Genomic DNA, 72,089 nt, shown 5'->3' with positions numbered 1-72,089 from the left:
TTTTTGTTTTTGTTGTAGCACAATTTGAATCTATTTGTGAATTCTGCTCCCTCATGCGTGACTATATTTGTGTTCTACCTCTGAATTATATGCAATGTCTGTGTAATGCTATAGCACCTCTGGAATTTAATCAAAGTGGCACACACACTCTGGATAGAATGAGGCCTAAGTCTAAAACTTGAACTACTATGGCAATTTTGTATGATTAAGAGTGTGATCTAAGGGTTAAAGAATCCTTGCAAATTTGATGACAGGATTAAGTTATTTGTTGCATGATTGTGTGATTAAAGTGTTAGTGTTGTTGTCATTACTTGAGGACAAGTAATAGTTTAAGTTTGGGGGTGTGATAACTCTATGAAATGAGAGTTATCATGGCACTTTTAGACTTAAATCAATACTACTTGGAGAGTAAATGATGTGTTTTCATTGCAGTTTTGTTATATTTTGCATAATCATGCATCTTAATTTATTTTTCATAAATTTTGTTTGATTTAGAATAAATTGTGTGCTTAAATTATATGAATAATTGTAGGTGACCGGAAGCTCAAATTTCAAGGAAGGAATGCTAATACAATAGGCTTGCAAAAGATGGAAAAGAACTTGGTTACAGAAAAATGGAAACAAATTTGGAACAGTACAGTTGTTGTAGTCATTGTTGTGGCAATCCTGGAACAACAACAGAGAAAATTTTGCAGAATATTGCGATCTGCAGTTTCCTAATCTAAAAGGCAAGCGACCTAAGCTTCCATTTACCCTAATTTTCAACTATAAAATGAGCACACATCATAAAGAAAAAGGGGTCATCATCCAAAAAGAATCAAAAGAAAAATATAATTGAAGAGAGAAATTAAGAGCTGCACAAAAAGTAAACTTGCATAAATCAATTGGGGGCTCAGTACTTTTTATTCTTCTCTTGTTTTCTTGTTTACTTTTTAATTATGAGGATGAGTTTGATGCCTGAAACTTTGTTATTTATTTTTGTTTTTCAAATCATAAACTAACTTTATTTGTCGTTGAGTGATAAACAATCTAGATGGGTGTTTGACTGATTTTATGAGTTGTTGTGCATTTGCTATAGCATTGCTTTAATAATTTATAATACATTCATTATTTTGGTTGACCTCCCATTTAATGATACAAGTTAAGAGAGAGCCACAAAAAAGCTTTTCTTAGTGGAAAATATTAGAGCAATACTTGGTCTTAAATCGAGTTTCCTGGATTGAGTTTCAACTTGAGTCAAAAAATGGTCGTGCTTGATTTAAGACTTGTGATGAACTAGATACAGGAATTCACCTAATAGGGTAAAGAGAACCTAAGCATGTAATGTAATATCTTATGTTGACATAACAACTAGTCACTGTTAGATTGCATTGATTAGTGTTAAAAATTGCATGTTTATTAAGGGATAAAAATGTTATTTTGTTTTATTAATGTAATTTATATTTGTAATTGTGTAACATTTTGTGAATTTCTAATTATTTTTCTAAATATTTGATTTTGTGTGTTTATTAGGTAAAAATAATAATTTCAGGCAATTTGAGGCTCCGAACAAATGTATGAATTTCAAATTTGGATTCCGGAAGTCCGAGAAATTATGTCATTATCGAGGAGGATCCAAGACTTTTGTTGTAAATTTTTTTATTTTTACCACGGTAAATGTGGTAATTATAAAATTATAAGTTTTTATCATGTTAGGTATGGTAATTGTTAGTGGAATATGTTGGATATGCTTGAGTGGATATGTTAGGTTTATATTTTATTAGTGGGATTATTAGTGGGACAAATGTAAGGTTAAGATGTAATTAGATTTTTTTTATTTGTGTGGTGAGAATTTACCATGTATTAGTATAAATAGAGGGGGGGTGAACACACCTCTCTTCTCTTCTTTCCCCCCACACCTACTCTTCTCTTCTTTCCCCCAAAATTCTTCTTCTCATCTCTCTTTGTAATTTATTTTCAATCAATAAAATTAGTTTAAATCCTTTTTTCAAATTCCATTTTTAATTATGTGTTTTTCAATTTTAGAAATTTCCTTTATAAAAAAAATGTTTAGCTAAATATTAATAGTTAAGGGAATGTGAAACTCTTAGGAAATAAATATGATTTAATCAAATTCTATTTTTAATTTTATAAATTAAATTATTTTCTATTTAATTTTATACATATTTTATATTATGTAATTTTGATTTATTGTAGACAAACAAAGGAGTTTGGCACAATAAATTCTTTTTATCTTAATATAAGGTATGGTAAAATAGTATTTTGACTTATTGTAGACAAATTTAATTTTGGCACAATGAATACTTAATCCATCATAAAATTAAAAGGAAAATAATAATAATTTATATAATTAATCTTTTGGGCAATAAATCTAAAAAATGGCAAAAAGAATTTATTAAGTTTTATTTAGAACTAAGAGTGGATCCATAACCCTAACTAATTTATATTTTTTCTTAAATAAATTACATATTTATAAATTTTATTTTTATTTTGATAAACTTAAGTAAACAAATTAAATCCTTTCTCTGTGGATCGACCTCGGACTCACCGAGATATATTATAACTAGGCACTCTTATACTTAAAAGTAAATCAAACATTTTTAAATCGTGTTAAGTTTTTAGCACCGTTGCCGAGGAGAGGTATTTATTTTGTTTTATTTTTCCTTTCTTTTTTTTTTTACTTTTGTGTAAATTTTCAATTAACCCCTTTTTCTTTTCCTTAATTCTCTTGTATCCCCTCATCTTTCGTAATTTTAGTTGTACCCCAAAACAATCTCGTTTCTAGCTCATTTGTCTCATAATTATAGATGGACCACAAAATCACAAAACCTTTCACATAGGTCCCTAGCCAAAATTTCCCATAAATCTCAAATTCGGACCTACAATTTAAACTTCTTTGGACCATAATTGGACTTCTTTGGACTTAATTTGGACCAAGCAAACTAACTACAAATACTTAACAAACTAACTACTAATTTTTTTATTTCAGTTTTTTTTTTATTTTTTATTTTTTATTTTGTTTTATTTTATATGGTGGGTTCAACCACCATTTTTTATTTCGCATTTATTTTATGCTTTATTTTTTTTGTTAATTTAATTGGTGGGTTCAACCACCAAAGTTGTTATTTAATTTTAAGTTATTAATTTTCTTTTGTACGCTCATATTATTTGCATATTTCATTTTCATGTTTTCTTTTTGCAATTTTCATTTAGTTTTTGTGTTACTAATTTGTTTGTTATCTTTGTGATATAATTATTGTTTGAGACATTGGTTTCGAACTTCAAGTGGTAGGTTAATTCGTAGATCTCAATCACCACCGCCAATCATGAACGAGATCCAAGACGAAAACAATTTGGGCCAACTTAATCCTCCAATTGATCAGGGAGACAACCAATCTCAACATGATCAACCGAGAACTTTGAAAGACTACATGAATCCAACCAGAACTTGAGCACCATCGTGTATAGTATTTCCTCCAGAAGCATCTTGATTTAACTTCAAACCAGGTATTTTCCAACTTTTACCAACATTTCATGGTTTAGAATATGAAAATCCATATTTGCATCTAAGAGATTTCGAGGAAGTTTGTAATACATACACAGACCAAAATTGTAGCATGAACATAATTAGATTAAAGCTTTTTCCTTTTTCATTAAAAGATAAAGGTAAAACTTGGCTGCAAAACCTTCGATCTTGATCAATAAGAACTTGGAATAACATGCAAGAACAGTTTTTGAAAAAATTATTTTCACCTCATAGAACAAATTCTTTTAAAAGACAAATCACTTCTTTTACTCAAAAAAATGGAGAAACATTATACCAATGTTGGGATAGGTTTAAAGAATTGCTTAACATATGTCCACATCATGATTTTGAAACTTGGCGATTGGTCACTTATTTCTATGAGGACTTAATACCACAAACTAGACAAATTGTAGAAATGATGTGTAATGGTGAATTTAAAGATAAAAATCATGAAGATGCACTAGATTACCTTGACCAATTAGCAGAAAATGCACAACATTGGGATACTGTTGGAACTTTTGAATTGACTAATAAACCACAACCATCTCCATCTAGTGGAGGAATCTACAACCTTAGGGAAGATCATGATTTACAAGCAAAATTTGCATCCCTAGTTAGGAAGGTTGAAGCTTTGGAAAATAAAAAAAGTGATCAAGTAAAATATGTTCAAGATATTGCATGTGATGTTTGTAGTTTTAATGATCATTTCACTCAAGATTGTCCCACTCTGCCTGCACTCAAAGAATGTTTGCATGATCAAGCTAATGCCATCAACACTTTTAACAAGCCAAACCCATATTCATAAACTTATAATCCTGGTTGGAGAAATCATCCAAATTTTAGTTGGAGGAATAATAATAATGCACAATCTTCACAAGCACTACCTCCATAAAATTTTCAAAATACTCAGCCTTTTGTACCATATGTTCCACCACCATAGAAAAATTTGGAAGATACAATGCATTCATTCATTAGGAAGCAAGATGCTATTAACAATCAAAATGCACAAACCTTTTCTGATTTGAAAGATACTCTTGCTAAAATTGCTTCTGCACTTATAATTCAAGAAAAAGGAAAATTTTCAGCTCAACCACAACCAAATCCTAAGATTTAAAATGCACCCATGGACTAAGTTAAGTCAGTTATAACTCTTCGTAGTGGTAAGGTTATTTCTTGTAAGTTTATGAAATCTTTAAGCAAGTGAAAGTTAACATTCCTCTGTTAGATGCAATCAAGCAGGTACCTTCATATGCCAAATTTTTAAAGGACTTATGCACTGTTAAGAGGAAATTGAAGGTAAAAAAGAGTGTTTTCATGGCTGAACAGGTAAGTACCATTCTGTCTACTAATAATAAGTTGAAATATAAAGATCCTGGTTGTCGTACTATTTCTTGTATTATTGGAGATCACAAAATTGAGCATGCTTTGTTAGACCTTGGTGCTAGTGTTAATTTGTTTCCACATTCAGTTTATCTTCAACTTAATCTTGGTGAGTTAAAATCAACTTTAACTACACTTTTGCTTGCCGATAGATCAGTTAAAATACCAAAAGGAATAGTGGAAGATGTTTTAGTACAAGTTGATAAATTCATATACCTTGTGGATTTTATTATTTTAGAAACTGAACCTGTTGTAAATAATTATAAACCAATTCTTGTAATTTTGGGTCGACCATTTTTAGTAACTGCTAATGCTTTGATTCATTGTAGGAATGGTTTAATGAATTTGTCATTTGGAAATATGACTCTGGAATTGAATGTTTTCAATATGTGTAGGTAACCTAATGAGGAAAATGAGAATGAAGATGAAATTGATGAACAAAAGGAATTGCTTGAATCTTGTATAGAGGAGAATATTCAAAAAGGGAGTTTTTCTGAACTTAGTGATATTTGTTTGATTAATTCGATTGAATCAAATAAATAACTTGAACATGATACTTCTAATATAAATTTGTTGTTTGATTTTTGTCAGACTTTGCAAAGTGATGATGGGAAACCAAAATTTGAGGAGCTTGGAATCATTGAAAAAACTGAACAACAAGAAGCACCTAAATTGGAATTGAAACCTTTGCCAGAAGAATTGAAGTATGCTTATCTTGGAGAAGAACAAACTTATCCTGTAGTGATTTCTTCAACCTTATCAAGCAACCAAGAAGGTAAATTACTACTTGTTCTTAAAAAGCATAAAAACGCAATTGGATGGACTTTAAATGACATTAAAGGTATTAATCCTTTAATTTGCACACATAGAATCAATTTGGAAGAAAATGCTAAAACATGTCAACAACCTCAAAGAAGATTAAACCCACACATGAAAGTAGTAAAAACAGAAGTTCTTAAGTTACTTGATGCCGGAATTATCTACCCTATCTCTGATAGTAAGTGGGTAAGTCCTACACAAGTGGTGCCTAAAAAATCTGGAATCACTGTTGTTAAAAATGAAAAAGATGAATTAATTCCAACGCGAATTACATCTAGTTGGCGCATGTGCATTGATTATAGGAAATTAAATGAAGCCACTAGAAAAGATCATTTTCCATTACCATTTCTTGACCAAATCTTAGAAAGAGTAGCTGGACATCTCTACTACTGCTTTTTAGATGGATATTCAGGTTATTATCAAATTCCTATAGCACTTGAAGACCAAGAAAAAACCACATTTACATGTCCCTTTGAAACATTTGCATTTAAAAGAATACCATTTGGACTTTGTAATGCTCCTGCAACATTTCAAAGATGCATGTTAAGTATTTTCACTGATATGATTGAACAATGTTTAGAGGTCTTTATGGATGATTTGACCGTGTTTGGGAATTCTTTTGATGATTGCCTTGATAATTTGGAAAAAGTTTTAAAAAGATGTGTTAAAAAAGAACTCGTTTTAAATTGGAAAAAATGTCATTACATGGTTACTTCTGGAATTATTTTGGGTCATGTTGTATCTTTGAAAGGAATTGAAGTTGACAAAGTAAAAATTGAAGTCATATCTAAATTGCCACAACCAAAAACAGTTAGAGATGTGCGATCTTTTTTAGGGCATGTAGGATTTTATAGGAGGTTTATAAAAAACTTTATTGTCATATCTAAACCACTTTGTAACCTTTTATTAAAAGATACACCATTTGAATAGACTGATGATTGCCAAAAATCTTTTGAGAAAATAATTTGCCTTTTGACATCTGCACTTATTATGCAATCTCCTGATTGGTTTTTGGCTTTTGAATTAATGTGCGATGCAAGTGACTTTGTTGTTGGTGCTGTTTTAGGACAAAAAAAAGATCGTAAGTCGTTTGTGATTCATTATGCGAGCAAGACTTTGGATAGTACTCAAATGAATTATTCTACAACTAAAAAAGAATTACTTGTTGTGGTGTATGCATTAAACAAATTTCGCTCATATTTGCTTGGTTCTAAAACTGTTGTTTTTACTGATCACACTGCTGTGAGATATTTGATGACTAAACAGGATGCCAAACCAAGACTAATTCGTTGGATTTTGTTACCTCAAGAATTTGACCTCACCATCAAAGATAAAAAGGGTGTCAAAAATATCGTTGTTGATCATTTATCAAGACTCACATCTGAAATCTGCACTGATATAACACTCATCAATGATTCCTTTCCTGATTAATTTTTATTATCTGTTACTCAACACCATGGTATGCTAACATTGTTAACTTCCTTGTTACAGGTAAAATGCCTTCGCAATGGAATACTCAGGAGAAGAAGAAATTTTTTGTTGAAGTAAAGAAATTTTATTGGCATAATCCTTACTTGTTCAAATATTGCCCTGATCAGATTTTTCGACGATGCATTCCTAATAATGAAGTAAGTAGTGTCATTAATTTTTGTCATTCTGAAGCATGCGGTGGACACTTTTCTTCAAGAAAAACTACGGATAAAATTTTGCAAGGTGGATTTTATTGGCCTACCATATCAAAGACACATATGAATGTTGCAAAACTTGTGAAAACTGTCAAAACTTAGGATCAATTAGTAAAAGAAACATGATGCCCTTAAATCCCACACTTAAGATTGAAATATTTGATTGTTGGGGAATTGATTTCATGGGTCCATTTCCACCATCTTTTGGATTTGTGTACATATTAGTTGCAGTTGATTATGTCTCAAAATGGATTGAAGCAATGTCTTGTCGAAATAATGATAGTAAAACTGTCGTTAAATTTTTAAGAGAAAACATTTTAAGTCGATTTGGAATCCCTCGAGCCATTATTAGTGATGGAGGTAGGCATTTTTGTATAAGTCATTTGAGTCTTTAATGAAAAAATATGGAATTACACATAAAATTACTACCCCTTATCATCCTCAAACAAATGGTCAAGTTGAATTAGCAAATAAGGAGATAAAATTTTTTTTAGAAAAAACAGTTAACCCAAACCGCAAAGATTGGTCTCTTCGATTGACTGACGCACTTTGGGCATACCGTACTGCATTTAAAATGTCTTTAAGAATGTCACCCTATCAGCTAGTTTATGGTAAACTTTGTCACTTACCTATTGAACTTGAGCATAAATCATTTTGGGCTATTAAAGCTTTTAATTCAAATTTGGATGATGCTGGTAATGTGCGAAAATTACAATTGAGTGAACTTGAGGAATTAAGAAATGATGCATATGAAAATTCAAGAATTATTAAGGCAAGAACAAAACAATTTCATGATAAAAGAATTTTTCGAAAAACATTTGAAATTGGTCAAAAATGTTGCTTTATAATTCTCGTCTTCATTTGTTTCCATGAAAGTTAAAGTCAAAGTGGAGTGGCCCATTATTGTAAAAAATGTATATCCACATGGGGCTGTAGACATTGAGAATCCAAAAAATAGTGTCACATGTAAAGTTAACGGACAAAGAATAAAGCCCTATCTAGAAAACCAATCACGTGAACCAAGCACCGAAATAAATTTGAGTGACCCACAAAATCTTGATTAAGTTTTTAATGAGTGTTTTAACTTTTCACTGTTGTCTTACCATTTGAATTGTTTGACAGTCTTGAACGATACGCGTTGTGATGTTTCTTACTTAAGTATGTTTAATAATTGTGTTTTCTTCATCATTATACATCATGAGTACCTCAATAAGGAAGATTCTGTTCACACATCTTAAAAGACTTTGCGAACAAGATTTCACTTGAGAAGATTGATACAAAGTTGTAAATCACATCCAATTTGGGAACAATAACCACCAGAATTAGTGGCCTACGTTGAGGATCAAGAAAGACAACTCAGAGCATTAGAGCGTGGCATATATGAATTTCAATTTGAGCTTGAGGTTAACTCAATGAGAGGACGAATGTAAGTTCATTTTCCTTTGTACATATTGTGTTTCTTTTTTGTTGTTCACCTTCACGTTTGATTTGATTTTGCAGATTTGATTTTGATGTGTTTTGATTTATTTTCTCGTATAAATGGCGGATAACGGTACTCCATGACTTCTTAAGGCGGTATCCTCAGTTTCCCACAATAACTGAAATCTCAAAATCAAGCATGGAAGAAATACAACATAAATTGCATAAGTGTTTTCCTTCTCTCCCTCAAAATGCACTCAAAAAAATTTACAAAGCTCATTGTGAAAGATTGCGTTTGTTAATGGTCAACGAAATTCCTTCTGATATTCATTGGTTAATTGAAGCAAGGTCTGATTAGCTGGTGAGTTTCCTGATCCATTTATTTCTTACATGCCTGGTTTTGGTAAAAACACATTTGCTAAAAAACGGAGAGCTAAAAGACTTGACTCAGAATGTCATAATTGTGTACGACTTAGTTGCAAACTAGAAATTTGTAAATCTTTAGGAATGGTTTCTGACAATCAAGAAGATAAAATTAAATTCGTTAAAAATGGCATGAGTAAAGAATCGTTGGATGATACCTTACGATCTATTGAGACGCATCGAAGCGAGCATGTGCAATATGAGATACACAAGTTATGGAGACTATTCCAAAAAGAATGTGCTCAATGTAGCCTTGGGAATCTGACTCAAAAAGACCATGTTTGCCAATTTATAAGAAAACTGGATGGGAAGTCTATCCTCGACCCATAGAGGGCGTTCAAGCCGTTACTGGACGTAAAACCAGAGGAAGATGTGAGCTACAATCACAACTACCAACAAATATCATTTTACTTTATTGTTCTTTTATCATTTGCATTATTACATTTAATGGTGTGATTTTGTATTTAATCATTATTTGTTTTCTTGTACTTTTTTTTCTTTTCACTGTTTATCTTTCTTTTTACTATTTGTTTTTGAATAATTGAGACATGAGCTTTACGCGTCATCTGAAAAATACAACAACCCATTTACGGTTGTTTCTCATTTTGTCTGTCACTTAGATCTTTAAATAAGAGCTCTTTTTCCAAACTACTCATAACTTGTTTTTGAAGATTATTATAATGGCAGCATCTTCGAGTAGACAATTCAAAAACATTTGTGTGCTCTCTGGATTTCATTATGGAAAACACAAAGAGTTCGTTCAAGCAGCTATAGATCTTGGTCGTGCCATAGCTGAGAAGAAATTGTACCTTGTATATAGAGGAGGTGACCGCGGGTTATCAAAGCTTGTCTTAGAAGCTGTTTTTATTAGAGGAAACCAGGTACTAGGTATCATTCCACAAGCCTTAAAACCTCTGGGATGCATGTTTGATGTACCAATTGGAGAAGAGTTAGTTGTCTCAAGTATGCAAGAGCGAATAACTGAGATGTTAAATCATGCTAACGCTTTCATTTTCTTGCTAGGAGATCCTGCAACTTTAGAGGCATTGATTACATTTGCATCTTGTGCCCATGTAAACATCCATAAAAAACCCATCGGTTTACTAAATGTTAATAATTTTTTTGATGGGTTGCTCACATTCATTAACCATGCAATTAAGAATCATTTTATTTCAATCTCTGTGAAAAATCTCTTTCTTTGTGCTTCTACTACTAATGAGTTACTTGATCTTTTACAAGCTTACAAACCAGAGCCAGATCCTAAGACCTTGGCATTGGAATGGTCGACTAATGATGGTAACCCTAGCCCTACTAAGAAGTAAAAGTTGGACTTAACTCTTCGGTTGTAACTATCTTCTCAGAGCTATGAGGTTATGTCTTCTAAACTCTACTTCTTTCCTTTAAGTCATTGAGGACAATATCTTGTTCAGGTTGGGGGAGGGAATAGTTGACAACTGTGGAATATAGTAAATCCTAATAATGCTTTTGTCGAAGATGGCAGAATATGGGGTGTAGCGACTTTAGAAACGCATCTTCAGCGGCTTGTTAAGGTGTGATCTTTCCTATTTCATCTTTTATTATTTTGTTAAATTTTTTTCCTTTTTGCATGCATATTTTTAAATTATGAATTATGTTTAGATTAGGTTGGGGGGAGGGTAGTTGACGTAAATTGTAAATAGGTGTGTTTATTTTTTTTTAAAACCAAAAAAAAACAAAAACAATAATTTTTTTGTGTTTAGGATGGCTGTGTAAAGAGTCACAACTTTTGAGATGCATCCTAATAGTCTTGTTGTATTATATTTTGATTTTAAAATTCATAATAAGTTGTTTTTGTTCCCTTTTTCTTTGAATTACTCAAATTTGTGAACTCTCCTCCATTTAGTTATAAAGTTATTTTGTTGTTTATTCATTTAACAGATATTATTAAATCATTCTTCACACACACACTATGACACATACTAGTGGGTTGTAAGTTAAAATTTTTGCAGCATTTAGTTCTTTTAATTTATTAGGGATAATATCTAAGGTGGAAGAAAGTGTATATTGCCAAAAAAAAAAAGAGGTGAAAAATAAAACAAAAAAAGAGAAAAATAAAAAAAATGAATGAGTTTAATTTTGTTATATCTAGAACCCGAGTAATTAAGTTCGCAGGGGTGTTTTAACACCTAGTGCCCAAAGGTCAACTGGTCTGGGAGTCACTGGCCTAAAGCTCGCTACATGGGTTATAGATATATTGTTTTCTTATTTATTAATAACCCGATAAATTAAGTATGTATGGGTGTTTCAACACCTAGTGCCCTAAGGTCAATTGGACTGGGAGTCACTGGCCTAAAGCTCGCTACATGGGTTAAAAATGCAATATTTTTGTAAAAAAATATAAATAAAAATAGCTTGAATAATCTACTGCCTGAAGATAGAATTTCTAATGAGTTTTATAACGAAAATGTTGTTTTCGTTTAATGAAACCCCATAAGTATTGTTGGGGGGTGTGATTAGTGTTAAAAATTGCATGTTTATTGAGGGATAAAAATGTTGTTTTGTTTTATTAATGTAATTTATATTTGTAATTGTATAACATATTGTGAATTTCTAATTATTTTTCTAAATATTTGATTTTGTATATTTTTGTGTGTTTATTAGGTAAAAATAATAATTTCATGCAATTTGAGGCTCCGAACAAATGTATGGATGTCAAATTTGGATTCCGGAATTCCGAGAAATTATGTCATTGTCGAGGAGGATCCAAGACTTTTATTGTAAATTTTTACATTTTTACCACGGTAAATGTGGTAATTGTTAGTGCAATGTGTTGGATATGCTTGAGTAGATAAGTTAGGTTTATATTTTATTAGTGGGATTATTAGTGGGACAAATGTAAGGTTAAGATGTAATTAGATTTTTTTATTTTTGTGGTAAGGATTTACCATGTATTAGTATAAATAGAGGGGGGGTGAACACACCTCTCCACACATTCTCTTCTCTTCTTTCCCCTCAAATTCTTCTTCTCATCTCTCTTTATAATTTATTTTCAATCAATAAAATTAGTTTAATTTCAATTTTCAAATTCCATTTTTAATTATGTGTTTTTCAATTTTAGTAATTTCCTTTATAAAAAAAATATTTGCTAAATATTAATAGTTACGGGAAGGTGAAACTCTTAGGAAATAAATATGATTTAATCAAATTCTATTTTTAATTTTATAAATTAAATTATTTTCTATTTAATTTTATACATATTTTATATTATGAAATTTTGATTTATTGTAGACAAATAAGGGATTTTGGTACAATAAATTCTTTTTATCTTAATATAAGGTATGGTAAAATGGTATTTTAACTTATTGTAGACAAATTTAATTTTGGCACAATGAATACTTAATCCATCATAAAATTAAAGGGAAAATAATAATAATTTATATAATTAGTCTTTTGGGCAATAAATCTAAACAAATGGCAAAAAGAATTTATTAAGTTTTATTTACAACTAAGAGTAGATCCATAACCCTAACTAATTCAATTTTATACTTTTCTTAAATAAATTACATATTTATAAATTTTATTTTTGTTTGGATAAACTTAAGTAAACAAATTAAATTCTTTCTCTGTGGATCGACCTCGGACTCACCGAGATATATTATAACTAGGCACTTTATACTTGAGAGTAAATCAAACAATTTTAAGTCATGTCATGCATAAATGTATGAGATGTCCAACATGCTACAACTGAGGATGAATGAGAATTCTATCCAGTGTTGTAGCATATGCTATAGCAACTGAACTTGATATGAACTAAACGGTCAACCCCATTAAGAGAGTTTGATCACTCAATTACCACATGTTCATTGATTCAACTTTGTGTTTAACGTGAAAATTTTTTTTTATTGTTCTTGCATTTTATGTTGACGAGTTGTTATTTTTATGAGTTAATTGATCTTTTTAATCCTCTTTAGTTGATTTAGAAAAGAGATTGCATTGTTGAGATTGTTGTAGCAACTTTAGTGGCATCAATCTATGTGGAGACGATCTTGATTACTCATCACTTTATTACTTGTTGTGTACACTTGTACATTGACACCAATAGCAATTGAGTTAAAATCAACAACAATAGTTCAGTTTTCTCTACGTTAATAAAGAGAAAATGTTATCTAATAATATTCCTTCAAAATCATTCTTTTAAAAATTGATTCAGAAAACAATTCAAATTCTCCTAGAACTTTGATCGAAAAATCGTTCACTTTTTTCTTAAGTTAACATGTACAAAAAGTTCACCAATTCACATTTCCACGTAGGTCTTTAGTTTATGGGAAATGTTAAGTAGAATCGACTCCATCAATTTAAACAACAATTCATGTTTGCTCATAGAACTTCAATTTAAAGGAAAAGTTTAAAAAACAACCAACACTTCTGCTTAGAACTTCAGTTCAAAGGAAAAGTCAAAGGGAAACGATTCAACATTTCAAAGAACAACTCATATTTAGTTTACTTTATAATTGGATAAGTTATTAGGAATATGATGGAATGAAAGACTAAGGAAAGAAAGAAGAATGCACCAAAATGTAGGTGCTCCACCAAACATTAGTGATGCTAACCTGGTCGCCCAACATAGCAAGTTAGGGTTTGGCCGAACTTCAATTCAAGATAAGAAGTTTGAAAAGCAATTATCATTCAAATGTTGAGTCGAATCGATTCTGTTGATTTAAAGACCAATTCTCATTTCCTTTTGGAACTTCGGTTTTGAGGAAAATGTTCAAAGAACAACTAACATTTCCTCATAAGAACTTTAGTTCAGAGAAAAAATTCAAAGAACAGATAACCCTTCCTGATATGGTTCAATTCAGAGGAAAATTCTATAGAATCAATTCTGCTAATTCGAAGAGCAATTTCATTTTCTCTGGGAACATCATTTCCAAGAAAAAATTCAAAGAATAGTTAGCATTTCCTCTTAGAACTTTTAGTTTTATAGGAAAGTTAAGTTGATTTGATTCTATCAATTCAAAGGGAAACTTATATTTCATTCTCTTCAATTCTGAGAAAAGTTTAGAGTTCACTTCCTTAGATCAACTCAATTGGAAAAGTTCCTAAATAAAGTTCATCTTTGGATCATTCCTTTCATATATTGATTCAAGATTATGTCCATTTCTCATGGAACTTTAGTTTGGAAAATAGTTATCTTTAAACAATTGCAACAATAGCCTAATTATTACTCATCTGAAGAGGGAGTAATATCCCATAATTAAATATTTGGTATATCTAAAATCTAAGGCTACCCACATTCCATAAGTAAACTTCCACTAGCAATATTTCTAAATGATAATATCTAAGGTCGGAGCAACCTCATTTTATAAGGAAAAATTTCACAAGCAAAGCTCTTAGATGATTGAAATTCTAATCACAAATCATTATAACCGTAATACTACAAGTACGAAAGGGAACCTACCTATGTGTTCAAACATAAAAAATCTAAACTTAAAAATGGATACACCCAGAATAGGAGTAGACATTCAAAACCAAAAGCTAAACTCAAAAGAAACCAAAAGTTAAATCCATAAGGAAGGAAAAGCTACCTCTAGAACTGAAAGCTAAGTCCAAAATAAAAGACCTCCTGAATTAAAAGCTATATCCATTGGCTTACTCGAGATCTTCAAGGCAACAACCATCCAAACACTTTAAAGGCACTCAAGGCAAGCCAAGGCCAATGCCAAGCAATGCAAACAAAAGCTAAGGAAAAATCAAAGAAAACAAAAGCTAAGGCTACAGGAGCAAGCCAAGGTAAGAAAAGGCCAATGTCAAGCAATGCAAACGATGACTAAGGAAAAATCAAGGCAAAGCCACCAAAAAAAAAAAAAAAGACAAGACCATAAGAACAAGCTAAACCAAGAAGAGGCCAATGGCAAGCTAGTATAGAAAAACTTAGGAAAAATCAAGAAAAGCAAAAGCTAGAGCCAACAAGAGCAAGCCAAACCAAGGAAAGCATAACCTTGTACAAGGTAAAACAAAACAAGTCAAGCTAAGTCAAGGCAAAAAATTTATACTTGCCAAAATTCTAGAATTCAAACAAAAATTCCATAAACTATGCCCGGACCAATCAGACTATCTAAGGAAAATTTGTGTTTTCTCTTAGAACTTCAGTTCAGGAAAAAAAGTTTAGGAAACTAAGATTTCCTCCTAGAGCTTCAGTTCAAAGAAAGAATTCAAAAACTAACACTCTCCCTTAGAACTTTAGTTTAGAAGAAAATTTCAGTGGAATCGATTACATTGATTCGAAGAACAATACGCAATTCCTTCTGGAACTTTAGTTCAGATGAATCAGTTCCATTGATTTAAAGAATAATTCATTTTTCTCGTGGAAGTTCAATTCAAGGGAAAATTTCAAATAATAATTACCATTTCCTCCTGAAATTTTAATTCAAAGGAAAAATTCAAAGAAATAACATTTCATCTTTGAACTTTAGTTTAGAGAATGTAGTTCATATTTCCCTAAGTCAACGGAGAGGAAACTTTCACTGATAATAATCCTCCCGAAATATATTCGAACACTAAAGCATAGTTACTTTTTTTTTAAAAAAGGTCACATGGCCAATCAAACAAAAGTTAGAACTTCTTATCCTAGCGAAAGTATTTTCTAAAGAAAATGCACATAAAGGGGGAGTTGTATAGGTACCCAATTCCCTAGGGATCACGTCTTGCCACGTGTCTATCTAAAACAACTCAGGAATGATCATTTTGAGCAAGAACAACATTCAGAATAGATCTCCTAAGTAAATTATAAAGGAAAATAAGATTAGAAGAGGGACCTAGGTTCAATATGGTTCCACACTTATCACTAAGTAAACCATGATCGAAGGAAAAAGCGAAAGACGGAAAAAGCACATGCACGGAATAACATACAAATTCCCCCAAATAAATACACTTTCAATCTAGGATTTAGAATAAAACCCTACTTCCATGTCATGTGTTTTCTATAGATAGAGGCCCATCTTAAGAGAAGGAGCCTTTGGCCATTACAAGGATATTGTCCACTTCAAAGGAAAAACTTATCTTCTCTCAATTTTTTCTTCTTCTTTCTTCTTATTTGGCCCTAGACAAATACTAACTTGGGCGTCAAAGTGCCCTTTGTAAGTACTCGCCAACATCGTCAAGTTCTCCATAACTACAAGTTCGTGTGAAGGTAAAGATTTTAGCCCCTTCAATAGTCGGACTAGTTATGTTAAAACAATGTTAGTGATCTAAAATGGTCAACAAACGTATTTGAAGAAAATGATATAATTGATTAATTGTTTAAACTTTTTATTTACTTTAAATTTTAAAAAATGATGTGAATTTTTTATAAATTATTTTTTGAATTAGGGTAGATTTACACCAAATTGTAGGGTGGAAATTCTCTATAAAATTACATTAATGGTGACATCAAATGTAACAGTAACCTTTATATAGTCATAATATTAGCATTAAGATAATTTTATTACTATGAGGAGGTTATTACTTAAATAAAGGCTTAGTTTTAAAATTATTGATTTGAGCCTTTTGACTTAGTTATCCTTTAGTGCAAGTGATATAAAGGTGTAATATAAGCTAAACTGATAATTGATTTCAAATCTAATGTATTGATATTACTAATAATAGACATAATTTAAAAACTAGTTACCTAAATCTTTATAGTCTATAGTATTGCAGTCCAGTATTTCATTTAAGGATCTTGTAGTGGAGGATACTCTTACCCTAGCCATATTTCGATTTCCGTTTTCTTTTACCTGTCTATTTGCTTTTAACTGGATAATTAATAATTAATTTAATCGGAGCCTGAACCCGGGTTTCGCTGAGGTTGAAGCCACCTTTTTTTGAGAATATGCGGAATTAACTTAAAAGTCTAAAGAATAAATAATTATCCCAAACAATTTACAAAAAAAAATTATTCTATCTTCAAACATTACTGTAACATAATAGATATTTTTTTAAATCTACAAATAATTATTATTATGTGGAGGTATGTTCCTTAAGACAAGATCTTGAAAATTTATAACTTGTTATAATATGGAGCTTATTCTTATTTAAAACTAGTTCAAATTTCGTTCGAAATTTTTTATGCCTATATAGAGGTTATTCTCATATATAGTATAGTATCATTATAGAGAAATTTTATTGTAAACCAATTATAGGCCTTCAAAATCTTTTTTATTACACCAATTTTTTTTTAAAATGCTCATATTTGACCTCCTCAACTTCTCTTATCACCCCCACTATTCATTTAACATCGCTTATTTCTAAAATTATCCTTATTAAAAGATAAAATTAAAATTAAAAAAAATTTCAAAAAGCCGAGCCATCTTTCACTGCTATTATCACTACCTTAAGCCATTATTCTTTGTCATTCATTCCAATCTCAGCCAGTTTATTTCTAACCCATTTTCATTACTTATCATTCATTCCAATTAATTTATAATTTCTTGATTCCTATATAAAAATAATATTTTGCCTCTTTTTGTTTGATACTATTTTGATTTTGATACTATCATATGAATATCACTAAAATCAATTCAAGTAAATAAGGGGTTTTAGTCAGTAGCTATTGAAGAATTTAATTTAGGATCAATTAATGACTAAGGGCTAGAGGTGCGTTTGACTTGAAATGGTGACAGTGGTGGTGGAAGCTGGCTAGGATTTCTAGAATTTTTTTAAGTATTTTTATTTAACAAGGAAATTGTGGGAATAAGTGACATTAATTGAAAAAGTGGGGCTGGTAAGAGATATTAAAATATCACTACTTTTTGTTCAAAAAGTTATATCTTATCTAAGCCCAAATTATATTTGGTAAATAGACTACTAAAACTTACTGTTTTGGCTTCATATAAAGAAGCAATCAGTTTTATTCCTATACATTTATTATGTGGTATTGGGTGCTTTCCACCACACATATAAAGTCACCACCAGCATATTCCACAACCGATGAGGGATAACTTCAATAATATCTCCCTTACACATCAAGCCTTGAGTCACAAGTATAGACACATGTTCTTCCTATTAGGCTGTTATGGAATCGAGGCTCTAATACCAGTGCTAGATGGTCTTAGGCCTCTCTTAGAACTAAAAGCTAGCTCAATAGATGAAATATTCCTTACCCACTTACAAAATCTTACCAGCCCTTCCACAATCCATGGAATAATCCCAACGTTGTTTATCCTTCTCAATTTGCTCTTTTCCCACAATAGTTATTTGTTGACCTTTTTTGTGCAAAATTCATTGACTTTTTTCTGTAAAATTCATACTAAACCCCCTTAAATCAAATGCCTAGGTTCGTCTCAGCATTTTAAAATAGAATATTTTGGAGGTACAGATTTTGTGAATTAGTAAGAAATTAAAGAGGAGATTTTGGAGAAATTCAACAAAAGTTCCCACTAAAAAATTTTATCAAGCTTTGTAATACTCATTCGTAAGACTATAAGACAATGTGGGTTGTTTCATTCTTTCTTGCTATAGACCTTTTATTAATCTGCTTTCTTACCGTTTTATGATTTTATTTTACATTACAAGTTTTGTTGGAAATATATACGTAAATATATATTCATATATAGAGTTCTATCACTTTGAGGTAACCCATGAGGGATGCATGACCAAGAGCAAGTGATCATTTTGAGTTAGAACTCTATAATATCTTACAATATTTTATTGAAAAATATTAAGTGATCATTAAGAAGATGATCACTCCAACAATTGTTTAAACTTATTTAGTGATCATTGAGAAGATGATCACTACCCATGGAATGCTATAAACAGAGGGCAAATCCATAGAGAAAACAAGTTAAGCGAAGTAAAGCAAAGAATAAGCAAAAGTGCAGTTTAGAGAAAATTCAAGTCAAGAGAAGTTTATAGGGTTCTTACAACGTGAATTGAGAGGATTTTCCGACTTTGTGATCATTCTCTGACCACAAATCAGTAGCACAACCTTGGTTTATCGGTTTTCTGCATATAATCTAGGTATGTGTTTGAATTCAGATTTACAAGTTTTTATGTTGATTCTTGATCAAAAATCAACATTGGGATCAGAGCTAAATAGGTTGTGTTCTTATTTAAGCATGCAAAGCATGATACCCAAGAATGTTCTTTAAGAAAGTTAATTTTTCCATCAAGAACACATATTAATGGCATGTAATAATTTACTTATTTTTTATTCCATGCAACTGGATTAACAAACATATTAAGGTGCACAGATTAATTCCTAGTTGCCATGAGGATTAATTTGATCCATGTAATGAGTAAAATGAAAACCTAGGATATGAACCCGTAGGTTTATTTTACTCATATATTTTATGATACATAACATATGAATATAAAATTAGTATCATTAGAAAGAGCATGAAAAAATATTTCCAATGGTATATCACATACAAACTTCCGACGTGTATTGAGAGAGAACGGAGCATTTAAATTTCTAGTTCGAAATCTGGAAAATAAGTGAGGTTGAAGAAGATGAACAGTGATTTGCAGAGACGCCATTTGCGGAGACCATTTCAATATTTTATTCTCTATTTTACTGTGGAGAGTGTAATTCACGCGCCACCTTCCCGATTGAATTTTGAGGCGCCGTTTGCGGAGACCATTTCAATATTTTATTCTCTATTTTCTGTGATTTAAAAATTAATTTATAACATTTTTATATATTTAATTTCAATTTTAGTCAAATAAATACTTTAAAATTAGATAATAATACTTTATGTAAGTATTAAAAATATGAAAAAATATTTTTTGCATATGATGATACATCGTTGAGAGAGTTGTGCTTCAGTGGGAGCATAACAAAACTACTTGAAAAATAAATGAGAATAATCCTGGCGTAGTAATATGGATAAATTGCATGTCTAGGAAAATTTTGACAAAAGGTCATGAGTCTAAGGAACTTTGATACTGAGAGGGATTTTTAATCTCCACCATCTTCCTGGGAATTTTTCCTGGTGTATTATCCACGTGAACAAATGCATGATGGATGTATTCTTATGGCATATTTTATGAGTGGGAATTCCATTATTGTTAAAATTTTGAGGGAATAAACAATAAATGAATTAATATTTTACGCAATATACTAAAATTATGTTAACTTAATATTTGGAAATGATGATGATTAGAAGTCTCGACGACTTTTCGAATCAAATCTTTACATTAAACTTATCATATTTTCGGTTATTTATTTGCAGTAAAATAATTAAACATGTGTAAATAAAATCAAGAATTTTTTTACTTATCTCCGTGTTTTGTATTTTTCTTAGAAGAAATGGTAACAAACAGTGTCGTGGCTGAATTAAACAAAACGGTAACAATTATGATATTTGGTACCGTAAAGTTCAAAACCTCCTTAAATTACAAGACTCACTAGAGGTAATTACAAACATTATGACTGAGCCACCAAAGAGTAACTCCACTCAACATAAAAAAGATCTTGAAGCTTGCAGAGCTTGGAAAATAAACAATCGTAGTGCGCGCATTTTGTTGCTGAGCACTATGGAAGATGATTTTGTGTGTGAATATGAGAAATATCAAATGGCTCACCAAGTATGGAATGCCCTGAAAGATAAGTATGGTGGTAATTCTGCCACCAAACTTAGAAGACTTACTATTAAATTTGACACTCACAAATTACGCCCCAATACTTCGATGGAGCAGCATTTGAGAGAAATGTCACTTTTAATAAGAGAGCTAAAGAATGCTAATAGCATTATAACTTATGAACAACAAGTTCAGGCAGTTATTCGGTCCCTTCCAGATAGTTAGGAGCATATGAAAGTTAACATGACACATAATGAGAGTGTCAAGACATTTAAAGATATTCAACGTCACTTGGAGTTAGAAGATGAGCGCCTAGTGGCAGCTAAATCTTCTGCTCAACTTTATATGGCTGATACCAACTTGCAAAAAGCTTCAGACTTTAAATGCAAAAGAGGAGATAAAATCTCCTCTCAGAGTAAGAAGAAATCTGATCAAGGGCAATCCAGTTTGGGTAAGCGCAAGAGAGGTAAACGCGCTGGTCAGAAGAAGAATATGAGCAAAGTGACACGTTACAATTGTAGCAAACTTGGTCATTTCGCTCGTGATTGCACTAAGCCGAAAAGGTACATACTAAATCCAAAAATTTACATAATATGCATGTAAATGGCTCCGTTTATATGACTAAAACTCATCCTTTGTGGATTGTAGATTCAAGAGCAACGGAATACGTAGCCAATGAACGTGGAGCCTAAGTGGAATATCGTCAGAGTATTAAAGGGACTAAGTGGATATATGTGGGGAATAACTCAAGGGTTGAAGCTAAAGGGATTGGCACAATTACAGTTGCAGGGTGGTCAAATGCTTTATCTCCATGATGTGTTATATGCACCAGAGATATGATGAAACTTAGTATCTATCATTGTACTTCTGAACATGGGATATCATGTGATATTCCATGATGTTTGTATGCAATTAGTTCTTAATAAAACTCTAGTCGGAACTGGTTATTTACTTAATAGTTTTATGATTTTGAATGTAATTAATCAAAATTATTTTTCATTGATCACATCTTCTGATTCTGTGGATGTTAATATATGGCATGCCAGACTATGACATATAGAGTAAGACAGAATGCATTGATTATCTAGAGAGGGCTATTTGGGTTCACTCAATAAAATAGAATTGCCTATATGTGAAAGTTGTCTAGCTGAAAAACAACAAGAAAACCATTTGGTAAAGGAACTAGAGTTATAAGTTCTTTGCAAATTATTCATTCTGACATATGTAGTCCAATGAGTATAAGGGCCAGACATGGCGCCTCATACTTTATTACATTAATTGATGATTACTCATGTTTTGGTCATGTCTATTTGATTTCTCACAAATCTGAAGCATTAGATTGCTTTAAAAAAATTTAAAATTAGTTGAAAATCAATTAAAAAAAATGATTTAAGTCTTAAGAACAGACCGTGGACATGAATATCTTTCTGAACAGTTCAAGGAATTGTGTCAAGAGAAAGGTATTGAGAGACAATTAACTATTTATGGGACTCCACAACAAAATGGTATTGCGGTAAAGAGAAAGAGGACATTACTTGAGATGGTTAGGTCTATGATGGCGCAAGTAAATCTCCTAATATCCTACTGGAGAGATGCATTGCTTACTACTGCCTACTGCCTGCATACTTAATCGAGTCCCAAGTCAATTAGTTCCACTTCATATGAGCTATGGATAGGCAGAAAACCTGTTCTAACTCATTTACGACCTTGGGGGTCTGAAGTTTATGTTCACAATCTTTCTCATACACATGGAAAATTGGGTGCAAGAGGAAAAAAAATGTATTTTTATAAGATATCTTGAGCAGTCAAAATGGTATGTATTGATTGATGAACGTGATGATGAAACTATAACTGAACTAGAATCACGATATGTCATATTCTAAGAGAATGAATTTCCTAGCATAACAAATGTTGACAAAGATATTCGTTTATATGAAATGAATTATCCACTGAGTATTGTCAATCGAATTAAGGAAAACCCAGATTTACCTGGGATTTCTTATCTTAGTGGGAGTCAACCATTTTATGGAATGACTTCACAGGATGCCTCAGTTCGAAGGAGTAATCGTATTTCCATCTCACGTCGTCATTTTGAGATTGAAGGGGAGACATTTATGGTTGCTTTACACGATAGCGATGAGCCAAGAACTTTTAATGAGGCTATTGCATCATGTGCTAAAGAATTATGGATAAAAGCAATGAATGAAGAGATGGACTCCATGAAATCAAATCAGGTCTGGGACTTGGTTGATTTACCGCCTAAACAAATAACCATTGGAAATAAATGGGTTCTACGTATAAAACATTAGGCGAATGGCACAATTGAGAGATATAAGGCACACTTAGTAGTGAAAGGATATACCCAACAAGAAGGTATAGACTATGGGGAAACGTTTTCCCGTATAGTAAGGTTTGCCTCAATATGATTGATTCTAGCAATCGTTGCACATATGGATCTTGAATTACATCAATTGGATGTTAAAACAGCATTTCTCAATAGAGAACTGAAGGAAGAAATATACATGGATAAGCCTGAGGGTTAGATATTCCAAAAGTGCAAAGTTTGCAAGCTTAAAAGGTCAATATATAAGTTGAAACAATCCTCCAGCCAATGGTATCTTACGTTTCATGAAGCCATAATTTCTTATAGATTCTTGATGACCGAAGAAGACCATTGTGTATATGTTAAAAGATCATAAGATAACTTTGTTATCTTATCTCTATATGTGGACGATATTTTATTGGCCAGAAACAATCTAGAGTTTGTCAAAATCATTAAAGAATGGTTATCCTCAAATTTTGAAATGAAATATATGAGCGAAGCAGCTTATATTTTAGGAGTTAAAATTCATAGGAATCGTTCAAAAAGACTTTTATCTCTTTCACAAGAGACATAGATTAAGAGAATTCTTAAACGATTCAATATGTCATATTGTAAACCTATGGATACTCCTATTTCAAAAGGAAAAACTCTAAGCCTTGAAATGTGCCCTAAGACTCCTAAAGAACTAAAAGCAATGGCACGAGTTTTGTACTCAAGTATTGTTGGCAGTCTTATGTACGTTATGATGCGTACTAGACCAGACATTTGTTATGTTGTGGGGTTAGTGAGCAGATACCAATCAAATTTGAGACGAAAGCATTGGAATGCAGTCAAGAGGATTATTGCATATCTAAAAGGCACTACCGACTACTCTTTATGCTATCAGGGAGGTGAATTGCGCCTAATTGGCTATACATATGCCGATTGCAGTGCAAGAAGTTGTATGGCTTAAGAGATTTATTGAAGATCTCAAAATAGTTACTGATTCTTCTAGACTAGTAATTATACATTGTGATAGTCAAGCAGCCATATCTTTTACAAAAGATGCCAAATACCACAGTAAGTTAAAACACATAGAGACCAAGTACAATTTTGTGAGAGAAATTGTAGCACAAAGAGAAGTGTTAATACAATACACATCTACACATTTTATAGTAGCAAACCCATTTACCAAAGCCATAACACGAGATGTTTACTTGAAACATACTCAATCATTAGGCTTACATAGATTGTAAAATTGTACTTGATGAGATATTATTTTTTGAATAATGGGCATGTGATAAATTGTTTATATGATTAAATTCTTCTTATCGTTTGTCCATATAAAATTTTTTTACACATATTTAGAGTAAAGTTATGTCATCAGGTTTTGATCGACTTTCTTACACAAGCGATCAGCTCAGTTGCTAGAAAAGCAAGCTGAGATGAGACAACAGAGAGAGAATCAGATACCATGTACATTCTCATGGAGCATTTATAAAACGTGTCGCCTTGACTGGGTTAAGATGAGATTTATATATAATAAATATAAAACCGACCATGATATACCCAATAATCATGGAAACCTGATTAAAGCCAGATGTAAGTCTTTAATTTGGCGCTTTAGATAAGCGATTAAAAGCTTAGGTTAGGCGCTTGAGTAGCGACTGAACTAAGATTTGTATAGTGAAATAATTTAGACATACACTCTTAGAAAAGAGAATTCACTGTAGCACCTATTTCATACAACGTGTGCTTTGATGACTAAATAAAGAAAAATGAGAAAATTTCCCTTATTTCTCATTGTGTAAAGTTTCTTTGAGGTATTATAAACCTCAACAGGTATCCTTCCATAGTATCAACTATATTTTGAGGTGATATATTAGTGTTTGCTACTTTAAATTTGTTTTCTAAAGCTATGATGTTATTCAGTTTATGAAACAAGTCTAGGAAAGCAGTTAATCTAAAACTAAGAAATATGAGTGTAATGGGAAGATTCATTACTTACATCTACCTTATGTTTTTTCATTGGTACTGATTGTATAATCTAGAATTGATACAATTGTGATTACATAGAGTATATATTGTCAAGCATAGCTTTTGATACAAGACTTAGTATACTTGAAATTGATGTAATAATATGAAATCTAGGATATATGATGAACAACTCTTTTGTATAGAACACAATTGAGATTCAAAGCAATATAGCTCCTGCTTATTGTTCATGGGTCACACGTTGCATTTGCTAGTATGATAATTGAGTTTTGAGGGTTGAACAAATAGTTCTCGTTGCACCATAAACATCTCATCATGTGTGAGTGGGAGATGTTGGAAATATATATGTAAATATATATTCATATATAGGGTTCTATCACTTTGGGGTCACTCACGAGAGATACATGAAAAAGAGCAAGTGATCATTTTGAATTAGAACTCTATAATATCTTACAATATTTTATTAAAAGATATTAAGTGATCATTAAGAAGATGATCACTCCAACAATTGTTTAAGTTTATTTAGTGATCATTGAGAAGATTGATCACTACTCATGGAATGCTATAAATAGAGGGCAAATCTATAAAGAAAAAAAGTTAAGCAAAGTAAAGTAAAGAATAAGTAAAAGTGTAATTTAGAGAAAATTCAAGTCAAGAGAAGCTTAGAGGGTTCTTGCAACGTGAATTGAGAGGATTTTCCAACTTTGTGATCATTCTCCGACCATAAATCAGCAGCACAATCTTAGTTTATCAGTTTTCCACATATAATCTGAATATGTGTTTAAATTTAGATTTACAAGTTTTTGTATTGATTCTGACTCAAAAATCAACAGGTTTTGTTTTGGTTTTCGCTCTTCTTCTTTTTTTCTTTTCCTTCACAACGCAATCACAATAACATGTGATTTGTCTGAGTTTGGATATATTCATGTTGTCAAGCGAACTACTGATTTAGTGCAAAGCAGAGGTCTTTATATTGAATAATTTTTAAAAAAAATAATTCAGCCACGCATCAATCACTTTTGAAAACGACATATCAAAGGCAATTTTTCTTGAGGTGAATGAACATAGCAGGGTTTGAAAATTGAGAATCAAATTTAATATATACACACAGATACAGATATAGATATATTTTAATAATGTCATGCAAGCACGTCAAGAACGCCTATCCACAAAATGGCAGAAATTAAAAAACATGGAATCTAAGGTCGAAAAAGACAACAATTGAACAGAATTAATTATTACAGGTTAATAAAAAGAACGCATTTATTATATTCGCAGAGTTTCAAGACTAGTTGGCTGAATCACGGTAACTAAATATACAATTGAGAGTGTGAAGAAACAAACAAAGGATCAATGATAAATTAATCAATTTGTTATAATAGCATTATCCGCACCTCACAGCCAAATTGAATAAGCCAATAGGCTTACGCAGACTCTGACATCAGCAATATCCCATTCCTTTGTTTAAATGATAGCTGGGTATCCCCGAAATCATCTATCCAGATTGAGCCATGGCATCCGAAGCCAGCCAGGTTCACTTTCTCTTGCTTCCTTACTTGGCTCCAGGCCACTTGATTCCCATGTTTGACATTGCTAGATTGCTTGCACAGCATGGAGCTATTGTTACTATTGTCACCACCCCAGTTAATGCGGCAAGGTTCAAAACAGTGATTGCTCGTGCAATAAAATCCGGCCTACAAATCCGACTAATTGAGATCCAGTTTCCTTGGCAAGAAGCAGGAATACCTGAAGGTTGTGAGAATTGTGACTTGCTTCCTACAACAGACTTTGCAAGGTTCATGAAGTCGCTTCACATGCTTCAACAGCCTTTTGAAAATTTGTTCAAAGAGAAAACTCTTAAGCCCTGCTGCATAATCTCTGACATGTGTTTTCCTTGGACGGTGGATACAGCTGCCAAGTTCAATGTTCCAAGGATTATTTTCCATGGATTTTCTTGCTTCTGTCTCTTCTGTCATCACCTCTTGGGTGTTTCAAAGGTTCACGAGAATGTTACTTCTGATTCAGAGTACTTTAATATACCTGGATTGCCTGATCACATTCAATTTACTAAAGTTCAATTACTAATATCCAAGCGGGATGATGACCGTAAAGAGCTTCGAGAGCAAATTTTGGCGGCCGATAAGAAAACATACGGCGCGATTATAAATACCTTCGAAGAGCTAGAGTCGCCATTTATTGAAAACTACAAAAAAGCCAAACAAGGAAAAGTTTGGTGCATCGGCCCTGCTTCGCTGTGCAACAAAGAGCCCATAGACAAGGCAGAGAGAGGTAAAACAGCATCAATTGATGTTCCTGAATGCTTAACATGGCTTGATTCACAGCAGCCAAGCTCAGTAGTCTATGTTTGTCTTGGAAGCATCTGTAACTTGCCATCTTCACAACTTATAGAGCTCGGTTTAGGCCTTGAAGCATCTAACAAACCGTTTGTTTGGGTTATCAGGGGAGTGAGTAAATTAGAAGCATTAGAGAAGTGGCTTGTACAAGAAAATTTTGAAGAAAGGATTAAAGGAAGAGGCCTTTTGATTCGGGGTTGGGCACCACAAGTATTGATATTATCACACCCTGCAGTCGGAGGGTTCTTAACGCATTGCGGCTGGAATTCATCTCTGGAAGGGATATCAGCTGGGGTTCAAATGCTTACATGGCCACTCTTTGCAGACCAATTTTGCAATGAGAAGTTGATTGTGAATGTTTTAAGGATTGGTGTGAGTGTTGGAGTGGAAGTTCCAATGAATTTTGGAGAAGAAGAGAAGATTGGAGTATTGGTGAATAAGGAAAATGTCAAAACGGCTATAAACATACTGATGGATGATGGAGAAGAAAGAAATGCGAGAAGAAGTGCCAGAGAGTTTGGAGAGTTGGCTAAAAGAGCTATAGATGAAGGTGGATCTTCCTATAACAACGTCGAATTATTTATGCAAGATATCATGCAACAGCCAAGCTCAGAAGTGATTTAAATATTGTTCTTTCTCAGAACTTCTGTTTTTTCAAATTTGTATTCGCTAATATTGTTTTATATGGAAATTATTGCTTTCAATAGTTGTATATTACCAAGATGAGTTTACAGTAATGTTAAATCTTCAATAACATTTATAACAGAACAGTTAATAATTTGATATAATATGAATATTATATTGGTCCGATTTTGGTTAAGCCCACGACACTATGAGAGCTTCCCTTCCTACAGGTGTTTTCCGGCGATAGTGGAGGCTGAGTTGTCTTGAAACAATTTTTTGGGGGACAGTGACGGTTGCGATGAACTAAAATTAAAGAGAACGGCCGTTGGAGGCAACACCAGTAGTTGCCGACAACGGCACTCCGACAATCAAATCAGTTGGGGGTTGAAAGAAATTTTGGATTTCAGATAAATCCTAAAATAGAGAAAATTTAATTGTTTGTATGAGTGAGAGAACTTACTTCTTTTGTGAGGCTGACGTCCTTATAAGGTGTAGTGCCCCTGAGGGCATATTTGTGTATTTTTTGAACACATGGCGGACTGGTATTGATTGTTCCATTCTCAAGTGGGAATTTAAGAGTAATTTACCTTTCTTGTTGAGGCCTTTAGGTTTTTTAGACTGGACAACTGCCCTTTGAGGGATTGTCCTTTCTAGCAATGTGTCCCCAATCGTAATTGACTCATTTTAAATGAACCAATTAAATTGAGTGACATTTGATTTCACTGGAGATGAGGTAGGTAACTATGTCGGTAGTCCCCCCTTCCTTATATTTGACTTTGTTAGCCTGTAGTGAGATATTTTAGAGGCGTCCCTGGTAAGGACCGTGTTGTGATAATGTGTCTTGGCACTATTGGGGAAGTTGTCGCTATTTTGGTACCTTATATTTGACTTTGTTAGCCTGTAGTGAGATATTTTAGAGGCGTCCCTGGTAAGGACCGTGTTGTGATAATGTGTCTTGGCACTATTGGGGAAGTTGTCGCTATTTTGGTAGTCTCAAGCTACCATGTGGCATGTTTGATACATTGGTTAAAAATAGTTCTGTAATGGAAATATTTGAATCACAATTCTCATACAACATATAAAATTACTATAATTTAGAAATCGTACTATTGCTTTTTCATATAAGTAATTTAGGCTCTCAAGTCACGATCCGTCACCATTAATCTTATTAGATCACGATATTCACCAGCGATCTTCTAGATTATTATTGAAGTTTAATCTACATTTAACATGTGGGTAACTTTACCATTACTAAAAGTAACTGGTAGTAGAAAAATCATTCTCTCAAAGCTAGAAAGAAAAATTATTTCATATGTTTTGTTTATTGTGGGTCCTCTATTCTTTTGTGAAAGAACAAGTCTTTTTATATCTACTTTTGGTGGAAACCAAAGACTCTATATTTATCTATTTTTTAATTTTATTAAATCGAAAATATTTGATATAAATTAAAACATAAGATAAAAACCAAAGGCTGCATTACACTAAGTTCTTGTTATAGGGGCCCACCTTGTAAAATAACACAATACTCCTTAGGCACAAACATATTAAATGGAGTCTCCCAACAAATAGTATGTTTAGGCTTTTAACTCAAATACCTAGTTATCTCGCTTATCTATCTAGTAATGATACAATTAATTAAATGAGCTAACTCGGGGATCATATAGGTACATACAGTAATGGCTCTAATAATTAGGCATGTAATTAAATTGGCTCAATTATTTAATTCCAAATCTACTTCACTAAAATATTGAAATTGACCTCCATAATTGTATGTTATCTAGAATAGTGTTCTCAAATAATAATTTGATTCATACTATATTGATTTTTTTTTCTGAACAATCTTTTGTACCACATTGTTAATTAAATTAGTATCTCAATAGTCCAATCAATTTAATTACATCTTATTCCTTGACGCCTACTGGTTTCCCTTAATGTTATTTTCAATGTACTAATTATGTTGACATACTCTGACCAAAGAATTATATGATAAAGTGTTGAAAACTCATCAAGTGATGTTTTGTACAAACTCTATATTGTTAATCTATAATTTCACTGCTCATAATCACTTCCACTAAGATATCGAGTAATGTTGATGACAAATGTGTGTCACACCCATTAGTAACTCAAATGAAATGACTATCAGAAACATTAAACTATAATTAACTCAAGATTTAGATTGTAATAAAATCAATGTCTATGAGATTTAATAAGTTTGACAGTCATTTCAGGGTTAATTAAATCTCATATATGATCCAGTTTAATGTAGTCAAACTAATTCAGTAAATTCATACATGATTAAGACAAATCATTCAATGAATTTACTACAGTTTAAATATAAATAGATCGCTAAACTCTGTTTATTAACTAAAAACTCAATTTATTTAATTATAAAATAACTCATATTTATGTCTTTTATGAATCAATATGATGATTGTATAAATACAAATAATATGATTAAATATACTTTATTCAAAATATTTATACAATGAAGATGTTTGAAAAATATCTCAAATATTTTATTAATTAGAAAATATATTTTATATATAAATAAATTAATATGCTTTAAAGAGCACATAATCCCAACATGATATGTTGTAAGAACCATTTTCTATACTTCTCTGGTGATTTGAGTGGCTGAAGCTAATTTTCTAAGATCTTTCCATTTTGGCCTTCCCTTCCACTCCATCCTTTCAAGGACTTAGAAGTCATGAGCAATATCCCCTCATGCGTCATGCCCCAAATACTCTTTGTTCAAATTTTATTACCCATTTTTCTGTAATTCTCTAGCGATTTGGGTGGTTGAAACTAATTTTCTAGGACCTTTCCACTTTGCCCTCCCCTCTTCTACTCCTTCATCCTTTCGAGGGCTTAAAAGTCATGTGCGATAACCCCTCATGCGTCATGTCCCAAGTACTCCTCATTCAAATTTTATTACCTGTATATATTTATATATAAGAGATAAAATTCTTTTGGAGTTGTGGATTACCTCATGAGCTTGAGTTTTAAACATTGTTCACAGTTGAGCATACAATGGTTAAATTATTTAACTTAATTTGTGGAATGCATTTTTATTGTTCTCACATCTATCATGAAAGAAATTCAGTAGCTCACTAATATGGATCCAGTGGTTAACAATTAAGAACGTTGGGATGATCCTCCTATTTCTGCTTGAAAGAGTCTTTTTGAATATTAAATGATGTCTTCCCAAATATGAGTTCAAGCGACAGATTTTGTAATTTTTCTTCTTTTTCATTTAATAAAATATCCATGTCATTGATTTTTTTAATATTAATTATTTGGCACAGCAACTGATAATAAAAGTAACTAGAAAAGGACAAATGCCACGGATCTTTAAGGATAGCAAAATTCATCATGGATTTGGGGTTCATGGAACCCCACCCCAAATGGGGTAAATTTTAAATAATTTATGAGGAATGAGAAAACAATAATCTTCAATTTCTTAATAGAGTATGGTTTGATTTTGTATTCTCCACCACACGACCACTCAAATCCCCATTATATACAAATGTTTTTTTAATTTTTATTTTATCAATTATAATATTAGTTAATAATTTTTTTTTAATTTTAACCTAATATAAATGGGATATAAATAAAAGAAAACCCTCCAATATAATTCTTATGCAACGGTAAAATATTATTATATTTTCTTTTCTCTCTTAAAGTGCTTCTCTCTTTAATCATTTTTCAGTTTTCATATCATTTTTAAGATATTGCTTCAAAATTTTTAGAGGTTTTTTAAAATAATTTAAATACTTTATAATATGGTAATAATTTTTAATTAAGTCTTTAATTTTAAATTTACTAAAATCATGTATCTAAATCTATTATAAAACAAGTAAATGGGGAATAGGGCGGGGATGGAAAAATCATTTCTCACGTGTGGATACCCCAACCCCACCCCACTAAATTTATGGAAATGGAATAAGTCTCCCTACCCTCACCTCACTCCATTGTCATCCCTACAGATCTTGTGATCCCTCTTTTTTATTTAATAAAATTTTTATATCACTGATTTTTTTTCTTTTTTTATTATTCATTATTTCGTACAGCAGCTATAATAAAAGCGAATGAAAAAGGATAAACGCCCCAGATGTGGTCATCTCTTCCGTTTTTATTTTATAAAATTTCCATTTCACTGATTTTTCTTTTTTATTAATAATTATTTCGCACAACAACGTGATAAAAACAAATGGAAAAGGACAAATGCCTTGTAATTATTTTCTTTTTATTCTTTATAGTTTATACAAAAGTAGGGAAGTCAAGTCCAAATCGAACTTTTATTTCTATGACTTAAACTCAAGTGACTAGTTAAATAAAGTTACTTGATACTACTCGGCCAAACGCTCTTGAGACTCCTTATAATTCCTTCTTTTCTCTTTTATTTAATAAAATTTCTATATCATTCATTTTTCTTTTTTGTTATCTACATATATTTTTTGTAATGTACATATAATTATTATTATGTGAAAGTAAATTTATTAAGACGAGATTTATAAAAATATAATGTATTACATTGTGGAGTTTATTTTTATTTATAAGTTATGACAAGCTAATTGGGACTATTATTTTTTTATGACTATATGGAAGTTATTCTTATATAGAGTTTCACTTTATTGTAATCAATATCCAATAAGCTTTATACTTGATTATATAAAATATGATAAGTTCATAATAAAATAAAAGTAATAAGTGGTTGTAGTAATATGATGTTTTAGGCTATGATTTATAAAATAAGGTTTATGAAAAAATAAGGCATAATTATCTTTTTGTTGAAATAATCATGTTAAAATAATAACTTTAAGAATGTGTGGTGGCTTATTTTATAATGTACTTTCAACCGCTACTAAATGTTGCTGTCAAAAATTAAGAAACTTATTAAATAATTGTATTTTAAAAATTTTACTAAATATCTTTTTTATTAAATTTTATGAAATAATATATGTTTTCTGTTTCAACCACAAACCCAACTGTTGGAGATGTTTATTTAGACCTGAAGATTTATAAATAAATAAATAAAAGATTGGTTTTCTCTCCTCGAACCTGTCTATGGGTGGGAGTTTTGGCGCGAGATCAGTTCTGATCAAATCTAATCTTATCTATTTGTTTATGGGATTCAATCAAGTAACTTGCCTCCATTTCAAATACTTTATAACTTTTCTCCTAAATTAGACTTCCGTCACATGATTGTTTAACAATTTGGTGATGATTGGTGAATGAAGTCGTTGGAGCAGGAGCGGAGTTAGCTGAGGCCTTGGCTTTGAATTTCTTCTTAAACACGTATATACTTATAGTAATGGCCATTTTGAATGTATTTGTATAGAAGCCGATTATACAGGCCCCTGAAATCTTGTTTATTAAGCTTAATTTTTGTTTGAAAAGTTCTACTTTATCCAAACCCACATTATATTTTGTAAATAGACATAGGCCCCGATTAGGATTGAGGTTGAAACTTAATAAACTGCTTATTTCATATTTTTTAATAAAAATAGTGTTTGGTAAATTTTTTAAAAGCAACTTATTTCATAATTTTCTCCATTTCATCAGCCGCTTTTAAAAGCAGGTACAGAATTGCTTTTCACAAGCAGCTTATTCAATAAGCTACTATGTCTTTTTAAAATGTCTATTATAACCCTAGTATTTTAATAAAAAGACAATTATATCTTACTTATTCATAAACCCTAATATATAAATCATTAGATATTCCCGTCACAATTTAGTTACCGCCACAATTTAGTATCACAATATTAATGGCTCTGGATCCTAAGAAATAGAAAATTTGAGGAATTTTATTGCAAAAATTTTATTGTGAATGTAATACATATTACTTTTTATTTTATTTAGATTATGTAAAAGTATAAATTTTTATCATGTTTTATGGAACAGATTATGAAGCTCTTCAGATTTTGCTTAATTGAGTTTTTTTACTATAATTTTACATATTTAAGAAAAAAAAATATGTCTAAACAATTTATTAAACATAAAATAAAAAGCAATTACAATGTATGTCTATTTTGGTCATTATGTAATACAACACTTGCGTAATAAAATTTACCAAACGCATGTACTCTACTTTTCAAACTCATAGCAACCGTAACAGTACAATTTATCAAACACCAAGCTACTTTTTTAATCAACAGCTTATTTGATTTGCACAGCACAAGCAGCTTATTTCATCAACCTCCGCAATCTCAAACTGGCCCATAATGTCTACTAAATTTTCAATATTGTTCTACCAAACCTTTCTGTTTTTGGCTTTTTATAAACAACCAGTGAGTTTAAAAATAAAAAAAAAAGTGTATGTGTGTGTGTATATATATATATATATATTCTTAATTTCTTCAATTTCTTTCTCTTCCCACAACCAGGACCAAGAACTAAAAGTCTTAAAAACAAAAAAAATATATAGGATTTTTTATGTTCGTAATAATTTTTCATTTCCTCTAACAATAAAAATTTGTTGACAAATCATTTTTTATGAATATCATACTAAGTCCCCTTAAGGAAATGATCATGCACACCATCAAGTTTCCAAAAAGTAGTACCAAAATATTTTTCTTTTAATTATAATACATTTTGAATATATTATATAAAAAATTTACTTTAAATTTTCTAATAAATACAAATGTAATATATAGTCTATCTAATTTAATGAAAAAAAATATAATATAAATAATATAATTTGTCTAATAGACTAATAATATTAAAATATTTTTAAGATTCGAATATTTTCAAAGTGCAAATTAGTTAGAGAATAAAATGGATATATTGGAGAAATTTCTACTAAAATTCGTAGTAAAATATTTTATCTAACTTTGTAAAACTCACCACTAAGAAAGTGTGGGATGTTTCATTCTCTCTTTTTATAGTATTATCTATTACCTTTTCTTTTTGTGATTTAAATTAGATTTTTATGATTTGTTTCACATTATAGGTTTTGTTTTCTTTGTCCTTTTCTGTTTTTATATTTAAATCGAACATAATCACAAGGCAGAGGATATGGTGGAGTTGCTCTACTGTAGAGCACTGTCTTCTAAACACAGGATCAAAGTAATAAATAGTAAAAAAAATAAGTTATTGATATGATTGTATGGTTATTAGTAGTGCTTTACAGTAGAGCTAACTCCACCACAACCAGATCTAATGTTGTAAAAAAAATTAATATACTCGCAAGCACACGAATGTAGAGATAGAACAGTGGTAACAAGGTCGAACCCACAAGGATTGATATAAATTGAAAAGTCTAATTTAAATCTAAAATTAATATTAATCCTAACCTAGTTGAGCAATTTAAATTTTAAGAGAAATTAAACTAATTAAACTAAGAAAACAATTAAAGCAAATGAGAATTCAATAAGGTAAAAATTACCAAGGTTTCATAATCCACCACTATTCAACTAGTAATTATCTAATTATTAATTAATCTCCAATTTTAGAGTGACAACTCGAAATCAATCTATGTCATCTCATAGATATAACAATTAAGCCCAAATAAAATTAATCTTGTGTAGGTTCTTTTTCTACTTAATAGTATAATATCTAAACATCCCATGTAAACATATTGAATAACAAAGAGTCAAAGTTTTCCTAAGCACTATGTGTAAACAATTTAATAAAAACCCAAAATCAAAGATAATCATATATAAACTTTATAGATCCAAGTATAGATTTAGTCAAATATTAATCCTAACAATCAATAATGCATGACAGAATTGGTGAAAAGAATTTAATAACATTTAACTAATCATGTGAAACACGAACCATAAACATTAAAGCACATATGTAGGGAATTAATTAAATAAAAAGATAATTATTTCATTGAATAAGGTTTCATATTATTTCATTGAATAATATTTCATCATTAACCTCAGTATAAGAAAATTAGCTAGACATTCTTGAATAGGAAGCAACAAATAAAATAAAACCAGCCATGGGAATATTGAACTGCTGCTGCCGCTATTTTCTTTTCTTCTCTGCCTTGCGTCTGCTCTCTTTTTTCTCCTCTAGCCGCCTCCCTCTCAAAAGCCAAAGTTAGCTTTTATAGTATTCAAAATGGGCCCGACCTTTTCAATTCTAAAGCCAAAAGGCTTGGCCTTTAATTTGTTTTGCTCTCACACGTGACCACCACTTAGAATTACATTAGGATTCCTTTTTTCAATGCCATGCACATGTTAACAATAATGGCAATTGCTTCTTGTTATGGAATCTCATCTTGTTTGCTGTACAAAAAGCAAAACAAAAGATAAAGCAGAGGATTGCAGCAGCTGCAGCATACGGTTAAAGGTTAATGACATGGTTGTCCAGGTGGCTCCAGGTGGTTATGTAATTACCAGCACACGTGAAGATTCGTTTTGATTAGTTAGTGTTAACAATGCATTTGAGTTGTTATCTTCAGCTTTGTATATAAACAATAATGTAATCATTTTTTGTATTGATTTAGAATGAATAAAATGATATTCTAGAATCCTTTGAACTTCAGTTTATTCTCTCAACTTTCTTTCACTTTCTCATTAACCAAACAGTCGTTAAAACAATTTTAACTTGGTATCAGAGCTATGTTTAATTTAGAAAACAAAGATTGAAACCAGGAAAGTTCTAAACATGCTGATGATAAGGCCTTGTAATCACTTTCAGTACTGGACTTAGCCACAACCCCTTGCTTTTTAGATGACCAAGAAATTAGATTGTTGCCGAGATAAATGCAATATGCTCCAATGGATTTTCTATCATCAACACCCTGCCTCATCTTCTAATACAGTTCATAATGCCGCCATTAATTCAAGCACAGTTACCTACTTCAGTGCTTTGGTGTGATAATCAAAGTGCAGGGGCACTAGCTAGAAATCTTGTTTTTCACTCTAAGTCCAAGCACATTGAGTTAGATGTGCATTACATTAGAGATAAGGTTCTCAACAAGGAATTAGAAGTTAGATATATTCCTACTGAAGAGCAAGTGGCTGACATTCTCACCAAACCTTTATCTTTATCTCAGTTCAGCAGACCATTGAGCTTGAGGGGGGATGTTAAGGAAGCTCATCTTGTTTGCTGTACAATAAGCAAAACAAAAGATAAAGCAGAGGATTGCAGCAGCTACAGCATACGGTTAAAGGTTGATGACATGGTTGTCCAGGTGGCACCAGGTGGTTATGTAATTACCAGCACACGTGAAGATTCGTTTTGACTAGTTAGTGTTAACAATGCATTTGAGCTGTTATCTTCAACTTTGTATATAAACAATAATGTAATCATTTTTTATATTGATTTAGAATGAATAAAATGATATTCTAGAATCCTTTGAACTTCCGTTTATTCTCTCAACTTTCTTTCACTTTCTCATTAACCAAACAGTCGTTAAAACAATTTTAACTCTTCTCACGTGATGCATCTCTTATTAAATCTCAATAAATTAATTCTTTTTATTTATTGTCCTTCAATTGATTCTCAATTTAATCTCCCTTACTTCCTAAATTGAGTTTTTCCATGCCTTTTTATCTATAATCTCCAATTAATTCCTTATTCAATTAATTAAAAATAACAAATAAAAATAACTAACAATTATATAATTAAGAATAAAATATGTATATATTATATGCTAATCATCTAATCACAATAATATGTGACTTGTCGATTTTGGATATCACCATGTTGTCAAGCGAACAACTGATTAAGTGGAAAGCAGAGGTCTTTATATTGGACAATTTTTAGAAAACCATTCAGCCACGGATCAATCACGTTAAGGCAATTTCCTTGAAGTCGATGAACATAGCGGGTGTTGAAAATTGAGAATTTCATTATATATATATGTTTGGGAAGGAAATATGAGACCAATAATGAGGCGCCATGTGTCAATATTTAAGAGATTAATTTGTCTCGGGTACCTCGGATACTCTAGGTACCCCGGCCACCCTAAGGACTCCGGGGGTACCTCGGGTACACCATGAAAGGATATAAAAATCTTCGTAAATATGTGAAGGGATATGTGGACCCTGAATCTCAAAAAGATCGGTTTGATACGTGTCGAAAAATAAGGAAATCTTGTGCCACAAAGGAGGAGACAGCCGCCTGTCACCCCAGCGAATCCGCCAAAATGGTGATATTATGACAGTTGGGACCACCAGCTTTGCCTGCTACACCTGCAAAATTATAACGGATTTGCAGATGTACGCGGGACCACTCCACTACGCCCAACACGTGAATACGCCACAAACTTGCTCTCCACTGATATTTTTGAAATGTCTAAGCCGCCATACGCATGAAAATAAGAATATTCCTGACATGACAGCAGGGAACGCCATTAAAATAGCGCCAGGTGGCACGGCGACCGGGGTACACCATATAAATACTCAGGTTTGATTTTTATCAAGTGAGTGAACAGACTCACGACAAAAAACTAGGGTTTCTTCAACCTCAAAATCTCCATTACCGAGAGCTTGCAAGCTCTCCAACCTTAGATAACCCAACTCTGACTTGAGCGTCGGAGTGTGGTCGCCGGCCACCCCCGGCTCCACCTCTAAATTTTTTTTGGTTGTTTCGCAGGTTTAAGGCGAGTTTCACCAGCCCTCCACACCTGAAGTCAGATTCCCTCCATAACCACCGTCATCTCAATCCTCCTTCACTCCACAAAAAGCCTAAACAGCTTGCACGTGCCGAACAAGCGAGGTACCCCGCTCCCCGACAAAAATATAAATTTATTGCTCTTGGGTTGGTTTTGTGGTTTTTTATTCATTGACCCAAAATCAGCCGCAAACAATATATATATATATAATCATTATACACACACACACACACACACACATATATATATATAATGTTCTTTTTATTAAATTGTAGCAATCAATCCAATTCAATTGTTGTCTATTTCCACCTTAGACTCCATGTCTTTTAATTTCTGCCATTTTGTGAATCGGCGTTCTTGATGTGCCTGCATAACATTTTACATATATATATATATATAATCATTATACACACATACACACACACACACACACATATATATATATATATATATAATGTTCTTTTTATTAAATTGTAGCAATCAATCCAATTCAATTGTTGTCTATTTCCACCTTAGACTGCATGTCTTTTAATTTCTGCCATTTTGTGAATCGGCGTTCTTGATGTGCCTGCATAACATTTTATATATATATATAGTCAGTTTTAGACGCGAGCTCTCGCATTCTTTAAAATCTTGATTTGGGGTTTCACAATAATGTCAAATGCTTTTACATCAATTATAAACAGCTGAAAAATCATTTAACAATGTCCAAATCTGCATTTTAAAAAATGCGAGCACTCACAATAAAGAACTATATATATATATATAGAGAGAGAGAGAGAGAGAGAGAGAAGGAATCTCTTAAATTACTAAAATAAGAGATAAACTAAAAAAATAAGTAAAAGACTTACCTAAACTTTAAAAAAAAAAGGCAAAAGACTTACCTTAATACGGTATATTAAAGTATGTATTTTTCTTATTTTTTATCCTATACTTTACTTTAATAATTTAAGATATCCCTTATTGAAATTTATTATAAATTTCTACGTGTGTGTGCGTGTATGTGAAGAAACACACACTAGTAATTGAAATTTATTAATAATTTAACACACACACACACACACAGACTTCTAGGCTAAATCACGTTGAGCAACAATACAATTGCGCGTGTGAAGAAACAATCAAAGGTTCATTGATGAATTAGTTAATGTGTCATAAGAACATTATCCAAACCTCACGGTCGAATAAGCCAATATGTTTACGCAGTCTCTGGCATCAGCAATTTCCCATTCCTTTTTATAAATGACAAAACGTGTCCATCCCCTCAACATCTATCCATTGAGCCATGGCATCCGAAGCCAGCCAGTCACATTTTCTCTTGCTTCCTTTCTTGGCTCCAGGCCACATGATTCCCATGTTTGACACTGCTAGATTGCTTGCACAGCGTGGAGCTATTGTTACTATTGTCACCACCCCAGTTAATGCAGCAAGGTTTAAAACAGTGCACGCTCGTGCCATAGATTCCGGAATGCAAATCCGACTAATTGAGATACAGTTTCCATGGCAACAAGCAGGATTACCCGAAGGCTGTGAGAATTGCGACCTGCTTCCTACAACAGACTTTGCAAGGTTCTTGAATTCGCTTCACATGCTTCAGTTGCCTTTTGAAAATTTGTTCGAAAGGCAAACTCTTAAGCCCTGCTGCATAATCTCTGACATGTGCTTTCCTTGGACGGTGGATACAGCTGCCAAGTTCAATGTTCCAAGGATTATTTTCCATGAATTTTCTTGCTTCTGTCTATTCTGCCTGCACCTCTTGGGTGTTTCAAAGGTTCACGAGAACGTTACATCTGATTCAGATTACTTTAATATACCTGGCTTGCCTGATCACATTCAATTTACTAAAGTTCAATTACCAATATCCGAGCAGGATGATGACTTTAAAGAGCTTCAAGAGCAAATTTTTGCGGCCGATAAGAAAACATACGGCACGATTATAAATACCTTCGAAGAGCTAGAGTCGCCATGTATTGAAGACTACAAAAAAGCAAAACAAGAAAAAGTTTGGTGCATCGGCCCTGTTTCGCTGTGCAACAAAGAGCCCATAGACAAGGCTGAGAGAGGTAAAAAAGCATCAATCGACGTTCCTGAATGCTTAACATGGCTTGATTCACAGCAGCCAACCTCAGTAGTCTATGTTTGTCTTGGAAGCATCTGTAATTTGCCGTCTTCACAACTTATAGAGCTTGGTTTAGGCCTTGAAGCATCTAACAAGCCGTTTGTTTGGGTTATCAGGGGAGAAAGTAAATTAGAAGAATTAGAAAAGTGGCTTGTAGAAGAAAATTTTAAAGAAAGGATTAAAGGGAGAGGCCTTTTGATTCGGGGTTGGGCACCACAAGTACTGATATTATCACACCCTGCAGTCGGAGGGTTCTTAACGCATTGCGGCTGGAATTCATCTCTGGAAGGGATATCAGCTGGGGTTCAAATGCTTACATGGCCACTTTTTGCAGACCAATTTTGTAACGAGAAGTTGATTGTGGAAGTTTTAAGGATTGGTGTGAGTGTTGGAGTGGAAGTTCCGATGAAGTTTGGGGAAGAGGAGAAGATTGGAGTGTTGGTGAAGAAGGAAGATGTCGAAACGGCTATAAACATACTGATGGATGATGGACAAGAAAGAGATGCAAGAAGAAGAAGAGCAGAAGAATTTGGAGAGTTGGCAAAGAGAGCTTTAGATGAAGGGGGATCTTCTTACAACAACATCGAATTATTTATGCAAGATATATCATTCCATGGCCAACCTCAGAAGTGATTTCGATATTGTTTCCTTAATTTCATAGGCTTTTCTTTCGTTTCATTCCAAATGTTTATTAATTTCTGAGAATTCTGTTTTTTTTAAATTTGTATTCGAGAATTTTTTTTTATATGGAAATTATTGCTTTCAAGAGTTGTATATTACTGATCAGGTGAGTCTGCAATAATGTTAAATCTCCAATAGCATTTAGGGTAAAATTCAATTTACCCCACCTAGAGTGATTATTTTTAAAATACTTTCTAATGAGGCAAAAACGTTAATTTACCTTCAAATTTCGTTACTTTTAACAGCTGACTAACATTGGCTCAATAAAATACGAAAATGCTTTGACCCTAACAAAATATGCTACCTAACACTTTTATAGGTTAAGAAGAATAACTTTAGCTTTCCCATGAAGTTTGACATATTTTCAATATGATGATAAAGATGATTTTTTTAATAAAACCCATCCTATGAAAACTTTAGTATTTGTCATATTGTAGGTGTTAAAGGGCAAAATAGTAGTAACAAAACCTTTAAAAAATTAAATAATTTTTACCTCTATTTTAATTAACAAAAAAAAATAAACATAAAATCCATTTACAATATCAATACAATCAAAATCAAACATTTAAACCTTCCCTATTTTATCATTTATTTTTTAATATAAATCATTGATCAATTAGTTATTTTATTCTTAATGTCATTTGAATGTCTGGAAATTATATTATATAATTTTTGTAATTTCAATGTTAAAAAATATAATAAACTTTTGTACTTTGTGAAAATTTTAAAATAATTATGACGGAAAAATAGAAAAATGGTATTATAATGAAATCAAAACAAATTTTTTTAAAAAAATCAAAATTCGAAAAACCAAATCCTATTACATATCCACCATCATTGTATTTCAATTCAGTATCTATTTAACTAGACCTATCACAACAGATTTTAAAAATTTTGGCCCATGTCTAAGCCCTCATATGGAGGGCCAGGCCGGCCTAGATCGTTTTTCCCACCCCATATGAAAGCACCATAAACTAAAGTTCAATTTATATACCAATTAAATTACCCAATTCTAAAAATAAATAAACGATAATATGAATATTCTAAGATTAGATTACAGAATTCAAAAAATAAAAATAAAATAGAAAAACGAAGAAAAGAGGCAGACAGTCATGATGGTGATGGAGTCTTCTCCTAAAGTCGATTAAAATACGAGCTTTACCCAAATCGATTAATAGAATAAATTTGATCTCGATTGATAGAATAAATTTGATCTTTGGCTGATATTACAATAAGAGTAGTGAAACCTCCATGGGTTTCCAGTTCGATCTCGGGATGTTGTGCACGACGGCGTGATAAAGAGGTTGCTGCGTGCGGTGAAGAGTTGTTTAAGTTGTTTTTGTGAATTAATTTGTATGACACATTGGATTTTTGTTAGATTTTGAGAGAAATGTTTGGTTCTTTGAAATGAGATTTTGATTTGTGATTGGATTTACAAAACAAATTGTGGGCTTTGAATCAACAAACAGAACAAAGAGGGTTGATGACTTTATGAAACCTACTATTAAAAGTTAACCAATTTTTTAAAAAAAATTACTAATTCAGGAGAGTGTGAAATTTATTGAAGCATTTTTATGTGTGAAATTTTTGAAATAATTGGGTTTAGTGCTATTAACAAAAGTAAAAAAGATAAAAGTTTGACTCTTTTTTAGTTAGTTGACTGTTATAAAGATAAACAAATATGATTTTTTTCCTTTTGATGGTTGAAATTAATAGAGAAATAACAAAATTTAAAGGATAAATTGACTTTTCATAATCTTAGGGGACATTTTGAAGATAGCCACTCTAAGTGGGGGGTAAATTAAATTTTACCCTAATGTTTATAATAGAATAGTTGATAATTTGATGTCATATAAATTTTATATATATGTATGAGCATAATAACCCTAATGTCAAAATCATTATTTCAAAGGGGAATCTGAGTCTTGTAGCTCTGTGGCACCCTCTTTTAGTTTGGTGCATGAGAAAATAATTGAATATATAATCATAATACCCATTAGTGTCAAAATTACTATTGCAAAGGGTTCATTTGCATATTAGCTTTTTATTTAATAGGTGCATAGATGACATGATTAGCCTGTTTTATGTAAATTTTTCTTCTAATGTGTTGCGCATGTTTGCCAAAGAATTAAGAATGTATTACAATTTACTACAAATCTTTTAAGTATTTTAAGTTTGCTTAATTCTTATATAGATTGATAAAACATCAATTGACATAACTTTATAATTGACAAATATCATAACAAACACAATTGATAATTTGATATAATATAATTAAATATACGACCATAATCCCCACTAATGTAAAAATTATAATTGTAAAGGAGAACCTGTTTCTTCTAGCTTGTGGCACCATTTTTAATGGATTTAGTAGTGGTGCTTTACGGGGTTGTTTTGTAATGCCATTTAGTCATCAAACTTCTTTCAAAGCTTTGATGATCTATGCCATCGTTAAAGCTATTAAATTTGTTGTCTAGAAAGTTTGGACTTTTATTTAGTTGGAAAGTAAATCTTGTGCGGCTATAAATTATCTTATGAGCTCAAGTTTTAAACCTCCTCGGCAGTTGTGCGGCTATAAATAGTTAAATTGTTAAAGTCTAATTTGTGGAATGCATTTTTATTGTTCTCAGATTTATTACGAAGGAAATTCAGCAGTTCACTATGGATCTAGTGGTTAAATTAAGAATAGCTGGATGATATTTTTTATTCGAAAGAATCTTTTTTAATATTGATGAGGTCTTCCAAATATGAAATTTTGTAGTTTCTTTTCTTTTTTATTTGATAAAATTTTTCTCGCATATCATTGATTTCTCTATTTTTTTTTAATTAATTGTTTCGCACGACAGCTACAATAAAAAAAAATGGAAAACTACAAATGCCTTGCAATTTTTTTAATCTACAAAACGAAAAGATAATGAACAAAATCCAAATTGAATTTTTAACTCCCATTTTCTTTAAGACTCAAACCGAAATGGCCATTATTTGAAAACTACTTTGTCAAATCCCGCAAAAGCTCCTTGTCATTTCTTTTTCTTCTCTTCATTTTTATTTGTTTTATGATTAATTATGGCTCCCAGCGGCTACACTAAAGACAAATGGAAAAAGACATATGATAGGCAGAGGAGGAGAATCCAAGCAAGGAACGTATTGCAGCAAATGTTTTATCAAAACAAAATTAACTCGGATTTGTCCATCCGACTTTTCATTCCATTCTTGGTGCATTTACTAAATGATTACAGTAATAAATTTGAATCTAAATGAATAGGAATTAGAATGGGCTGAAATGAAAATAAAGAATAAAAATTAGAATAAATTATTTATTTGAACGGTAAGAATCAGAATTGAAATAAGTTAAATTGTAATAAATTACTAAAAAGTACAATTCATAAACTACTGTCAAAATTATTTTTTTGTTTTAATTATAGTCATTATTTATTCAATTATTATTATTATATTAATATACTAATTAATTATAATAATCTTTTTTGAATTGAAGATAAAATTGGCATTTTTTATTTTGTTGTTGGGGTTAGAGATGGCAAAACCCCGGGTCGGGTCCGGGTATTGCAATGACCGGACCCTGCCTGGGTCCGAGTCCGAGCTGGGTTTTAATCCAGATACCTGAATTTTATATTTTTTAATATTATATGTGTATATATTTTTTATTTTTTGGTAATTTTATAAGTTTTAAATTTATTTCAATAAAATTTGACATGAAAATATAAACTTTAAGTGTTTAAAATTTTATATATGTATAATAAATGAGTCAAATAAATATAAATATTTATAATAATATATATTTTATAATATTTTTTTAATAAAATCCGGGTTCTGGATTTATCAAGTGATGCCCAAGACTGACCCGGCTTCATACTCGGACCGGGTAATATCCGGCCCACAACGCCCGGATACGGTCCGGATCCAAACCGGACGGGTATTTTTGCCACCTCTAGTTGGGGTTGGAGGGAGGGGGGAATGGTCATTCTCGAAAATTGGAGACTCATTCTTGTCCCCTCTTGAGAATCAATTTCTCATTTCTCATTCCTAAATTGGGGTGGGCCGATGATTCTGATTCCAATTCCTGACTTTATCTTGTAAAATAAATGTTATCAATAATTTCAATTCTGGGTTCTGATTCCCCAATCTAAGAGGTAAATGTACCATTCTTACTACAACTAAAACGTAAAACAATAACTCATATATTATGATGGTTCTTCCTAATAAGTGTTATCAAAAGTATTTGATAAATGTTATTATATTAACTATTATAAAATCTAACATTTACAATAACGATTTTATTATATAATGGTCATTAAATAACAGGGTAAAATACAATCTTAATTTTAATGACCGTTGTTTATAAAAACTCTGATTAAAATTATAAAATAATAATCACGGGTTTTCTAGACAAAAAGGGTCATTTTATCCAACAAAAATATTGTGTCAACGTTAACCATACAAATACGACTGTGAAAAAACAAACAAAGATTCATTGATTCATTATTGTGTGAAAAACAATATCCAATCCAAACAAGGAAAGTTTTGGTGCACGTCATCAGCTTGCTAGGACAAGCTCTGTCCTCCTCTGTTCTAGATGTCATTTATTAGCTTGACTCGTGGAGTGTACGTGTTTCATGATATCTTGAATTACAAGTGTGACATTGAGGTGAGAAGATCCACCTTCTTGGACCGCCATATTTGCCATCTGACCAAGCTTTACAGCTCTGTTTCTTCTCTCTTCTCCTTCCTTTCCTTCATCCATCAATTTTTCGACCGCATTCCTGACATCATCTCTCTTCATCAACACCCCAATTTTTTGTTCCTCTCCCCATATCATGGGACTTTCCACCCCAACTTTGACCCCAATTTTTAGTATTTGCACAACAAGTTTCTCATTCATAAATTGATCTCCGAAAAGAGGCCATGTTAATAATGGCAAGCCAGCACTCACACCTTCTAGTGTTGAATTCCAGCCGCAATGTGTTAAGAATCCTCCAATAGAAGGGTGAGATAATATTAGCACTTGTGGAGCCCAACCCCATATGACAAGGCCTCTTCCTTTGATCCTTTCTTCAAAGCCATCCTCTACAACCCATTTCTTCAATTCTTTTGATGTTTCTCCTTCTCTAATCACCCAAATGAATGGCCTATTTGATGCTTCTAAGCCTAACCCAAGTTCCCTCATTTGCGAAGGAATCAGATTACAGAGGCTTCCAAGGCAAGCATAAACTACAGATTTGGGAGCTTTTGAATCAAGCCACTTCAAGCATTGGTGTTCATCAACTGATGCCTTATTACCTCTTTGAGCCTTATCTGAGTACTCTTTATTGCTAAGTGAAACCGGACCAATACACCACACTTTGTCATGCCTTATTTTCTTGTATTCTTTAATATAAGCTGGCTCCAATTCTTCAAAACTATTCACTATAACTCCATATGTGCCTGTATCAGCTGCACCCATTTTTTTCTGAAATACATTGAATCTTGAACCTAGAGAAGAATCTACCTGCTGAGTAGTGAATTCAATTTTATCAGGCAAACATGGCACGACCAAGTACTCTGACTCCGAGCTCACACTCTCAAAAACCTTGGAGGTGAATAAATTGTTGTAGCACACAAGGCAGAAGCAGCATGTTCCATGAAAAGTAATCCTTGGAATGTTAAACTTGCCAGCTATATGCGCTGTATATGGCAGACACATGTCAGAAATTATGCAGTTTGGTCGTGGCTTCAGCTGTGCAAAAACATTTTCTACTGGTTCTTGTAGCATGTCAGCAGCTGTGAAGAAATCGAAGGCTAAACCTAGCGAAGCCACCATGTCCAAATTCTCACAACCTTCAGGCAAACCAGCTTCTTCACATGGTAACTGGAATTGGACTATCTTGATTTGCAGTCCAGATTCAATGGCGCGAGAAAGGATTCCATTGAACCTGGCCGCATTAACTGGCGTTGTGACTATGGTGATAATAACACCACGCTGTGCAAGTAGCCTTGCTATGTCAATCATAGGGATCATATGCCCTTGGGCTAAAAAAGGAAACAGCACAAAGTGAAGCTGGTTTGCTTGTGTGTCCATCGGAAATTGACAATTTCCTTCTGATGGATACAATATGGGGGATTAGGATTTTGTGATAGTAGATGCAACATAGTTGTAGAAGGGGCTTGCCCTTTCCAGCTGATGTAAGAGCACACATAAGCAATTTCGTTTGACAACAAAACTACAAAAGCATGTGACTCTCAATCACAAATAACAACAACTTTACATTGCTGTCTTGATTAAAAACTTTGTTCTTTTCTACCATCTCTTAGGCCGTCGGTTGGATTGTGGGCTACAGCACCACAGCCAACTTCTATTTTTCTTTATTATTTCATCCAAATTTTTATAATTACTAACTATAAAAGTTTTTTTTTAAATTACTATTTACCATGTAATCATATCTTTTTCTTTAACAAGTATAGTTTTTATCTCACAACAATAAATATAATCTGGACTTAAGGGAATTAATTAGGCGGTCACCTAAATCCTCATATTGTGTGAAAGTTTCATTGTGGTCGTCTAGGTCCTATATGTTAGGAAGACACTTTTTTCATTGATATACATAAATTAATAAAATTTTTAAGTTACTTAATATAGAAAAGCCTAATTTTTAGACCTCTCTTCAATTAATAATTATCTCATAGTTAAGAATTTTTATAAAAATATTATATTTGATAACTTCAATGTTAAATATCTATAATTAATAATATTGTCTAACCATAATTCATTATCAGTTTTCCCAAGAAAAATATTAAATTCTTTGTCCGTTAAAAAAAGGGTTACTTATTTAACATTATAAAATTCTCGTGCTCTTCTTTGTAAAGAAAAGAGAATTGTTATGTTGAAAGTAGGGATGGCAAAAAAGCCCAGGTCGGGCTGCGGGCTTAGACCCGGCCCTCATTTCGACAAGGGCCCAAGAAAAAAAAGTTCGGACAAAGCCCAGTCCTACTACATTTAAAAAAAAATAATTTTATAAATTAGAATAATATAATTAAAAATGAAAAGTAATTTAAAAATTAAAAAAAAAAACTTAAATTCTTAACTTATAAATCAATTATGATTCAAAAAAGTTAAAATTATGATACTAAATTCTCTCTTTTGTGTCAATTAATTAAGAGAGCGTTTGAATTAAAAAATCTAGTATTAAAAAAATTAAAGTTATGAGCTTTTATTTGCTTTATTTATTATTTTAATTTGAAATATTCATTTTCTTTAATTTATATATGATTTGTAATAACTTGTTGATCATTAATTTATTTCAAATTTACAATAAATAAATAAAGTCCAAGTCCGGCTCGAGCCCGCAATGGCCTGGCTCGGCCCAGCCCAGGCCCACACACTTAACTGACAGTGGGCCTGGACCTGGGTTTGAAAAAGCCCGGCTCAGACCCGTTGTTTACCATCCCTAGTTGAAAGTGCTCTAAGTTAAAGCATCTCCTATAACTACTCAATTTAAAGTTGAAATGAGTATTGGTTTTTTTTAACTTTAAATTCAATTGCTGTAGTGGATAATTTAAGTTAGAGTATATCCAATATAGCTAGACCTTAAAAGAAAATTATTACTTTTATTATTTTACTTTTGAAGCATTATATATAGTTTCTTGAAATAATAGTTCTAAAAGAAATAAAAAAAGATATTTTCTTCATTACTTTTCATTTTTAAAATTTCTTACTATCTTGTTAATTGTTGATATTTAAGGTATAGTTAAAAATTGATTGAATTTCGAGATTTTTTATGTTTCTTTCAATCTTGAAGCTACTAAATGTAAAGGAAGTCTCATAAAAAAAAAAATTTGTCTAAAGCGTCATTACTCTAGAGCTGGCCCTACTGTATCACATACATGCCACTAGGCTTGTAGCGCTCTGTATATGTCAAGGGCGTTGATTTAAATCTCACATGGAACTCGTTGCCTTCGAATATTTTGTAGGAGCATAATTTTGAATTAAAATTAGCATATAGTTTTAAAATTTAAATTTTATGTGGTGTGGATTAATCTTGTATTAGTATAAATAGAGAGGGGGGAGGGGGGGAACACACCTCTCCACACCTTCTCTTCTCTTATTTCCCCTCAAATTCTTCTTCTCATCTCTCTTTGTAATATATTTTCAATAAATAAAATTAGTTTTATTTCAATTTTCAAATACCATTTTTTTAATTATGTATTTTTCAATTTTAATAATTTCCTTTATTTCAAATATGTTTAGCTAAATATTAGTAGTTAGGGTGAGGTGAAACTCTTAGTAGAGAAATATGATTTAATCAAATTCTATTTTTAATTGTACAAATTGAATTATTTTCTATTTAATTTTATCCATATTTTATATTTTGAAATTTTGATTTATTGTAGACAAAAATAGGAGTTTGGCGCAATGAATCTTAATATCTTAGTATAAAATATGGTAAATTGGTATTTTGACTTATTGTAGACAAGTTGAGTTTTGACACATTAAGTCCATAATAAAATTAATGGGAAAATTATTTTAATTTATACAATTAATCTTTTGGGAAATAAAATAAAAAAAATTGTTAAATTGTATTTATTACTAGAAGTGGATCCATAACCCTAAATAATTCAATTTCATAGTTTTTCTTAAATTAAATTACATATTTTTAATTTTAATTTTAATTTTTTTATAAACTTAAATAAACAAATTAAATTTTTTCTCTGTAAATAGACTTCAGACTCACCGAGTTATTATATAACAAAACACTCTTATACTTGAGAGTTATAAATCACTTTTAAATCATGTCATTAATCTAAAAAAAAAAATTTCCATCTTACAACATTGCAAAAATATCAATTTTCCAGAATCACAGGGCACCATTCAAAAATTCTTTAAAAATAGAATACAAGAATATTTTTAATAAAGCAAAATTATATGTGCCTTTAGGATGTCTAGTTTCACCACATATAAAAAAAATTAAAAAAATTAAAGTCAAAGCACAATGTTTTAAACAATTTTTGGAGTTTGTGACTGTCATAAAAATCCAACACATTCTTTTAATCATCATGGTCTTTATTTAATCAATAATTTCCCAACACATGATACCCATGAAAATCATGCAATAACCTTAAGAATCAAAACCCCAAATCTAAATCATAGAGATCAAACACACTAATTCTAAGTTTACACAAAAAATAGTGCACTGAAATGTCATAGATATTCATAATTTAAGCATTTCCACAATTGCCCAACAATTCTTGTACTTAAAAGATAAAAACTAAGAAAAACTTTGGCCTCTCTCTCAAAGAATCTCTCCTAACCGACCAAGTGAAGAAGAAGCTAGCTTCCATTTTTTTCCCTTTAGTTTATCTATTTATACCCAGGGCCTTAGCTAATGGGCTTGGATAAAATGACTAAAATGGGCTTGGCTAAAACTTGCCCAATAATAAATAAGCCCAAACACTAAGATAATGTTAGTACTAAAGCTAATAGTCTAATATTAATAGCACAAATAAAAAGACAGTAACAACAATAAAGACATAATAAAAACATTTAACAATCAAATACGAAAATGAATCAATAATCACAACAATGCGATCAAATTAATACTAATAATCACTTAATTTTTTGGTGTTACAATTATGGCGATTTACATTACAGTTATCTTAGCTCTTTCATCATGGTGAATTACTTAAGAGCTTTGTCAATCCTCTGATCAGGGAAATTTCTCAGGTGACTATTGGAGGCCCTGATGTACCCAAGTGATTTGCAAATCTCAAAGATGATGATTAGGAGAAAATCTTGAGGTTACCCTCTAACACGCTTTTGGAATTTAATATTTGCGAGTCATTGGTGCACTAGAGGAACCTGTAGATTTTGAACTCAGCCCACATTGTTGTTTTAGGCTTTGGTTTATTTTTTATTTTTTATTTTTTTGTTGATATGCCTCCATAAGTTGAAGTTGTGACTCTTAAATTATATTCATTCTTGGATTGCCCCTTGTAAAATAGATTTCTGACTCTATCCCCTTTTCAACAACTCAACAATAGATCCAAATTCTTTTACTAGTGCTAGGGTGATAGAGAAATTAAACCAATTATAAAAGTAATTAATATATATATAAGTAAGTCCCAAAAACAAATAAGCAAGTTCCAGAAAAGTTCTTAAATTAATAAAATTTTAAATTTCAGACATTTAACAAACAATCCCTAAGTATTCAAACTTAGTATACATAGCATTATCATTTTCAATTTTGAAAAAAAAATGGGTGCATGTAATGCTAAATTTTATAAAACAATTATTGTTAAGGCAAAACAAACAAAATCAATTAAAGTAAAATAAAATATTAGTAATAAAAATTATAAAATTTCTATTTATTAAAAGCTTATTGTATATATGTTGCAGTGAGATAAGTTAGAGCATCACCAAAAGACTCTTCAAATAAGATTTTATTACTTATTTGAAGAGGTACATCAATATTTAAGGCTCCAAAAGACACTCCAATTAAGATTATTCAAATAAGAAATGATCATCTCTCTTCAAATTTGAAGAGTTACTTTCTCCCTCTTCAATTTATATTTTATTACTTTTTGTTGAAGAAAAAGAGAAATGTACTTTAATTAATATTGACTTTTCTTTTAAAAAAATAGTTATTTAATTAAAATAATATTAACTTATTTCTATTTGAAGAGTCTTTTGAATAACAATATCTTTTTTTACTCATCTATTTGCCACATAGGTAAGCAAATGAATATTTAAAGAGTAAAATTTATAGAGCCTTTTAGAGATGCTCTTAGGTTTAGGAATGAAACATTTTAACTTAAATATATTTATGATCAAATTTTTTTAATGTAAATTTTGTGATTAAAATAAAAAATATAAATAATTAAAATAAATAATATGGATTGGTGGATACCTGCACTAGTACCCAACAAATTTTTCCTCAGTACCAAACCCACCTGCAACTCGCAGTGGATTTAAGTTTGAAATATCAAACATGCTTGCAACCCGGGCATGTTTGAAATATCAAACATGCTCGCAACCCGAAAAAAAAACCTGCTTACCTGCACCAAGTAGGTTTTTGCGGGCAAATTTGGGTGGGTTTGCAAGTAATTTTGTCATCTTTAATTTTACCTTTCATTTATAAATTTTATGTTTAATTTCTAAAATTTATATTTTATTTTACAGTTAATGTTGGTTTAAAAATTTTATGTTAAATTTACAAGTTTTATGTTTCGTTTACATAATTTATGTTTAATTACGATTTTGATGCCGTAAATTTAATCACGGCATTATAGAATGACCCTATTAATTTTAATCGTATAATTAAATAATAAAAAATATATTATAATTTTAATTGTATAATTAAATAATAAAAAAATATATTATAACTTTGATTATATGGTTATAAAAATATATTTTCATAACTCTGACCTTATAAATAAAAATGTTGGAGTGTCAAATTTAAAATGAGAGAGTGTTGGTGCTTGTGAAATGAGAGAGTGTTGGTGCTTGTGAGTTGTGACCGTAGCACACTCTTCTTTTTTATTATTTTCAGGGTGAAATACAGAAACAGTGCACCCGCACCCACACAAATTTTTCTCTCCTCTCTCATACGAAGAGTCTCTCTTTTCTCACATCAATACACAGAGCGAGTGGTCAGGCATTGTGATATCCGCTGTGTCCCACACTTCCACATCAAAGTTAACGCGCGCGCACTTATCTCCTCTCTCTCTCATTTTCCGAATTCAGAATTGTTGAATTTACAGTGCTGTTTTTCGTTTTCCCCTTTTTTTTTTTTAATTTTTAATTCCTAAAACAGAGTAAAAAACCAAAACAAAGTAAAAGTTCAAAACAAATTAAGCACAAAAATGGAGAGCTTAGCCCTCCGTTCTCTCTCCACCACCCCCACATTCTCTCTCCCCACCATTCGCTCCGCCTTATTCCACCGATTCCCTTACAAACCCATCTCCAAATCCCCACCCTCTATTTTCCCATCTCACTCTCGCTCTTTCCCCACCCTCCGATCAAGATCACTCTCACTCTCCAGACCCCATATCATCAGACCCATTCACTCCTCTTCTCAAAATGACACCGCATCAACAGTACCTCCAACAAATTTGCCATCACCACCTCCACCACGAGGAGCCAAGCTACTCCCCTTCGTTATCTCCATCTCCATTGGCCTCATCCTCCGCTTCCTCGTCCCCAAACCCGTCGAAGTTTCCCCACAGGCATGGCAGCTCCTCTCAATCTTCCTCTCCACGATCGCCGGCCTCGTTTTGAGCCCGTTGCCAGTCGGCGCGTGGGCTTTTCTCGGCCTCACTACCTCAATTGTCACTAGAACACTCGCATTCCCCACTGCTTTCGCTGCGTTCACCAACGAAGTCATCTGGTTGATCGTCATTTCCTTCTTTTTCGCACGTGGGTTTGTGAAGACTGGCCTTGGGGACAGGATTGCTACGTATTTTGTTAAATGGCTGGGTAAGAGCACTCTGGGTTTGTCCTACGGATTGACCTTCAGTGAGGCGCTTATTGCTCCGGCAATGCCCAGTACTACTGCCAGAGCTGGCGGCGTTTTCTTGCCAATCATTAAATCATTGTCGTTATCCGCTGGGAGCAAGCCCGGGGATTCCTCCTCGAAGAAGCTTGGATCATATCTTATTCAGTCCCAATTTCAGGTTAGCATTTGAAGCAAACTGTAATTCAAGTAATGTGCTCGTGTTCATTGGCCACACGATATACTGTATTATTAATTATGCTATGTGGGTATGTGTTAAATGGCTAAAATGTAATGTATTATGTTTGAATGCTTGTTCTATGGTTTAATTGAAATTTCTGCTGATAACTATGCTACATGTGTATGCTTAAAGTGGATGGAAATTACCATGTTTTAAAGATTGAAGTGTGACCATCAGCTGCATGTTTCTAGTTAACACTGTCACTTTTCTTTCTATTTGTTTAATGTTTAGTAGTTGGCAGAGTGAATATTTAGGCCCATGGAATGGTTTTTCTTTTATAATATCAACTTTAATCTTTTGCTAACTCATTTATACTTGATTGTGTGATGCAACACAGTCTGCTGGCAACTCTAGTGCTCTTTTCCTGACAGCTGCAGCTCAAAATTTACTGTGCCTCAAATTAGCTGAGGAACTTGGAGTAATAATTTCAAGCCCCTGGGTGTCTTGGTTCAAAGCTGCTTGTGTACCAGCTCTTGTTGCTCTGCTTGCTACTCCACTTATATTATATAAGCTTTATCCTCCTGAAGTCAAAGACACACCAGATGCCCCTGCTATGGCTGCAAAGAAACTGAAGCAGTTGGGTCCTGTCACTAGAAATGAGTGGATCATGGTTGGGACAATGCTTCTTGCAGTTTCTTTGTGGATCTTTGGGTTAGTACTATTTCTTACATAGCAATGAAGATTTTTTTTCACATAACTGACATTTGTAATCTCCATTATGTTATATATAACTGATTGAAATGTGCAAACAGGTAAAAATGAAGGTTAGAACTTTTCGCGCTATTTGTTATGCTTCTGATAGACATTAACATTTTAGCTGCTTTCTTTAAGATTAACCTATGTGATGCTTGTGTGAACTATCAATTATGTGGATGTTATTTTCAATATATCATTAAATCGCATCAGTATGTACTGCAAAAAACCATTTCATGCAGATAGTATAATAAGGTATATTTGTTTGCATACACAATTTTTTGTCTTTTCAGTTTCAGTTGCAACAAGTTATATTTGCACACATCTCTACTGAATATACTTCTGTTGACAAATACTGATGATGTATGCTTGATGGATTAATGTATAGATAAATGTAGGTCATTTGAAGTGGTGCTTTTTTAATAACTGCGTATTTTGCTCAAATGCATTGCAATCTGAGGAAGTTATAGACTTCTAGACTAGCCAGGATTTAAGCAATGGTAGAAAACTCTAGAGTAGAGAAATGTTTCAGTAATTATAGTAAAAAGCTTATAAATTTCCTGTCCTTCCAATCAAACTAGTTTGGAAGTCGAGCAAAACAGAGACGTAGGGCAAGTAGTCAATCACTAAGGTTATTTTTGTATTTTCATCTGAAAATCAGGCATAATTTCAACTTTTTCTATTGCATCAGATTTGTATAATTTTTGTGTTCTCCAATTATATTGGGTACAGTTCTCTCCCTAGAAAAACCGCCTTGGTATGCCTCTGCTTACTTGTAAGATGTAACAGTCATTCCAGCCCTCTATTCTGTGTATTCATTGTCTAACTTGTTGGAATAGTTTGTTCTGTTTATGCTTTAAAGTTTAAATCACTGGTACTAAGAAACAGAAGCAGAAAGATGGTAGCTTCTATAATACTTCATAAGCAGAGCAAATTCATTATTGTTTCTGTTTACATCACATCAAATTTTAACTTGTGAAACTCCTTCTCCTACAATTTGATGTCTATGTTAGTTGTTCACTCTATTAGTTTCTCTCATTGTTTTTTCTTGGGTTTTAGCATTATAAAAGCTGTCTTACAGATGTATTTGGTAATTTTCTGAGGTGCAACCATCATTCAAATAAGTTGTCACCCTCTCAGGATTCAATTCTGTTATAAATACCTTTTAGTTTCTTCGGAGCATGTCATGATGTCTTTGATATGTAAAGAAACCAGATTAATTTTTTCTTTCGGAATGCATTAATTGAATGGAGGTATGACTTCTTCTGTATGCAGAGATGCACTAGGTATACCAAGTGTTGTAGCTGCAATGATCGGCCTATCTATACTTCTGTTATTGGGTGTCCTTGATTGGGATGATTGCCTAAGTGAAAAGTCAGCTTGGGATACATTGTCTTGGTTTGCTGTTTTAGTGGGCATGGCAGGCCAATTGACAAATCTTGGCATTGTTACGTGGATGTCTGACAGTGTGGCCAAGTGCCTTCAGTCTTTCTCTTTGAGCTGGCCAGCCGCATTTGGGGTTCTTCAGGCATCATACTTCTTAATCCACTACCTATTTGCTAGTCAAACTGGTCACGTGGGAGCGTTGTATTCTGCTTTTCTTGCAATGCACTTGGCAGCTGGGGTTCCTGGTGTGCTGGCTGCACTGGCTTTAGCTTACAATACTAATCTGTTCGGTGCAATAACACATTATAGCAGTGGTCAAGCTGCTGTGTACTATGGAGGTGCGATTTGCTTCCCCTAAGTTATGCATTATTTTATTTATTTATTTTTGTTCATTTTGTTTTAATTTCTCATTTTATGATGCTTTGGTTTAGAGTAATGTTGGAGCTACAAACACTTTTTACAAACTTATGTGTACAAAGTGGTATGGCAAAAAGAGATTGGTTAGATAAAATTATCACAGGGCCCACATAATTATTTTCATTAACTGATGTGACATCACTTTGTACACGCTTGTTTGTACAAAATGTTTGAAGCTGTATCCTTAATCTCGGGTATATGCTTTTTAGTGTATCTGTAATTGGATATTTAACAACCACATACCTCCCTACATGGTAAATGATGATGCAGAATCTTTCACTTGGGTGACTGATAATCTTTTTATTACTTTTTGAACAGCTGGTTATATTGACCTTCCTGACGTATTCAAAATGGGCTTTACAATGGCTCTTGTTAATGCTATCATCTGGGGAGTAACTGGAACTTTCTGGTGGAAATTCTTGGGTCTTTATTGATTCCGATATTCATTGTAATTAATCGTTGATCTTCCCTCTACTGTTTCAGGGAAAACTTGAGCTCATTATTTTTATGTCAAAGAAATTTTTGATATTTAGCTCGACATTGCTTGATCAAAACACTTCACTCCAGAAAGTGGAATTTTTTACCCCCTCTTCACAGAATACTGAAATTAGAATCTATACTGCTGTCACTTCAATTTTATTGTGAAGTCCTTAGATAAAAGCTTGACAGTTATTTTCACCCTTTGGGAGAATGCTTCTTTCAGATGCTTCCTTGCAAGTTCTGTATCTTTTTTGGAGTTGTATCTTTGCTCTGAATACCTTTTGCCTGTCACTCTAGAGAAGTGGGCTTCCAAAGTCTTGCCGATGCCAATAATTGTTATTTAGTGTTGACAATTAGATTGTCATTTTGGATGCATAATTCAACTATATGATTGACTTGCCTTTCCGCTACATTCAATCTGTCTCATGGGTGGATATACACCTATCTTATTGTAGAGTTTCGAAAGTAATTAATACGTTGCAATAGTATGACAGGACGTGCTCTGTTTTTTAGATTCACAACCTTCCATGTTGACACATCTGATGTAACCAATAAAGGCAATGTTTGCTGTATTGAGTTTACAACGTGCCTTTGGGGGAAATATTAACATTCCTTTCTGCACGGGAAAACCTAGTCCATGTCTATGATTAGTGGTTGCTGATTCAGAGATTAATTTGCTGTACATTTATGCTACAACCAGTCTTATATTTGTAGAGCCTTAAGTTGGAAAATATTCATAGCTCCTGCATGTAGCAATTAGGAGTGAAAAACCAGTTGATTCTAATAGGTGTTGTGGGTCTGGACATATCTATGAAAACGGTCAATGAGATCGATATTAGTGATGTTTTATTATGTCCAAACCATAGTTTGTAAATCATAATCAGTTAGAATGAGAAAAGGCAACTTTGTTTCTCATCCATTTGAGTTGTTATTCAGACCGCCTGTCATTCAAGTGCGTGCAAAAGAAGTCTGTGTATGTGCAAATTATTTATAAGTTCTTATTTATGATTATTCGAGTGATATTCAGCCCCCACTTCCTATTATTACTAAAATTTTCCATGTTGATACAAAATTGCATGTATGCCAAGAAATGGGATCTGAAGATCATGGGAGTAGAGTACATGATCCTACGATTGATTCTTAAAAGAACGTCGAGGGAGTGTTGTTGAATAGTATAATGTTCCATTTCATTCGCTGTGTATTTTGTGCATTTGTATTTTAGTGGCTAGTCTCATTTGCTATCATTTCTTAAACGTCTAGCTATCATGAAAATGGGATAAAGAGTGAAGGTTTTTTTTTTTTTTGGGTTTTTAAAGATCAAAAAGTGTAGTTATTTTAAGCCACATGTAATGCCAATATTATCAAATTGATACCTCTGTAGATCGTTTTATTAGAAATTTAGAATGGAATTTTAAGTAAGAAATTAACTCTATGGACTTTTAAATAAGAAAATTTGTTGCGTCGAGAATAAAAAAAGAAAATTTAACTCTGAAGACTGCGATCTTGCATTTGACCTCAAAAGTGGAAACTGTTTGAATGTAATGGTTGAAGAAATTTATGATAACATACACATAAACATGTGGAACAAAGGCAGAGAGAACATAAAAAAACTGAACCACTTATTATTGAATGATTGACAGAGAGGCCCAAAAGAGCCAAATCGTTGTTTCAATTATCTTCTACTCTGTGGTCGTGAATGACTGAAAAAATGTTGTGGTGATGAATGGCTGAAAAGATAATCTCATCCAGCAAACATATTATGCAAGCAATCAACAAAGAAATTGCATATGGACAATTCCTGATACAATTTCCTCTCTCATTTCTGTACTAGTGCGTCGAACAGATACGTAAAATGTATTTATCCCAAAAAATAAATAATGAAAAATTATGCAACAAACAAGTAAATAATATTACAGCTAGAGCACGAAACATCTGTCACAATTCGCAATCGGCTGTTTGACAAGCATGTATTTTCTTCCCATAAATTTCCATCCTCACAATGCTTGAGTACTGATGATATCAGGAAATTCGTCAAATGATCTGAGCTTGTCAAGTATCAGCTTTTCTTGCTTGGCATCTATGATACGATGAGTCAAGAATTCACTAACCCTTGATTTATGTTCATAGAATGAGTAAACTCATGCTAAAATCATACCGTAAACTATCATATCGACAACTTCCTAGTATTAGTTGCATTATCTTGAATGTCCGAATGCTTTTAAATTTGTGCAGATGACAGCATATATGATATCATATTTGTATGCACAACTGACATGCATAAATTCACAATGCTGATTAAGAAGAAAAGGATACTCTCTAGATCAGGATTTTCAGTGAAATTTGAATGCAGGGCGTTCCCAACACTATCCACTATGGCTGAGGTAGTCATGGATGATTCAATGCATAAAATTGCAGTAATAGCGTCTAATTGAGTAACTTCATTTCTGAACATTAGTCTTGCATGAGCTGCAACAGCAATAGATTTAATCTCCAATGAGATAAAGTAGAATTCGCATTGGAAGAATAAGCAATAGTAAACGTACATACCTTGAGCTAGGCGTATCAAACTTTCTAACATCCGCACGGTTGTCCTGGCTGTTTGGTTTGAAATGTTATTATGAAAGAGAATACAGTAAAACCATAACAAAAGTGATTTAGCAACAAGGGGATTCGTTTAGAAACCTGCATTCTGGGTCGCAGATCTTCTTTGGAGTTGATAATAGCTTGAGATTACTTTTTCAGCCTCCTTCGTAAGGATCGGTTTGAAGTATCCTTTTACGAAGTAAATGTACCTGCAAGATAATACAGAAAGTTTAGTTCCCAATAATTATAGATTTGAGGATGATCTTTAATGTTTGATTTGAAGAAATGAAAGGAGGAGAGTAAAGGAGGACAGGAGAAAGAAATAAGGGAAGGGATTAATTCCTGGTCAAACCAAACAATAAAATTAAGATTTACCCTCATTTTTTCCTCCTCTTTCCTTTCCATTGAGCCAATGAAAAACTCAATGTGATACATAAAGTTTAATTGATTGATCAAATTAACAAATTAAATGTCAAATCCAGCAGGATCATAGCTAATGTACTAGTTTGCAGATTATCAAAGTACCAAGCTTCCAGTACCAAGAAAAAGAGAAAATGAAAAATAAAACATTAGCCTAGATTAATACCAAAACGAACAATTTCACTGGAAAGCTATAACTGATAGAAATGATTTACCGGTGCAGATCCGACAAGAGAAAGAAAATGTAACAAAGACATACAACAGTATGAAAAGGTATTATTCTTTCTACTTTGATTTGGAAAAAGACAAAAAGGCAGAAGAAATACAGTTATGCTCACATTTGAACAAGCCTGTGAAACTAAACCAGGAAAAACAAAAAGAACTTATGAGAAAGGATAAATGTGGCATTTTGCCCCAGATCGGGAGGGATAGCATCAGACATATATCCACTGACAGTGAAGCTGTCATGGTATTGTGCAGTGCACTGGTGGAAAGTAACAAAGCTCACTTGAAAGAAATATAATCTACTGGTGGAAAAGGACCCAAGAAAGTAATAAAATGTACAATATGTCATGTGAAACCCCCAAAATTTGCCATGGTCTTTAAGACTTTACGGGTGGATCCGTCGCTAAATTTTTGCAAGTAAATTTTTAGGAATTCCAAAATAGCCTATCTTAGTTGTACCTTGTTGGTAGCAACTATAAAGCTGTACAAAAGCCAAGGATTCAAGGGTTAATTTCTATATCTTAATAATAGGTTGACATGAACAGAACACAATTATTAATGGTGTCAAGTTAAGACCTGAATACGGAAATCTGTGTCGTATCCATGTCATGTTATCGTGTCATAACCCCCATTGCCACTCCTAAATAAGAACAATGACTGGTTGCTAAAGCACACTAAATAAAAAGTGCAGCCAAATTTTAGATAAACAAAGTACAGTACTTGATTTTGAATATATGATATACATTCACTGATCCTGCTGCATACATAATATAGACGTATATATATTTTAGTTGCCATTTATCTATACTGCCAAACTCAGAACAAGACAGCATTTTTGTTATAATATTCTTGAGTTTATAGTTTTCAGTTATTTACAGATAATCGCAAAACCACAAATGATGCATGTGAAACCAATAAAGAATAATTCCACATTGTTAATAAGATTGGCAAGCTGAAAAAGACCTTCCATTTTTATTCTACTCCTGCAACAGTGCATCATAATGTCAGAATGCAATAAGAGAATCTTTTACCTGCGAAGCATTGCTAATGGCCAGATATCTGTTAGAGGTTCAGTGTCCTTCTCTTCGCTAAGTCCTCCCTGACATTAGTTCAGAAGAAGCCAATATTTACAAATTTTCAAGTCCTTTATGATTCTAAATCCATAATTAAAGCTTACTTTACCTCAGCAAGAATGTGAGATGATACAACAGCATCCCATTCAGGATTTTTAGTGTCCAGGAGGACAAGAACTATATCAAATCTGCTCAATAAGGGACCAGAGAGTGTTGTATTGACAGAGAGGGCTAGAAGAGGTTAAGAATATTGCAACCCGGAATGTATAAGAAATAATAAAGCTCACAGCTGACAGAAAAGGAAAATCTGTACACTTTAAGATGCAAACAGGCACAATCACATAATTATAATGTGAATTGTTTAAAATTCTTATTGAAAAGTGATACATAGATTGGGATCATAATGTCCTTTAGGATTTGTTGCGCCAAAGATGATAGTTCTAGTACTAAGAGTCGTTACAAGGCCAGCCTGAAATATGAGAGGCGTTAACTTATTTAGTAACCATTCTGACATTTGGCACCAAACAGAGCACGATAAAAATACGTCTTGGGAAATAACAGAAAGCATGGATGAATATAAACAAAAAAAGGTGGGAGATAACAGAAAGTATGGATAAATATAATGAAAAAAAGTGGGAAATAACAGAAAGCATGGTTGAATATGATGAAAAAAAAGTACAAAAACAGAAATATACTTGGGATTTCAGACTTTTAAATGAAAAAAGTAATGAACAATGGATGAATATTACAGAAAGCTTTCTCATGCAAGGTCTGGTTGTCTCTCAAAGAAGGTTCAGTAAGAACTGATTTACAAATAAATCAACAAGTGTTAACAAAGTAGTAGTCAAACATGATATCATGATTGACCTGCGTGATATTTTTCATTAAAAAGAGTGGGTATGTTCCAGGTTAGAAGTCAACGCAAGGCAGCAATATGTGACAAAGAGAATTTTGGTCACAAATTCATGTCAATTTTTTTCCCCCTAGCATTCCCTTATACAAGATGCATATACCTTGGCAACACTTATAGTCTGCTGCTCCATTGCCTCATGTATAGTTGCCCTGTCATGTTCCCTCATGCTGGGAAGCAAAGAAAAAGTAAAACAATAATGAAAAGGCCTCTAGGTTAGTTTAAATATCAAACAATAAACAGCAAGACTACCAAAGTTATCTTACTATTAGTCTAGAGTTTTACAAATAGTGCATATGACCATGAAACAATTAAAATGACCGTCAGGAAATATTATCCCAAGCATGTGATAATATCACGTAGTGCATAATTAAAACGAGTAGAACAATCACTCTACAATTACGTTCTTAAAGAAGCATGCACAAGATTTTGTCTGCAAATTTTCCAGCTTTCCCTTCCGCGTGTATCAATAAAAGCCAAAAAAAGAAAATTGCACTCAAATAGAAACACTAATGTATATACAGCTAAAAATTTGAATAAATGGGTTTGGACATCCCCAAAAGTTGTTCATATTTCATATTTCTCCATCCAATCAGGAAAGACAAAGAAAAACAGAGAAACTATATGCTATATGAAAAAGAAGGTAATTTACTATAACTAATGGTTTAACAGGTCATGCCAGGAGGAATAAATTGTATCAGGTCTAAGCTTAATAAGGAATGAATAAAAGCTTCAAAAGTTTCATAAAGATATTGGAAGAGACTACCTATCAAATTCATCAATGCAGCAAAGGCCTCCATCAGCCAAAACAAGGGCCCCAGCTTCTAACATCCATTCTCCTAATTATTTCATTAAATGATCAGTCCCTAAACTTAGATAAAATTCAGATAAATTCCAAATGTTTGCAAGTCCAAAGATTTTGAGAAAATATTCCTCAAATGAGAATTATCAAAGATGCCTAGGAGAGATCTATCAAAAGATAGGAGCACATAATGCAATATTAACAGTAAGCAACAAAACAAAAGGAGAAGATACACAATAAAAAATGAACTGGAAGTTTATAAAAACTAAATTTAAAGTTTATCTTTTCCCGTAAGAAACTCTTATGTGTGTCATGCTTCTTAAGTTGTTATCGCATTACAAAAAGGCTTAAGCTTGTAGCAAAGGATCCAAATAATAGCATTAAGCTGTAATAGCCCTCACATACAGGACCGATGCCAAATCAAATTGTCATGCAGAGTAAGCCACAGAGATAGAAGAAAAAAAGACCAGAAACAGAAAGATGCAATCACAATGGGGAATTTGAAAAGCTTAAGCTTGTAGGTTTGGGCCCCAACAACAGTATTATATCTAACATAAATATCACACCCTTACAGAGTTGACCCTGAAACTGCAGAAACCAAGGAACCTTGTGTTAGGCAGTAGTCCAACACAAGTCTATAGACAGCAGTCCCATGTCATGAAAATGAATTGTATGTATATTCCTTACTGGCATAGCACTACATTGGAACCAAGGTGGCATGAAATGTGGGTAATTTAGGATCTCATTTATTTCTATATCAGGAATCATATTATGGGAGTGATTTTAAGAGAGTAACATTAACTTGGAAGTATGTCTCATTTAAAGTAGTCTTTGCTAATACTACTTAAATAAGTTTTCTTCATTAGATTAGTTCTCCAGTTCAGTTAGTAGTCTAGCTATGATTACGTGTGCCATACATAAAAGTCTTTATGGTTTATGCAGGAAGCCTTGATACGTAATATGAAGTTTTTTTTTTGGTTTACGCCGAGCTTCTTTTTTGAGTCATGACAAGTTTCAATTTTTATATAGATGAATTCAAAGGACCCCAATATGATTTCTCCTGAAGTTATTATTTATAGACAATGTAAAATTATTACATAAATCTAGAGGGAGACTTAATCTTGAAAAACAAAGAATCTGACACAGATGCTACAAATACACCTTTACCAATTAGAGAACAATCCACAGTCTAGGTGCATCAGTTGAACCACATAGCATGTCTCATATTGTGCAGAAATAATTCAGAAGTGCACATGTGACTCAAATGAGCATAGAGAAAGTAAGCCAAAAGCATAATGTTAGAATAAATTGTTAAACAAACTGTTAGAATTCTAATACATTGTCTAAGGTAGAAATGTAATGATAATTACCACCATCCTTGACTGCAGTGACGGTCAATCCAGCACTAGTACTTCCCAATCCAGTAGTGATTACAGACCGATTGCTTAATTTTGCAGCAAATTTCAAGAACTGAGACTTTCCCGTACCTGTGAGATTTATCCCATTGTTAGGAATGAAAAAGTTATCCAGCAATTTTAAAATTCAGAATTGTAAAGTGATTGCAATCACAACAGAGACAAGCACCATTCATTCGAACCCTTATTTCGAGAAAATTCAAAGTCAAAGACAGTCCTATAAAGTAAAATTTTATGTATTGGCAAGGTAGGTACAATGAACCCTAAAGGATTAATAGTACAATGATAATTGCACTATAATGTCTTGCTGACATGCATCAATAATTTGTAGACACATCTTATCCAATAGTTCCCAAAGATAGAATAAACTTTTGCTACCAATATTGGTCAATGGAATTATTTATACAATTAAAGCCTATCAAGAAATTTCAGGTATGCCTGAACCTTTTTAATTCTTTCTCGTGAGCATAAGGTAGATTGATGGCACTTAATGGGTAAGAAAAATATACATACTACATCAGTAATAATACCTGGGTCACCAACCAGAAGCAAGTGAGACTCTCCTCGAACCTTTGTCCCAGAAGCATCCACATGTTGGACACCTCCAATAAGCGTCAGTGCAACTGGAAAGAAGACAAAGTAAGTGGGATGATGAAAGATGCTAAAACTTTGAGAAAAGAAGGATGACATCACCAAAAATCCTTATTTCCCAAAATTTAAGCAATGCAAGTGCAAAATTCAAGTTTAACAGAAATAAGATATGTGATATGTGATAATACTGTACCTGCAAGCTTTACCGTGAAGAGTCCAAAAACTTGAGGGCAAATGCCTCGTAGAATAGCATTTCTCCCTGGGCAAACATTAAAATTCTTACTAGAGATATACAAGAAATGTGGATGCTCAAGATCAAGTAAAACATAAATGATGCTTCAGAAAGAAAAGAAATAGAAATCTAAATTCCTTTCTAAAAGGGATCCACTAAATGAAGCACAATTATGAGTTTGTAAATGAATTTCCTAAAAAGAAAACGATCAACAATTATTACCTTTCAATGGGGTGTCTTTAAATTCTGACCAGAATTGCTTGAATTGCATGATAATGTCATCAGGGATGTCAATGTCTGATTTTAGCTCATTAGTTCTCCTAAAATATATAGAAAGTAAAATTTTAAAAAGTAAATAAATAAAAAAGCACAAGATTTCACTTTGAAAGTAATACTTCAGATCGACTAAGTAGTTTCAGTAGTTTCAGTAGCATAAGATAGTATTACGCTACAGAAGTATGCGGAAAGACTTCAAGATTACATGAAAAAGAATTGGATATACAAATACATCATATTGGAGAAATGAAAAATAAACAGTTCAGTTACTTCAAAAGTAAGCCATAACAAGTTATAACCAGAGCAAGACGGCAAAACATGTAATTACAAACCATAAACAGAAGGTACCAAATATCCTAGATACAATTTGTTTCATTCCAATTTGCCTCTTCTAGCAAGCAAGAGGTCAAGGTTTTGAATTCACCCTCATATCAACCTTAGAGGGGAATTAATTTAATTTGGGATGCCATTTGTAACTAGAAATAAATAAATAGAAATAAGAATCTTTTCCAAACGAGACTGGGATTTCTTTCCTTTAAGAAACTTATTATAAATCACCCCTAAGGGGACTAATTGATTAAGATAAGATTAAACCCAACAACAAAAATAACCTATTTACCTCACGTGATTAGCAATTAATACAGGATCAAGGTCACAGCGGACATCTTTTAAATCAGGTGACCACTTTGCTGTTAAAATTCCAGTAACAATGACATCATCTGCACAAAATGGAATTTGCATTTCCAGACATCCCCATGGAAACCAAATTACAGAAAAGCAGGTTTAGAGTTAACATAAAAAGTGGAAGAGACACATATACTGAGTAGAAGTACTATGTATAGCATTGAAGAAATTAAATAAAAAGAAACAAGATATGGAAAAAACCATGAACCAAGAACTTGGAACTTAAGGATGTGGTGCAGACAATTTACAGCTGTCTTAATATCTTTGATGAAAACAGCTTTACTCAGATTTAATTAGGCTGCAAATAATTTGTATGCTCTCATGGATTAGTTACTCATAGTTATATTCAAAATCCCACTATGCAAGAGTGTATAGAGTAAGTTATAAAGGTAATTATTGTGGTTGCATAGAGTTCAACTGGTGTTAATGGTGGAAGCATGGTGAGGACTGGCAACAGATATGATAGTTTGACATGGTGGTGGTGGCAGATGGAAGTAATAGTATGTTAAAAAATGCATTGCCATCATATCAAGATACTGCGAATCATCCCATTCTGTATGGATTCCAAAATAAAATTGTATATGACCAACTATTTAGGATCTTAAGGACTTCCAATGCAATTCCAAATTCATAGATTGCCAGTTTAATGTATGCCAGTAAATCAGGAGATTCAAATTTTTTGAATAATGTCCTTGAAGCAGCAAGATGAGTTCAATTTCTTATTATAATTTTAACAATGATCAGTATTCCTTATTATAGCAACTTCAAGTGTATGGTAAAATTAGGAAAGGCTAGATCTAAATTGCTAGAATAAAATTCCTACAGCTCAACTATTAAACGAGCGCAATATATGTACTCAACGTGGAAGCCTACGGTATTTGTTAAACATACACACTTTTGCTTAAATAAAAAAGAAACATCAGTCAGCATATCCTCTCTGCTTTTGTGGATTGATATTTGATAATATGAGAATGGTAAGTTCAAATAAAGAAAAAATAAGGGTTATTCATTTTTTAATATTACTGAAGAGCTTTTGATTCTACAACAACCAAGAACCCATTAGTGATCCCGTCATAAGGGAATCCCATATCAAAACATTGATGACATGGTCAAGAAAGTAAAGCCTTATATAAGGCTCTGTGGGCTGCCAATTCAGTTGCAAAATGATGTTTCAGTAGCACAGTAATATGATTATGCAGACCTCAGTTGAAGTGAAGGACTAACTATGGTAATCAAGATGATTCAACTTAAGACAGTCTCCATCGGGATACAACTCTATTTATAAGATGTTTAAAAAAAAATTATTTCAGGTCGATCTTCAGGAACAACATAGATGTATTTCAGTCACAAAAAGTCATACCTCCAGCTTTAACAATGTCAACAAGATCATCCTTCAGAATGACTAGAATTGAGCGAGGAATGACTCCAACACCCAAAACCTGTGTGCTTTCTTGGATTTTGATTTCCTGGTAATCGTGGCATATTATAGAATTTTCCACAAACTGAAAATTTGTGCCTTCACAAGGTTTGGACCTCTGTCATTGTAGACCAAAGGTAAGTGATCAAACTCCAAAAAGATATTCATACCAGAAGAGACCAAAACTTACAGCTTGCAAATTAAATTTAATACTCACTGAAAAAATAGTAAAAGCTAGAAGAAAATAAAATCAGACATCTTGTTTGATGAACAACAAAAGAAAAATAAATTCATTATTTACTATATATATATTTATATATTCTGTGAACTGAAGTCACTAGTTTCAAAGTTTAAGCATCACCGACACCACACACACACACACACACACAGAGGCTATACAAATTTATGCTTACTGATTTATTCCAAACTCTGCAAAATGTTTGTAAGGACAATGTGACATGTCTAGGCATTAACCACACTAGATACCTGAGAGGGGCAATGTGATGGTAGAACTATGGAATTCCTTGTTTCCAATTCAGGATAAACCGGAAACCTGCACAAAATAATAGTCAACTCAACTCATGATCTGCTAAGAATGTAAAACCAGATGCCATTGCCATAAGCATATATATGTTCCTCTTATTATAATCTAAAACAGCACCACAAAGATGCAAAGAAATGTAATAACCGATAGGTGACAATATTCTCATTTCAAAAAAGTTAACGGACACTTGTTGATGTAAAACATGACAATAGATTGAGTTGAGAGTTTTACAGGTTTGGAGAAAGCAAAATGGATAAAAAAAGGCAATGTTACCCTGCTTCTGCTTGCAATCCAAACAAACAAGAGTGAACAAGTTCTCTGATCCCAATCTACTCACAAACAAAATATGAAGACAAGTGCTTCCATATTTACTATTTTGATCACAGCATCATCATGCCAAGCAATTTAAACAACCAATAATCAAATTCAGAGATAGACAATAGAAATATTGCAAACCTTTCAAAAAATAAAAAAAAATAAATAGGGCAATATGAAACTATATCCATACATATGAGTAGATGTGATGTAGATTAAATGTATAAATGGAGCAAAGTGCCATAGATCAAACCTACATGTGTTTGCATTTCCGACACATATATGTCCTCTCTCCTTCATACATCTTGGTTGCTCCCGAACGAATCACAGTCCCCTTGAGTGTGAGCAGAACCCCATGGTGCTTCACTCTGACACGTCCAATACTTGGAAAAGTTTCTAATCACATTTTAAAACCACTCATCAAATAATCTATTCAAAACAAAAACAAAAAATGCAACTCAAAACAGAGCGAACTAGTCCCTCTGTGAACATAAACGGGAAGCAAACCAGGACATTCCAATGGAGAACCACTGACGTTGATACGGACATGAATGAATTTCTTCTCGACCCTTTTCTCGCAAGACTTCAACTCGTCAAAGACGATTTTCTATGTACACCCATATCAAAATTGTAAGTCAATTCTAGTATCAGAATTTCATTTTAAGCTTAAATTGAGCACCAAAGCCATATATACTGAAAAAAAATGTATAAAATTAAAGGTAAGTTTCAGACGTGAAGTGTTGTGCCTATTAATCCATAGTTACCATAAAATGGAAACCCTAGTTGTCAAGTAAAAGTAACACCTTAATGGTTGTGTTTCGAATTTATGGGTTATGGATATATCCTAAATTTGCAGCTCACATTTAATATATTAGTTGAAAGGCATTTTAATTCAGTGCTGTGCTTCTTATAAAATTGTGACCCATAGTTATAGAAAAAATTAAAAATAATTAAAATTTAATCAAACATTGCTATAAATACACAAATGACAAAAGATTATAAAAAGGTGAGCACAACTTAGTTCGGCACCGTAATCAAATTCCGTTTGAAGAGCTTATACTGTGAAATTCAAGAAGATTACTTACATGAGCCCAAATGGCGGCATCCTCGAAGAATCGCAAATAGTCAGCAGGTTTGGAAAAGACGAGATGGGCAATCTCAGGATCCTCATCCAATAGCTCTGCGAAACTAAGGGGATAAAAAATTAAAAATTAAAAAAAATTAAATATCAAAATTTCAAGGAATAAAAAAATAATAGTAGTAATAGTAACATACTCTATGTAGAGAGGATAATGGAGCTTGGGATCTGGAGAAAGAGTGATGGATCGGAGCTGATCAGAGTGGTGCCGAATCACAAACTCCGCTAATGCTTTCAAGTGAGCCGGCACATTTTCCGGCTCCATTACCTTTGCTTTTAGGCGGGAACTGCAGCTTCGTTGGCGGATTAATTTTTTTTTTTTAGAGAATTAATCTTAAAACTTTCAAATGATAATAAAAAAAAATCTTAAAACTTATTAATTTCAGAAAACTAACATCAATTATATAGCCAAAAGACATATATACCCCTAAGACGATTGTAGAATTCTTTGAACACAATACGACGCCATTTCTGTAAGCTGTAGTTTTGCATTTTCTTTTGGTAATTTTGTTATAAAATATGAAATGATTTGCCAGTAATGCTACTTTTGCAGAAAAAACATGATGATATTCATATTCATAAAAGAAAGGTTTTTTTTTTTTTTTTGAAAGTTTGAAATAAACAAAAAATCCTCTGTTTCAATAAAACAAAATAAGCCAACAAAATAAAATCACATTTTACTTTTTATTAAGGTAAATTGAGAAATAAAAAAAAAAGTTAAACAAACAACTTATAAGAAACTGAAGACTAAAGCTTATTTTAGCTATTTCAAATTATTTTTCTATTATTCTATCATCAACAAGAGAGGCATTAAGGCATTAACAAAGAGTAGTTGTTAAGTTATATAATCAGGTAATTTACATCAATCTAACATTTATTATCACTAACACATTTAATTTTTATTATTTATATTTTTATGTCAGTTGTAATAAGTGTTGAGTTGATATAAATTACATGATTACATAACTTAACAAACACTCAAAACAACCATTCAGCAAAAATGGAAGACAATACGAGGCTTGAAAGTAGCAAGCAAGGAGAAAACACGTTTATACTACTTTATATGACAGTTCCATAAAGGAGCAGAATAGAGTAAGGGTCCTTGCATGAGACCTTGGCATCATATGATTCGTGATGCAGCAAGGTGGCTGAAGACTTGAAGCGAAATAATGACGTCTCGTCGGAATTGAAACACTATCAATTCGCTGACACGTTCAAGTGCCTCTTAAATTCCTTTTCTTTAATTACCCCATTAAAATTATGAATTTTGCTACGTAAGGTACAACCACTCACATAATTTATTTGTGGACTCCACTAAAATCCACCACTAATGAGAGGGTTGTACCTTACGTTTAATGTAAAGTAGCAGCTCCCTAAAATTATATAAAGAATATAAAGTTTTTAAAAACTTTTTTTTTAAAGAATATAAAGAATCCTCCTAAAATCTTTTTCTTTAAAAACCCTAAACCCCTCTCTTGAAAAAAACTTACACAAGACAGGTTCATTATCTCAGTTTGTTCTGTCATGGACAAGACAGTAGATTCTAACACAGGATTCATAAAATTTTATTCTTAAAAAGTTAGTAGAACTCATTGTAGGTCACATTACTTTACTATCTGGTATCATGGGCAAGACGGTGGATTCTAACACAAGACTCATAAAATTTTATAGTTAAAAAGTTAGTAGAACTCATTGTAGTCACATTATTCTACCACATGGTAAAACACTATTAGATGGACTTACTATCTCATTATATTGAGGTAGTGATGTTAACATATATGTTTCCATAATATTGATTTTGATGATAACAAACAAGTTTAAGAATGATTAATCTTTTAAGCTCAAATTATTTAATATTCTTTTTAAATAAATCATTATTTTCACATTATAAATGTTTTATATTTAATGGAAAAATGATTTTATGAAATTGATTGTTTTTATTCTTTTTAAATAAATCATTATTTTCACATTATAAATGTTTTATATTTAATGGAAAAATGATTTTATGAAATTGATTGTTTTTATTCTTTTTAAACAAATCATTATTTTCACATTATAAATGTTTCATATTTAATGGAAAAATGATTTTATGAAATTGGTTGTTTTTCAAAGTTTATGGTTTAATTGAAAGAATTTTGAAAACTTTGAAATAAACAAGTATTGCTTGAAATCTTGGTAAAGGACTTATTTGAAAAGTGTAATAGCATTTTGGGGTATACCATAATTTCAGAAATTTTTGGGATTAACAAAGCATTACTTAGAAATTCTGAAATTGGACCTATGTGCAAAGTTTCATAACGTTTTGGGCCGTAATACAGTTTTATAAAGTT

General features: G+C 32.2%; 6 protein-coding genes, 1 long non-coding RNA gene and 1 other non-coding gene across 8 annotated transcripts; 5 read left to right on the top strand and 3 right to left on the bottom strand.

Moving 5' to 3' along the window:
* Window positions 1-3,767: 3,767 nt before the first annotated feature.
* On the bottom strand, window positions 3,768-3,874 carry LOC127899488 (small nucleolar RNA R71). The gene has a single exon (XR_008051365.1). It is a non-coding gene; the product is annotated as a small nucleolar RNA R71 (small nucleolar RNA).
* Window positions 3,875-4,840: 966 nt separating this feature from the next.
* LOC127899325 (probable cytokinin riboside 5'-monophosphate phosphoribohydrolase LOGL10) lies at window positions 4,841-10,574 on the top strand. The gene is made up of 3 exons (XM_052432679.1): window positions 4,841-4,852; window positions 5,498-5,681; window positions 9,940-10,574. The coding sequence occupies exons 1-3, from the start codon at window positions 4,841-4,843 to the stop codon at window positions 10,572-10,574; spliced, it is 831 nt and encodes a 276-aa protein (XP_052288639.1).
* Window positions 10,575-19,052: 8,478 nt separating this feature from the next.
* LOC112496078 (uncharacterized) lies at window positions 19,053-21,743 on the top strand. The gene is made up of 2 exons (XR_003062535.2): window positions 19,053-21,350; window positions 21,436-21,743. It is a non-coding gene; the product is annotated as an uncharacterized LOC112496078 (long non-coding RNA).
* A 4,609-nt stretch (window positions 21,744-26,352) lies between these two features.
* LOC102621540 (UDP-glycosyltransferase 73C3-like) lies at window positions 26,353-28,155 on the top strand. The gene has a single exon (XM_006492554.4). It carries the CDS (start codon window positions 26,596-26,598, stop codon window positions 28,060-28,062), a length of 1,467 nt encoding a protein of 488 aa, XP_006492617.2. The 5' UTR covers window positions 26,353-26,595; the 3' UTR covers window positions 28,063-28,155.
* An 11,565-nt stretch (window positions 28,156-39,720) lies between these two features.
* On the top strand, window positions 39,721-41,623 carry LOC102621842 (UDP-glycosyltransferase 73C6-like). Its single transcript, XM_006492555.4, has 2 exons — window positions 39,721-40,406; window positions 40,506-41,623. The coding sequence occupies exons 1-2, from the start codon at window positions 39,921-39,923 to the stop codon at window positions 41,385-41,387; spliced, it is 1,368 nt and encodes a 455-aa protein (XP_006492618.2). The 5' UTR covers window positions 39,721-39,920; the 3' UTR covers window positions 41,388-41,623.
* Window positions 41,624-45,903: 4,280 nt separating this feature from the next.
* LOC102622132 (UDP-glycosyltransferase 73C12-like) lies at window positions 45,904-47,678 on the bottom strand. Its single transcript, XM_006492556.4, has one exon. The coding sequence runs from the start codon at window positions 47,509-47,511 to the stop codon at window positions 46,033-46,035; it is 1,479 nt and encodes a 492-aa protein (XP_006492619.2). The 5' UTR covers window positions 47,512-47,678; the 3' UTR covers window positions 45,904-46,032.
* A 5,395-nt stretch (window positions 47,679-53,073) lies between these two features.
* On the top strand, window positions 53,074-57,358 carry LOC102622437 (dicarboxylate transporter 2.1, chloroplastic). The gene is made up of 4 exons (XM_006492557.4): window positions 53,074-54,098; window positions 54,496-54,809; window positions 56,127-56,575; window positions 56,973-57,358. The coding sequence occupies exons 1-4, from the start codon at window positions 53,289-53,291 to the stop codon at window positions 57,086-57,088; spliced, it is 1,689 nt and encodes a 562-aa protein (XP_006492620.2). The 5' UTR covers window positions 53,074-53,288; the 3' UTR covers window positions 57,089-57,358.
* Window positions 57,359-58,898: 1,540 nt separating this feature from the next.
* LOC102623036 (probable DNA helicase MCM9) lies at window positions 58,899-70,326 on the bottom strand. Its single transcript, XM_015525297.3, has 20 exons — window positions 69,897-70,326; window positions 69,707-69,809; window positions 69,129-69,228; window positions 68,879-69,017; window positions 68,249-68,315; window positions 67,706-67,880; window positions 66,281-66,380; window positions 65,608-65,705; window positions 65,347-65,412; window positions 65,093-65,185; window positions 64,518-64,634; window positions 63,112-63,184; window positions 62,449-62,515; window positions 61,823-61,904; window positions 61,545-61,666; window positions 61,394-61,461; window positions 59,817-59,926; window positions 59,682-59,729; window positions 59,448-59,600; window positions 58,899-59,211 (listed from the first exon to the last, which is right to left on the bottom strand). Exons 1-20 carry the CDS (start codon window positions 70,022-70,024, stop codon window positions 59,129-59,131), a joined length of 1,992 nt encoding a protein of 663 aa, XP_015380783.2. The 5' UTR covers window positions 70,025-70,326; the 3' UTR covers window positions 58,899-59,128.
* Window positions 70,327-72,089: the final 1,763 nt, after the last annotated feature.

Source organism: Citrus sinensis, chromosome 8 (assembly GCF_022201045.2).
Source record: "Citrus sinensis cultivar Valencia sweet orange chromosome 8, DVS_A1.0, whole genome shotgun sequence".
Classification (NCBI taxonomy): Eukaryota; Viridiplantae; Streptophyta; class Magnoliopsida; order Sapindales; family Rutaceae; genus Citrus; species Citrus sinensis.
This window is presented reverse-complemented; position numbering and strand designations above follow the sequence as displayed.

Bases quoted from the DNA above. Each gene is read 5' to 3' on its own strand.
- LOC127899325 (XM_052432679.1), top strand. The intron at 5,682-9,939 runs GTAAATTACTAC...TTATAATGGCAG, and splicing joins CTTATCAAGCAACCAAGAAG to CATCTTCGAGTAGACAATTC.
- LOC102621540 (XM_006492554.4), top strand. From the start codon at position 26,596: ATGGCATCCGAAGCCAGCCAGGTTCACTTTCTCTTGCTTCCTTACTTG.
- LOC102621842 (XM_006492555.4), top strand. From the start codon at position 39,921: ATGGCATCCGAAGCCAGCCAGTCACATTTTCTCTTGCTTCCTTTCTTG. The intron at 40,407-40,505 runs GTTCACGAGAAC...ATATCCGAGCAG, and splicing joins ACCTCTTGGGTGTTTCAAAG to GATGATGACTTTAAAGAGCT.
- LOC102622132 (XM_006492556.4), bottom strand. From the start codon at position 47,511: ATGGACACACAAGCAAACCAGCTTCACTTTGTGCTGTTTCCTTTTTTA.
- LOC102622437 (XM_006492557.4), top strand. From the start codon at position 53,289: ATGGAGAGCTTAGCCCTCCGTTCTCTCTCCACCACCCCCACATTCTCT. The intron at 54,099-54,495 runs GTTAGCATTTGA...GATGCAACACAG, and splicing joins TTATTCAGTCCCAATTTCAG to TCTGCTGGCAACTCTAGTGC. The intron at 54,810-56,126 runs GTTAGTACTATT...TTCTGTATGCAG, and splicing joins GTTTCTTTGTGGATCTTTGG to AGATGCACTAGGTATACCAA.
- LOC102623036 (XM_015525297.3), bottom strand. From the start codon at position 70,024: ATGGAGCCGGAAAATGTGCCGGCTCACTTGAAAGCATTAGCGGAGTTT. The intron at 69,018-69,128 runs GTTTGCTTCCCG...AAATGTGATTAG, and splicing joins TTCTCCATTGGAATGTCCTG to AAACTTTTCCAAGTATTGGA. The intron at 67,881-68,248 runs GTATCTAGTGTG...CTACAATGACAG, and splicing joins CATCACATTGCCCCTCTCAG to AGGTCCAAACCTTGTGAAGG.